Source organism: Nicotiana tomentosiformis, chromosome 2, assembly GCF_000390325.3.
Source record: "Nicotiana tomentosiformis chromosome 2, ASM39032v3, whole genome shotgun sequence".
Classification (NCBI taxonomy): domain Eukaryota; kingdom Viridiplantae; phylum Streptophyta; class Magnoliopsida; order Solanales; family Solanaceae; genus Nicotiana; species Nicotiana tomentosiformis.
Window position 1 is genome coordinate 121,654,637 of NC_090813.1, and position 72,089 is coordinate 121,726,725.

A 72,089-nucleotide genomic window follows, 5' to 3' on the forward strand; every position below is an offset into this window, starting at 1 on the left:
GGGGGAGGCCCGGCCCGTTGATGTGCTTCCTACAGTAGGTCTGAGGCCACTACACCCGATAGAGTCATGCATGTATGCTTTTAATTTGTTACAGAGGAGCACCATTCGTATTTTATTTCGGTTCTGCTTATCGGGGTGAGTTCCCCTATTTGTTGCTCCACCTATGGGTGAGTTCATGATTTAGCATTCTACTTATGTATTTGCCCATGTTGGGAGATTCTATAAGTGGTAGCCCGTGTCTATCGCTTTATTTTTATTCATTATTGAGAGTTACGAGACTAGAAGTGCATTTTTGTTGTCCATTACGGTAGGTTTTGGTGTGATTCCTAAGTAATTTGGTTACGATTTGCTATTTGGATGCTCTACCGGTGTGGGAGCCAGTAAGTGTTGTAGTTTTGTTGGCGGAATTGAACCAGTGGAAAATTTCAGGTTGCACAGTGTGCAAAGTACTTGTGATTCATAGTTAAGGACGAGAACCTCGTATTTTTATATGATGTGAAATATTTAAATCGGGCTACGAGCCGCGGTGAAAGTTATATAAGGACGAGGTCCTTGTGATGAAAATTTATTTGTTTAAATTCTCCCTTTGTGAAATTTAATTTGTATTATATTACTAATAGAGAGCTCTGTTTTAAAAGGCGTTTCTAGGGCGAGCCCCGGGGCGAGGCGTACCAAAAACGTCCCGGGGCGATGGTGTGGGGCGAAAGTCTCAAGAGGCGTACGCCCCGCAATTTGGGGCGTAGCCCGGGCGTTCAGGGCGTACGCCCGGGCGTTCGGGGCGTACGCCCGGGCGTTCAGGGCGCGTTTTTTTAGTAAGGAGTAAGCCCCAGAGACTTTTTCAAATTAAAACAAAATTCATTGAATTAGTCCTTCATATAATACCCAAATTCTCAAAAGTCAGTTTGGTAATTACTCAAAAGGTTTAAAAAGGAACTCAAAAGTAAAGACCCTTTTTTATTGATTTAATCCCTAATTCATGGTTTTCCCAATTTTTTATCTTGTTCGCTAGTCTGCTAATATCTCCCAAAAGCAACGAATATTTTTTTTTTTACAAATACAAAGAGAATTATATTTTTCTTCATAGCAGCAAATTCAAAGTTCAAATTGCAGGTTAATCATCCTTTTTGTTCCTCCATATAGAAAACTTTATTCTTTTAGACTCAAATTACTTGTGCTTGTAAGTAATGTATAATAGATTATTTTGATTAGTTTTTTGTGGGGATGGAGCACACATATATATAGTTTTCTTTATTTTTTATTCAATTTTACCTGTTTATAAATATTAATTATCATTATATTATTTTATAAAATATTAAAAATTAAATACCTATGGGGCTTACGCCCCGCTGAGGCATATGTAAAATGCCCCGCCTTATGCCCACGCCTTTTAAAACACTTAGAGAGTCACACCCATTAGACTTAATTAATAATTCTTTTATGTGATTTTGTGCATATTTAGCCATAATTGTGCTGTAATTATTGAGTTTTATCCCCACGATGTGAGTGCCCAGGTGGCGTTAAATGTGATTCGCTAATTTGGGTAAATTGCTGTCAATATTGCAAAAATTTAAAACGGGGGATTGATTAATATGAGGTTAATTGAGGATGCTGGAAATAAATTATGAACAACTATTATGACCAGAGGTGTGGTTATGGGCATACGTATGATGTGTGTGTAGGCACGAGTTGCTACATCCGGTTGAAACTAATACCGTGTGTTGATGTGAACATGAGGCCTTTGGAAAATGTTTGGAGTGTAAGAAATTTGGTTTAAAGTTTATAAGTATGGATGAAGGAAATAATCTTCAACTAAGATGGCGTTGTCGGATCCATGTTAAATTTGCGATGACGTAGAATCACCCATGATTTATGTGTGTAAGAATGCACTCAGTAATTTAATATCCTCAGAATAATTCTTGGCACGTTCGAGGACGAACGTCTGTTTAAGAGGGGAAGAATGTAACGACCCGACTTGTCGTCTTAAGAATTTACGCCCCGTACAACGACTTAAGGTCCCAAACAACTTCGTAATACATATTATAACTTGCGTATGCAATCGAGTTTAGTTTTTGGAAGGTTCAGAATTAAATTGGAAGAATAATCCTTATTTTTGAAGCTTAAATGAAAAGAGTTGACCAGAGTTTGACTTTCGAGCAAATGATTCCGGAATAGGATTTTGATGATTCTAATAGCTCCGTATGGTAATTTTGGACTTAGGAGCGTGTTCGAAAAATATTTTGGAAGTCCGTAGTTAAATTAGACTTGAAATGGCTAAAATAGAAATTTTAAGTTGGAAGTTTGACCGAGGAGTTGACTTTTTGATATCGGGGTCGGGTTTCAATTTCGAAAGTTGGATAGGTCCGTAATGTTAAATGTTACTTGTGTGTAAAATTTGAGGTCAATCGGACGTGATTTGATAGGTTTCGGCATCGGTTGTTGAAGTTTGAAGTTTCAAAGTTCATTAAGTTTGGATTGGAGTGCGATTCGTATTTTTAGCGTTGTTTGATGAAATTTGAAGGCTCAACTAAGTTCGTATGATGTACTAGGACTTGTTGATAGGTTTGGTTGATGTCCTGGGTGTCTCGGGTGGATTCCGAAGGTTAACAAACTAGAATTTGACTTGGTGTTATAGCTGAAGCATCAGATTTTGCTGGTTCTGGTTTCCTCTTACGCATTCGCGAGAATAGTCTCGCGTTAGTGAATTTTAGATGAAGGCTGTGGAAGGTTTGTTCTTCGCGTTCGCGAAGAAGAGGATGCATTCGCGAAGGGTTGGGAGGAGAGTGCACCACGAACGCGAGATGGGTGACGCGTTCGCGAAGAAGAGAAGAGGCAACTGGGGACCCCCTACAATTATTCTACGCATTCGCGGAGGTGAGGTCACGTTCGCGATGAGAGGGTTTAGTAAAGGTCCGTGTTCGCGATGAGAGGGGTCAGTAAAGGTCCATGTTCGCGAGTGGTTGATCGCGTTCGCATAGAAGGATTTTGGGACAGAAGCACTTGTGCTTCGCATACACGAGGGAGATGTCGCGTTCGCAAAGGAGGAATTTGGGCAGAACAAAAATTATGCTTCGCAAACGCGAGGCAGTGGCCGCGTTCGCGAAGAAGGAATCGCTTGGCAGAAAGTTTAAGTTCATCCCATTTTTCATTTTTGACGAATTGAAGCTCGGGAAGAGGCAATTTTCGGAAGATTTTCAAGGAAAACAACGGGGTAAGTGCTCTTAACTCAATTTTGGTCAAATTACTCGAATCCATTATTGTTTTTAACATTTAATTGATGATTTAATTTGGAAGATTTAGAAAACCCTCTTGGTTTAAATTGAAGATTTGAGGGTCGAGTCGATGTTGGAATTTGGTAAAATTTATATGGTTGAACTCGTAGTTGAATGGGCGTTCATATTTTATAATTTTTATCGGGTTCCGAGACGTAGACCCCACGAGCGATTTTTTTGAGTTAAATTTCAAATTTTGTTGGAAAATTAGTATTTTCATATGGAATTAATTTTAATAATTTGTATAACCTGAATCGAATTAATTGTGACTAGATACGAGGCTTTTGGAGGCCAATCCGCGAGGCAAAGACACAATGGAGTAAAGAATTTCACGGTTTGAGGTAAGTATCTTGCCTAACCTTGAGTGGGGAAAATTATCCCTTAGGCATTGAGTCTTATGTGAAAATTGTGTAATTGAAAATCATGTACGCGAGGTGACGAGTACGTACTTAGTTTATATGTGTAAATTACATTGGTTGAAATTCGTAGGCGCCCTTATGTATTAAATTGGAAAATTATTGGAACATAGTAAATCCTTGTTCGTTGAATATATTTTTATATGATAATTTAGTGTGATTGCCACCTTGATTTTTATGTGAATCCCGTATTTTTGTTGAGTTGATATTTCTTGGAGATAATTTCATTATGGATTATTCACTTGCAAATAATTTATTATTATTTTTAAATGAGGAATTAATCTATTTGCCAAAATTTTGTATTAAAAAGGTCGTTGTTCCTTGATGAATTATTTTCCAGTTCATGTTGTGGAAATTAGTATTGAGTTATAAAGGCCATAAATCATATTGAAGTAAAGTATTAAATTGTGAAATATTATTCTATTGAGTTGTTCACTCCCGGATATTTTTGTTAAGATTTGTACACATTATGGTCGAGCCATGGGCTCCTTATTGTGGAAATTAATGTATTGTTGATTTCTGTGGCAAGTTGTAATATTTGAGCACTTGATGTGCAATTTGTGATATGTTGTGATAATTGAGCACTTGAGGTGTAATTTATGAGATGTTGTGATATTGGCGCATGATATTGTTGAGAGGTTTGTTCGGGTGTTTGCACGAGGTTTCTGTCGTGCTATTGTTACTATTGATATATGCACATGTGGCGTGACAAGGCGGACTATATATGTGGGTTTGCGCATGTGGCGAGATAAGGCGAGAATATTATTATGCGCGTGCGGCGAGACAAGGCGGGCATTTACTTTATTATTGTGCACGTGGCGAGACAAGGCGGGCTATGTCGGGGATTGATTTGTGATGACTTGTGATTGTCTAAGGGCATTGTTGTTGTTGATATTTATGATTTGAGAGTACGAGGCGGTAACTCGGAAGTGCCCTTTTTGTTAATATTTCTCTATGGCTGCACTTGCCTTTGGTTATTTTATTTTTCCGTAATATGTAAATTTCTGTGTTCTCCGTGATGTATTATTTGAATTAACATTAAATGTTTTGTATTTCTTGTAGTATTATGTTGGTTTTGGCTTTTTCGTACGAGACTCTGAGGATTTGTATTTCTGGTTTGTACTTGTTCTTAATGATGAAGTTATTTTAAATAAAAGAAATTACTATTATATTTTAATTTAATAAGTTTTATATCCAAATCAATAGCTTATCTGATGCTTTATTTTAATTGAAATGTCATTTTCTTCACTCAAACTATTTCTAAAATAAACTCACTTCTTTATTAAATTCTTACTTGGTTTAAGAATTGTAACCTTATTTTATTGAAAATAAATTGATCGTGTAGATTTTACGTATTGATAAATTTGGCCGAGAGTTGTTCGTGCGGTTGTGACAGAGATATGGATACGAGGTGCCGTGAGAATATAAAAAGGGGCTGAGACCCGTAATTCTTATTATGATATAAGATATTTAATTGAAAGGATTTTCTTCCAAAGATTTTTATTCGAAAAAAAATAGTAGGTAAAAGGTGTATATTTTGAAGCACTTGATTAATTGGTTGTGATTGTGATCATTATTCGTTTGAGCAATATTTATGGTGTTCTTGCTGCCTTGCTGTTTACATCACTAGTTGATTATTGTTGCTACCACTACTATTTATTTTCTATTATTTTTGTATGCTATATTGCACAAGTTATTTGACTAGTGAGTGTCTTGATTGTACCTCGTCACTACTCCACCGAGGTTAGTCTTGATACTTACTGGGTACTGACTATGGTGTACTCATACTACACTTCTGCACATTTTTGTGCTGAGCCAGGTAGTGTGGAGTCAGTTGACCGCTCGCTAGCAATACGGATCTTGCTGTGGAGACTCAAGGTAAACCTGTTGCTGCGTTCGCAGGCTTCAGAGTCACTTTCTGATATTGTACTTGCACTGTTTTATCTCTACTTCAAACAATTGTATTTGTAGGCTTTCTAGTAACTAGTAGAGCTTATAACTTGTACTACCGATTTTGGGATCGTAAATTATATAGAGATTTCTATTCCTTATTGTCAGATATCAGTAAAATATTATTATTAATTCAGTTAATGTTAGGCTTACCTAATTACTAAGACTAGGTGCCATCATGATATCTTACAGAGGAAATTTGGGTCGTGACTATAGTTAGAGGCGGATCCAAGATTTTATTTTAATTTTGGGTTTGAAAGTTTAGAACGATGACTTTAAGTGCTAATAATTGGATTCTAAACTTAATATTTGTACATATTTAATGAATATTCTAATATAAATATACTGTTTGAACAAAAATTATTGGGTTCGGCCGAATTCATAGCCGGGTTTCTAGCTCCGCCCTAAGTATAGTAGTTGTTATTTTTATCAAATTACATCAAGTAATACTTAATGTATAAATTTATCTATGATTAATTTATAAATGGTTTAATTAAGGACCTTTATTATATACATATGTTTTAACATGGTAAGTATTAAAACTCATTAAAGGGACACAAAGGAGGCAATCTCTCGGTGATGAAAATAGATAAAGGTCAAGAAGATTTTTCTTCATGTCCAATAGGAAACCAAACGACTTATCGGGCTCGTTGTTCTTGATTTACACCGCTACTTTCTCTATCGACTTTTCCCGAAAAGTGCCACTAACAGTAACCAACCAACAGTAAGCTTAAAACGGCGTTCAACGCCGTCATCGCTTTCCATATATTATACTATTACTAACTCTTAACACAGTCCTCTCAATTTCAGGGTATTACTTTGTACCTCAACTAAATAAAGTGAATCTTGGACACTCCTTTTATGGGCACTGAATAGTCTCTTAATTCTTTACTTGGTATGTCAGAAATGGATCTGCTACTTGGTCTTTAAGTTTAACCAGTGTTTGAGTAGCAGAAATCTTGGAAGTGGGTATTTTTTGGTTTTTGCAAATTAAAAATGAAGCAAAAAAAGGAGCTACTTCATAGACCCAAGTTGTTGAAATATGCTATATTGGGGATGATTGTGTTCTTGGGTTTGATTTGTCTGTACAATTGTTCTTTTATTGCTCCTGGTCTTCCTAGAGCGCGTGACCCTTTCGCTTTTGAAGATGGTTCTGATCCAGTCACTGGGATTTCACACTATAGGCGCGGGGACATGGATTTGGAAGATCAAGAACTGTCTCTTGAAGTTCCAAAAAGTATTCCTGTATGCATGTAATTCTGGATTTGTTATTTTTCTTTTTTGTTGTTGTTGTTGTAAAGTTTGCATTAGTGTGGTTTTGCTCAGTTTTGTTTTTTGATTTGCTTTCTTTGTTCTGTTCTCCCTTCTATCATTTATAGGTTTGTGATACAAGGTATTCCGAGTTGATACCCTGTCTTGACAGAAATTTGATATATCAATTGAGATTGAGGCTCAATTTGACTGTTATGGAGCATTATGAGAGGCATTGCCCCCCTCCTCAACGTCGTTACAACTGTCTTATCCCTCCTCCAGTTGGTTACAAGGTCAGTAATTGATTGCTTTTCACTAGTTAGCTGAGGTTCTTTTGTTAAGGGAAATGTACAAAAACCATGATCCTGAATTGGTTTACTACTTGTCCTCATGTGCATTACTGAGGTTACTTTTAGATATTGCTATTGTTTGTGTTTAGTTTTGATGCGAACGAAGTCCTTGTTAGATTTCCAGATCCCAATTAGATGGCCAGCTAGTAGAGACCAAGTGTGGAAAGCAAACATACCCCATACACATCTTGCACAGGAAAAGTCGGACCAAAATTGGATGGTTGTCGATGGAGACAAAATAAAATTCCCTGGTGGAGGAACACATTTCCATTATGGAGCGGACAAATACATTGCAGCAATTGCAGGGGTAATTAAGCTTGACTCTTTACTTATTGTTGCGGGATGATTCATTTATAGTTGCATAACAATTCAATGGTTTTGTATGTACTTATGTAGATGCTCAAATTTCCTGGTGAAAAACTTAGCAATGGTGGAAACATAAGAAATGTTCTTGACGTTGGCTGTGGTGTTGCGAGCTTTGGAGCATATCTTCTTTCCCATGATATTATAGCTATGTCGCTTGCTCCTAATGATGTGCACGAGAATCAAATACAGTTTGCATTAGAAAGGGGAATCCCATCTGCACTAGGAGTCTTGGGCACCAAAAGACTACCTTATCCAAGCAGATCATTTGAGTTGGCACATTGTTCACGTTGTAGAATCGATTGGCTCCAAAGAGACGGCATTCTTCTGTTGGAACTTGACAGATTGCTCAGACCGGGTGGTTACTTTGTGTACTCTTCACCTGAAGCTTATGCGCATGATGCTGAGAATCGAAGAATTTGGAATGCTATGTATGATCTACTTAGAAGAATGTGTTGGAGAGTTGTTTCAAGGAGAGACCAAACTGTGATATGGGCTAAACCTCTGAGTAACAGCTGTTATATGAAGAGAACTCCGGGGACCCAACCTCCCCTGTGCGTGTCTGGTGATGAACCCGATGAAGCTTGGAACGTACCGATGAAGGCTTGCATCACTCCTTACTCACCAAGTGAGTAGGCAACTGCTAATGGTTCATATTCTTTCAATCCAGTCTTGAATGGCTGGTCATATGTATCCTTCTGATAAGCTTTTCTGCTTATACTGTGCGTCAAAACCTGTTTTCCTCTGTGCATAATGTGTGACTATCTTAGAAGTGAGAACTCATAAAGAACTGTCATTCTTAGTAGCCGTGTCATTCTAATTCATCTACTTCGTGCGAGGAGATTATGCTTACTTATAATCTTCTTTAATCTGATAATCTTGCTATTATATGTTAATGAAGAGGTGCATAAGGAAAAAGGGACTGGACTATTACCTTGGCCAAAGAGGCTTACGGCTCCGCCACCTCGCTTGGAGGAAATTGGTGTCACTTTGGAGGAATTCCATAAAGACACTGTAAGTTTGTAAAATCAGAGGGAAGACAGAGTTTCTGTTGGATTTCATTAAATGGTTTCTGTTTCTTGTTCAATTTGTCTGTTAGCTAATTAATATATGTATATACTTTTTCAGAGCGTATGGCATGACAGAGTGATTGACTATTGGAAGCAGATGAAGTCTGTTAGCCAAAAGAACTCATTTAGGAATGTCATGGACATGAACTCAAACCTCGGTGGGTTTGCAGCTGCACTGAAGGATAAGGACATTTGGGTGATGAACATTGCTCCTGTTAACATGTTATCAAGAATGAAAATAATATATGATCGAGGCTTGATTGGAACAGTTCATGACTGGTGCGCCACTTTCCACTCTTTGGGACATTGTTCTCTTTGCACCCCTTTTCCCTGTTCCCATGGACAAGCATAATTATTGCTAATCTTTTGTGGCATATGGTCAGTCTACTGCTAACTGCCTACTATGCGCTCTTTGAAATCCAGATTTCTTTCTGATTATTTGCACATCAGTCATTGGAAATTGGCAGATTACCAGTGACTTGTGTAGCTTTTTTTTTTCTTTATAAATTTACAGAAGAGGAGCTTGAACTTTATATAATTCCTAAATTTGTGGATAAAAAAAATTGAAAATAAAAATTATGAAGAAGCTGCGAATGAAATATGCTAATCCCTCTTTGTTCTTCTTAAGTTTATACCCATTCCCCAGTTAAGACTTGATGTTCTTCTTTATAGATTATCTTTACTCGTATCTCTTTTTCCGCCATCTAGAAAGTCTCAGTATATTTGTTATTGACTTTAAACTTCCAGTGAAACAGAAAAGAAATAATGTATACTTATATAAGTTGGACCTATAGGAGCTTTGGAACAGATCGAAATGGAAATCGAGAAAGAGTTCAACATTTTACTTATCTTTTGCTTTTGACTTTGATGAAATGACTATGGCAGGAAGCCTCAGGCTTTAAGCTATATGTGAAGGATTAGCTATAGGTATGCTCCACTATGAGAATGTATAAAATGTGATACACCTGCTTGCTATCTATATTGCCACGTTCCACAATGTTGATTAGCGATGATTATATTTCCTATTACCAGCAACCAATTAACTGAAGCCTTTGGTAGATATCCCAAGATTAGTATGTCTTTCCTTTTTAAAGCCTAAAAAGTGATGTCTTCCTTTTTGTTTTCATATGAAGCAGAACAGAAGCACAATTAGCTTAATACCTATGAACTAATAACTAACAGCAGTAAGGCCTTGTGTAAACAGTGCTTTCCAAGAAAAGGAGACTATTCATAACTACCATGAGAATTTGGTTGCAGTAATAAATAGTTTTGTAGCTTATATCATGATGTTTTTGTCATAATAATGAATTTGTTCGTCCTTTTATGTAAATGTACAACTCTTCTGCCTATATTTCCACGACCTTCCAGGTGCAGTGAAATATTAATTGTGTTACATGCCACATTGTGAAAATATTGATTGGATTTAGTCAAAGAGGTACTAGTTTAAGGAAAATGTTTCATATCAATATCTGAATAACACAAGACTAATATTTTGTGCTTAACATCTATGAAAGAGGTAAAGATCACATATAGACATCTATGAAAAGGTCAATCTTTTGAAATAACTCAATTTAGAAAGTAGGTCACGCCTATGGCATGGACAGCAAGGAGGAAACAGATAGAAGCATTTTTGTCATAGTCTCGCAATATATTCCTTCTAACTTGTGCCTTCAATTTGCTGAGGACTTACTATCATATATAATTAGGTGTGAGTCATTTTCAACGTACCCACGTACGTATGACCTACTTCATGCCTGGATGATCCTCTCGGAGACAGAAGATCGAGGCTGCAGCATTGAGGATCTGCTTATTGAGATGGACCGCATGCTACGGCCAGAAGGACTCGTCATTATAAGGGACAAGCCTCATATAATAAACTCTGTAAGAAAATTCTTGACTGCACTAAAATGGGATGGATGGTCATCAGAGGTAGAACCGCGGACCGATGCTCTCTCCTTGAACGAAGAAAAAGTTTTAATCGCAAGAAAGAAACTTTGGAAGGAGAAATTTACAATTTAATGATACTTTTTTGGTATGTATTTTTTCTTCACGAATGGACTTGTGATTCAGTTCTCATTTCGATCATTGTTCAAAATGTAGCAGCGAGTCGTTGCCAGGATCTGGCCGAGGCATCCTGATGGCCAATGTGTTATATGTGTCTACTTCATCAATGACAATGTTGGGACTATCTTTCAATAGTTTTAACTGATTTTTGGTTTGGCAAATTCGGTGTGTTTCAGGAACGAAAGCTGGATTCCGGATCTCTGTTTGATCACAAAAGATCAGTGTACTATCTGCAAAAGTGCAGACTTCTGATATACATCTGCAGAGGGAGGGGGGGTTGGAGTTATGTTCTTTACAGCCATATTTTGTAGTTAATTTGGTCCATAAAAACTTAAAAAAATTATACATTCCCTAGAAATTGAAAAGTGGGTTGTTACATTTTTGAATTGTTGATATGAAGGTTCATTCTTGTTTTTATTATTCTAAATGAAAATCATTTCCAATTGCATCTGCCCTCTGTTATAATTTACGCAGTACAAAAAGGTTATTCTAGTTACAAGTATCATTTTTGCTATATCTGATCTGGATTGCCTATGTACTTTTCTTTGGGATATCTAAGTGCGAGTATCTGAAGTAATGTTCCTTTATTTGCATTGCAATCTATTTACAAAAATATTAGATGCTTTACAGAAGCACTTTAAATTGAACTCCAAGTTTCAATATACTTTTCCTCCTCCAAGTTTACATATAGAAGAAAATATGTATGACACTATTACTAATTAGGAATACTTTGTTTCCTTAAATACGTTTTTATTAACTATATTCTGAATGTTTTTAAATATAAAAATGTGATCTTATTTTATCTAGTTTTTGCAAATATGTAGTTTCAACGTAAAAAAATAAGAAACCGAGACACAAGTGCATTCACCTAGTTCCACCACGTTATTCTTTTCTGGACAAGAAGAGTATACATCTCAAATACGGTAATCAAAATCATCTATAACAAATTGCCAAAGCACCCTTAACTTTATATTTTCTTTATAATCGAGAAATTTCTAAGAATTAGTGGCGTATGATTCAAAACTTGACGAATAATGGGTCCCTCCCTTTATTCTTTTTCATTTAAGTACCAACCTTTTATTTTTGTCCATCGGTACATTTTATTGCTAGACCAAAGCCCTTTGAGGCAAAATCGGGCATATATAAGTGTTAAAATTAAATTCTCGTAAAAATAATGAAACGTGTCATGCTTTTATTTGTTTGGAAACATAAATTTGGTGGCCAAGCTTTTCTAATATAGGGTATGTAGAATTGTAGATGCTAAATAATAAATAGTTGTCCAAAATAAGACGTGCAAATGAAAAATAGGTATCCAAAACAATACATGCAAGTGATAAATAGGTGACCAAAACAATTGCGATTTTCCCGCTCATTCAGTTTGCTTCTTCCTCAATTCACCACAAACCATAAGAAGAGCACCCACACAGAGTCGTCGCTCTTCTCTATCAATACCATTGCCACTCAACAGAGCTCCAATGAATATTAATTTCACCTATCGTTAAGCGGGAGGTACGTAAATTTCCATTTTGAGATGATTTCAGATTCCTTCAATATGACAACAACTAGCGTTTATACATCTGTACATTTGTTTTTTCATTGTCACCTATGCCATAATTTTTACCCGTTGGATTAGAAATTCTTCAGGATATCGTTTTTAGACCGTGTAACAATCTCCATGTAGACTTCATAATTTGAAGAGAAAAAGAAAAAACAATGAAGATTCAACCATCTTTCTTTTCTGGACTTGAGAAAGATCATATAGATAGAGTTTGAAATTGGAATAGTTGATTGATTGATTAAATTGAATTTCAATAGGATTAGAAACTCAGAGATCAATTCCGTTCATTTTTTCCATGACAAATGCCACTTGCATGCCCCAGTTAATTAATGAGACCTCTATTCATGTAGGATAGCCCGATGGACTCTCAAATGGCCTCTGCTTGGAAGAGCAGCGTCGAAAATCACTTTTCGCTTCAATCAAATGCTGCCCCGGACACTGCACAAGTGCCGTTGAAGGTACCTTTCGTTATTGGTAAGGCTCAACCCTCTCAGATTCAGGATTTAAATTTGATGGATTCAACCTTTATGGTTCTTACATTGAATAGATTGTAGTTTTGAAGTATGGTTTCAGCACTAATATTTATTGACGTTTAAGTAATGTTTCACATGTATACCTATCCACCATCAGAAAAATCCATCAAGTGTACGGTGCATCTGGCTATGACCCTCGTGTCTACTATCTTGGACTTGGAACTAAACACACACACACGCACAATTGCATTTTCTTTTCACGTAGGAATGCGTTGATTGGATAGGCCTACTCTATATTAAGTGCTATGAAGGAATTGAAAGGGCCAAAGGAGAAAGAAGAATTTTTTTTTTGTTCCTGTAGTTAAGTAACATGATTCGATGAGAAATAAAAGATGGGAGAGCTTGGCTTCTCCTTCCTTGCAGTTAAATCTGCAAATAAGCTAATGTCCATAGCTCAAATAGATGGATACAAGAGAATTCATGTACCCGAGCACAACTAGTTTGGGACTGATGTAAAGTTGATTGATTGATATCGATTAAAATAAGCTGATATTGACCCTTGTATGCCTGAGAATCTTTATGTCCGATTACTAGTATTTAATTTCTATCCATGCGTTTCTTATGATCATTTAAAATGATTAAAATTGTGAAGGTGTTGCTGGAGGGACTGCATCTGGCAAAACAACTGTTTGCAATATGATTATGTCACAGCTTCAGAATCAACGCGTCGTACTAATCAATCAAGTAATATCTTGCTCACTTCTTTTTCTGCTACTACTGTTTGGTATTCATAAGCACTCTCACTTTGTAATCTGAAAATTACCTCTTGATGTCCCATTAAATCATATTTATATGTCTTTCAACTGTAAACAATTGGTATTCTGGAAAGTTTTCATTCTTTTGTTATATGTAACTTTTCATCATCTTCTAACGCTTGATCAACCTAATTTCAACTTTCAGGAAGCATTTTATCATCCATTAACTGCAGAGCAGTTAGAGAAAGTTCACGACTACAACTTTGATCATCCTGGTAAGGAATTGATGTTTGAGGTTTCAAACTAGATTGTAAATATTGCTCGAATAAGTTCTCTATCTGTCACTTGCCCGTTTACATCATGCATTCTTTTTCAGATGCCTTTAACACTGAGCTTCTGCTATCATGTATGGAAAAATTAAAACATGGACAAGCAATTAGCATCCCCAATTATGATTTCAAGAGCCATAGAAGCATTGAAGCAGCCCGTGTGGTAATAAATTTTATCTTCTTGGCCACTGATTTGAGTTGTATAGTTCTTCTTAAGCAATCTGACATTACTGCAAAGCTTCTAATCATGAATCAAGTACCAGTCAGATTTTAGAACTGCTATCTGATGGCTGTGAATTTGTACATCTTAGCAATAAGTTACCTCCTGATTACATGGCTTGCAGTATATATACTGTTTGATGCTGCTGTTTTCTACTTCTAAATGATGGGAGCTGTATAACACATAGGAAAACCATACTTTGAGCCTAATAAAAAAGATGGAAAATCCATAACAATGCAACAGTTCATAGTTCAATCATGATTGCTGAAGCAGCTGGAGTCAGTTAGATGTATCAGCATACAGTATTTTCAATTATTATAGGCTTTTGTATTTTGCTTTTACAGCTTTACTTTAAAGTTCCAAACTTCAAACGCAGATGATTCTCTAGCACATTTCGTAATCAAATGCAGGTCAATCCCTCAGATGTCATCATTTTAGATGGAATTCTTATTCTACATGATCCTCGTGTACGTGAAATCATGAACATGAAGATCTTTGTTGATTCAGGTTCTTCTCTATTGGCCCTTAACATCCCTCGCTTATCCCCAAACAGGAAAGAGAAACAAGACAGCTGCTTACTTGATATTTTGTGGTTCACTCTTTACCCTTACTCTTGCTTTTGAAATTGGAAATCAAATTCTCTGATTTGAAATCCCTTTAGGACATATTTTCAATCTTCCATATTGCTCCCTAAACTGTTAATAAACCCATGAACGCAGACTCTGATGTGCGGCTGGCCAGGAGGATACGACGAGATACTGTTGAGAGGAACAGAAACATCCAATACGTGCTAGACCAAGTTAGCATTTTTTTTTGCACTTAATGCTCCTTTATGGATTCTCTGTTGCTCCTAAATTGTATGGCAGGTTACCACGTTAGCAGTTCTTTTTCACTTGAGACTCCTTTTTGGTTTAGTAACCTGGAAAATAAGACAGTTTATCTGCTACAATAGGTTAAAATCTGCTAAAAGTGTAAATATTCTTTACAGTATCAGTAAAATTCATGAGAAATTAATGTACATCGTAATGGAAATTAGCCGTGCTTCTTTAGTAGTTCCTCATGCACTGCGTCACACAGGTCAAAGGTTAAGGAATGTTGTATAATGAGGTTCTTTTGGACCGTTAATTACACGGGCAATCTGCTATATGGTCCTGTAATTTACCTATGTTACCAAATTGGATGTCAATAGGGTCTGTTCTCCTAGTTAAACTATTTATTGTACGTGCCATATAAACAGAATACTGCTATGTGTTTACCAATTCGACATTAGGTTGCAGTGACCTTTTTGATGACTCACCATACATTGGGTTCTGTATCTCTTGATTCATTAGTAATCTAATCTTTGATTTGTTTGGAAAGTTTAAATTTTTCAAGCTGACTGTGCTATCTGACATGCAGTATGCAAAATATGTTAAACCTGGTTTTGAGGACTTCATTCATCCAACAAAGAAATATGCTGATGTAATAATTCCACGAGGAGCAGATAATGATGTTGCAATCGACTTAATAGTTCAACATATTCGTACAAAGCTTGGACAGCACCACCTTTGCAAAATATATTCAAATGTATTTGTTATACATTCCACATTTCAGGTGTGCATCTCTTCAGATTCTCTTCTTGATCCTATTTCAGTTCAAGTACGGGTATGGTAAATTGCTTGACCTGTGCTTCAACATTCTTGAAGATCAAAGGTGAACAAGTTCCTTAATATTTGCCCTTTTGCTAGATGCGTGGGATGCACACGCTTGTACGAAATGCAAAAACAACCAAGCATGACTTTGTTTTTTATGCTGACCGCCTTATACGATTGGTATGATCGTTTTATCTTATGTCAATGAATTCTCTTTCAACCATGTAGTGAAACACGTTCTTTTTACTCATGTTTGAGGTTGTGGAGCATGGTCTTGGTCATCTTCCTTTTACTGAGAAGCAGATAACCACTCCTACAGGTAGGTCACTTTGCTATTATCATTTGCTTCCACTTAAACAAAAAGTTAGCCCATCAAGTCTAGGGAGGTGGGAGATGTTCTCACACGAGTTTAAATTTCACTGATGTTTAAAAAATATTTGCACAATCAGATATCGTCCACACTAAATATGGTGCACATATATGGAATTGACTTTAAGTTATATTTGTTAGGATCGGGAACCCGGGTAGTGCGGAATTTAGCCAATCAACGGTATAATGATAATAACAAAGATAATGGAAGGTGATAATAACGGCAATTAAAGAATATAAAGAAGACACAAATTTAACGTGGTTCGGTCAAGGTGACCTACGTCCACAAGCGGAGAAAAGCAATTTCACTATACCAACAAGAGTACAAAAGAGAGTACAAAATTAGAGTAAATACTCTAATTAATCCCAAATACCCCAAGAGAATAACCTCACAAGATCACTCCAAAGAAAAGGTTCACACAAGTGTTTCCCAACACTCACTCTCTTCCAAAATACTCTATAATGAAATAAAGGAGGAGAAAGAAACACAAGAGTAAAAATCTCTTGAATTGGTGTGTTTACAAATGAGGAAAAACTCCTCTATTTATAGCAAGAAATCCTTAGCCTAATAATGGATATTATGTCATGGCAAATGTCATGATCCACAAATTTGTTATAATGGATATTATGTCATGACAAATGTCATGAACCACAAATTTGTTATAATGTATATTATGTCATGGCAAATGTCATGAAAATTTGGCCATATTACAAATCTCCACCTTGGCCTAATTTCGGTTTATATATAGTAAATTTGCTCCACCTTCTCCGCAAAAAACCCCAATGGGCAAAATCATTCTTCATAAATGCCAATCAAGTTCAGGCAAAGCTTGAACTTGGACACTAGAAGAGGTTTTGTAAACATGTCAGCAGGATTGTCTCTAGTGTTGATCTTCTGAACAGAGACTTTTCTTTCAGCAATGGTTTCTCGGATGAAATGATACTTTATATCAATGTGCTTCGTCCTCTCATGACACATTTGATCTTTAGTCAAGTGAATGGCACTTTGACTATCATAGAAAATGGTAATACCACTTTGGTGTAAACTGAGTTCCGCAAATAGACCCTTCAACCATAAAGCTTCTTTGGTCGCCTCGGTCACTGCCATATATTCTGCTTCGGTAGTAGATAAAGCTACTACATGTTGTAATGTAGCTTTCCAACTAATAGCGCAACCACCGATGCAAAATACATAGACTGTCAGGGATCTTCTTTTGTCAAGATCACCTGCATAATCTGAGTCTACAAAACCAACCAAAGTGTTAGTATTTCCCCCAAACTCCAAACATGTGTTTGAAGTACCTCGCAAGTATCTGAGAATCCATTTCACAGCATGCCAATGTGCTTTACCAGGGCAAGCCATATACCGGCTTACCAAGCTCACTGCTTGTGAAATGCCTGGACGTGTGCAAACCATTGCATACATAATACTGCCGACTGCACTGGAATAAGGAACCTGTGCCATGTACCTCTCCTCTTCCTCTGACTGCGGGGACTGAGCAGCTGATAACTTAAAATGAGCAGCAAGAGGGTACTAACTGGTTTAGCATCTTTCATGCCAAACCTCTCCAAGACTTTCTCCAAGTACTTCTTCTGGGTCAGAAATAGCCTGTTGGCTTTTCGATCTCTTTTGATCTCCAAGCCAAGGATTTTCTTAGCTGCTCCCAAATCATTCATCTTAAATTCACTTTTCAGCTGACTTTTCAAATTGTGAATTTCTGTTAAATCCTTAGTAGCAATGCGCATGTCATCAACATATAATAATAGGTACACAAATGAACCATCAGTTAACTTCCGAAAGTAAACACAACTATCATACATGCTCCTCGAATAACCATGTCCCAACATAAATGAATCAAACCTTTTATACCATTGTCTTGGAGACTGCTTTAATCCGTACAAGGATTTATTCAACAAGCAAACATGATCTTCTTTTCCTTCAATTTCAAATCCTTCGGGTTGATGCATGTATATTTGTTCCTCAAGTTCGCCATATAAGAAAGCTGTCTTAACATCAAGTTGTTCTAATTCCAAATCATACATGGCAACGAAGGCAAGCAAGACACGAATAGAGCTATGTTTAACAACAGGTGAGAAAATATCATTAAAATCAACTCCTTGTACCTGACTATAGCCCTTTGCAACTAATCGTGCCTTATACCTCGCATCTTCAACCTCTGGAATGCCATCCTTTTTCTTGAAGACACATTTGCAACCAACAATTCTTTTTCCTGATGGCGGCTTCACAAGAGACCAAGTACCATTCTTGTGGAGAGACTCAATTTCTTCATTCATTGCAATCAGCCACCTGGCTGAGTCAGCACCAGAAACTGCTTCTGAATATTTTGATGGTTCTCCAATTTCTTCAGTTTCCTGTGCAACTGAAAAAGCAAATGCAACATAATCTCCAAACCTTAATGGTTGTTTACCTTCTCTTCTTGGTCTATGTTTGGCTATAGAATACTCCTCTTCTTCTGGTTCAACTTCAGGAGTCTCAACTTCAGGAATTTCAGCTTCTGTCTCAACTTCAGGAGTTTCAACTGTATTTTGCTCCAAAGTTGACGAGCTTGGCTCAGAAGGAATGCCAATCTCAATCTTCACCTGTTTCTGTGTACTCTTTCCTTTATCTGTATTACAAGAACTAGAAGACTCTTTTCTAGAATGTAACATAGAGGATTCATCAAAAGTTACATCTCTGCTAATTATAAATTTTGGTGCCATGGGATCAGGATACCATAGTCGGTATCCTTTCACCCCAGATGCATACCCAAGGAAAATGCACTTTTTAGCCCTTGGCTCTAATTTTCCATCATTTACATGCATGTATGCAGGGCAACCAAATATCTTTAAATCAGAATAATTAGCAGGAGTACCTGACCACATTTCCTCTGGAGTCTTAAAGTTCAAAGGTGCAGAAGAAGCTCGGTTGACAATATAACAAGCTGTAGAGATAGCTTCTGCCCAAAAGGCGTTTGTCAACCCAGCATTTGAAATCATGCAACGAGCCCTTTCCAAAAGAGTTCTATTCATCCTTTCTGCCACACCATTTTGCTGAGGTGTCATTCTCACAGTACGATGTCGAGCAATTCCTTCATTCTTGCAAAATTCATTGAATTCATCATTACAAAATTCCAAGCCATTATCTTTTCTAAGCCGCTTAACCTGTTTTCCTGTTTGCTTCTCAATCAAAACTTTTCATTGTTTGAAATTTAAGAAAATATCACTTTTATTTTTCAGGAAATAAACCCAAACTTTGCTTGAATAATCATCAATGAAAGTTAATATATACCTGTCACCACCTTTTGATGGGGTACGTGAAGGACCCCAAAGATCTGAATGAATGTAATCCAAAGTACCTTTTGTTCTATGAATCGCTGGAGATTTGAAGCTGACTCTTTTATGCTTCCCGAACACACAGTGTTCACAGAACTCTATATTTCCGGTACTTTGGCCACATGAGAGACCTCTTTTACTGAGGATGGAAAGACCTTTTTCACTCATATGCCCCAATCGCATATGCCACAATTTGGTGATGTCAGAATCTGATTTATCCGATATTGAAACTGCAGCAGCACGTGTAACAGTAGATCCCAAAAGAGTATACAACGTACTAGATCTGCGTGCTTTCATGATCACAAGAGCACCATGAGAAATTTTCAGAACTCCACCTTCACCTGTGTACTTGCACCCAAGAGATTCTAGATTGCCCAAAGAGATGAGATTTTTCTTCAAGTCAGGAACATGTCTAACATCGGTGAGAGTTTTCACCACACCATCGTGTATTTTGATTCAGACTGTACCTTTTTCAATAACTTTGCAGGCAGCATTATTGCCCATCAAGACAACTCCACCTCCAATAGATTCATATGTGGTAAATAAATCCCGACTAGGACACATATGATAAGAACAACTCGAATCTAAAATCCACTCATTGTTAGATTTGAAACTATTATTAGTTGCTAAAAAAATAGTTCCCTCAGTCTCATCAGCAGCTACACTTGCTTCGACAGTGTCAGTATTTTTATGCTCATTTTTCTTTTTTGTATGCTTTTCTTTGTTTTTCAATTTAAAGCATTCAGAAATAATATGACCTTTCTTATGACAAAATTTGCACATGACATTTCTGTATCTGGATTTTGACCTTGATTTAGGTTTCTCTCTACTTGAATCTTTTTTATTGGATCTACCTCTTATGAATAAGCCTTTCCCTTGGTTCCCACTAGTTTCCCCAGTAATATCTCTATCTATTTGTTCTTTTGATTTCAAAATAGATTTGATATCTTTATAAGAGATATTATCCTTTCCATAAAGCATAGTATCTCTTATATGTTTAAACGACTGGGGTAAGGAAACAAGCAATAACACAGCTTGATCCTCATCTTTGATTTCAGCATCTATGTTACTTAAATCCATAAGAAGAGAATCAAAAGTATCAAGATGAGTAAGTATAGAGGTACCTTCAGCCATACGAAAAGTGTAGAGTTTTTGCTTTAGGTAAAGTCTGTTTTCTACTGTTCTTTTCATATATAGGGCTTTAAGCTTTTCCCATATGCCTTTGGCTGAGCTTTCTGCTGCAATTTCACGCAAAACCTCATTTGAAAGATTTAAAATAATACATGCTTTTGCCTTTTTGTCTATGACGGCAAACTCCTCATCCGTCATTTTATCCGGCATCTTCTCCTTTCCTTGCAATGCCAAATCTAAGCCATCCTGAATTAGGATAGCTTTCATCTTTAATTGCCACATTTCGAAGTTTGCACTTCGGTCAAATTTCTCAACATAAGACTTTGTTAGAGTTATTTTGGCTATTTAAACTAACCCGGTTAGATCTGGCTCTGATACTAATTTGTTAGGATCGGGAACCCGGGTAGTGCGGAATTTAGCCAAACAACGGTATAATGACAATAACAAAGACAATGGAAGGTGATAATAACGGCAATTAAAGAATATAAAGAAGACACAAATTTAACGTGGTTCGGTCAAAGTGACCTACGTCCACAAGCGGAAAAAAGCAATTTCACTATACCAACAAGAGTACAAAAGAGAGTATAAAATTAGAGTAAATACTCTAATTAATCCCAAATACCCCAAGAGAATAACCTCACAAGATCACTCCAAAGAAAAGGTTCACACAAGTGTTTCCCAACACCCACTCTCTTACAAAATACTCTATAATGAAATAAAGGAGGAGAAAGAAAGACAAGAGTAAAAATCTCTTGAATTGGTGTGTTTACAAATGAGGAGAAACTTCTCTATTTATAGCAAGAAATCCTTAGCCTAATAATGGATATTATGTCATGGCAAATGTCATGATCCACAAATTTGTTATAATGGATATTATGTCATGGCAAATGTCATAAAAATTTGGCCATATTACAATATTAAACCGTGTAAATAGCCGGATACAGCAGGTTATGATTTTATTTTCTAGGTTATCATATTAGGCTTGCTATAAAGAGTTACATGTTGTTATAGATGAAAAACCCTATGCACTATGGTGTACAAAACTTAAACTCATAGGAATCTGCTGAAAAAATTGTCTTTCCCTCTTTTGCAGGATCTGTTTACAGTGGTGTCGTTTTCTGTAAAAGCTTGTGTGGAGTGTCGATCATTAGAAGGTATTCATTATTTCTATTATAGTATGGGTAGAATTTCCAGCATACAATTAAGAATTCTGTTTCATGTTACACACCAGTTCTCAAGAGTGTAGCCTGTCATTCAAGTACATCTTCCATTGTAGTAGTAATAAACATCAGTAATTGAAACTGAAAGTTGACATGGTTACCTTGGATCAGTGGAGAAAGCATGGAAAATGCATTGAGGGCTTGCTGCAAGGGAATCAAAATCGGCAAAATTTTAATCCACAGGGAGGGTAAAAGTGGCAGGCAGGTCAGTCAACCAAATTCAAGTTTAATTGCATTTTCTCATTCCCCCGTCCTCGTTGTTCTCAAAATCCCCAGAACAAGAGAAAATGTACCTGTAAAAAAGTTGATCTGCAAAAAGAATTCCGCCAATATCATTCTAGGGAAAACAATAAAGCCAAAAATCTGACTGCATTATGCATCATTAGATACAGTCAGACATCTCTATAACAACATCCTTATATAACAACACTTCACTATAAAAGCCAAGTTTTTCCGGAACCAATTTTCATGTTATGTTATAATATATGCTCTCTATAACAACACTTTGCTATAACATCCAAAAATATTCGGAACAAACGAGGTTGTTACAGAGATGTTTGACTGTATCTGCACATTCACCAAGAGCAATAAAGAAATGTAGTCAAATAATAAAATGTAGGGTGATCTATACATTTAAGAGCGGCCGAGAAGAGTAAATTGTTGCATCAGGTTTCTGTATCATGTGTTGTCTGTTTTCTGCTCTCATAACATGCCTTTATAAGTCAAACAAGTACAGTCAGACCTCTGTATAACAACATCCTTATATAACAATAAGTACAGTCAGACCTCTATATAACAACATCCTTATATAACAACAAGTACAGTCAGACCTCTATATAACAATATCCTTATATAACAACACTTCACTATAAAAACCAAGCTTTTCCGGAACCAGTTTTCATGTTATGTTATAATATATGCTCTATAACAGCACTTCGCTATAACATCCAAAAATATTCGGAACAAACGAGACTGTTATAGAGAGGTTTGACTGTATGCCTATTCGTGGTAGACATGCCTCCAAATTAAGACATTGTATCTATTAGTACTATAATGTAAATATCTCGAATTTTAAACAAATAAAAAGTTAGTTTTGTTATTAACTGCGCAACCTTTTGTCTGGACTTGAAGACTGAAGTCGAGTTCTAAATAAACCTCAAAGCTTTAAAGCAAGATAGCAAGGTTATTTTCTTTAAAAGAAGTCATCATCTTTTAAATGGAGTAATTGCTAAGCACCTTTATAATATGAATTCTATTTTGTCCAGAAAACAAAGCACGCCTTTATAAAGTGGTTGAAAGAGTTGTTTCCAATCCATACAGACAATTTCTCCTCATTCACACTTGTACTTTGACTTGCACTTTTAAAATCTCCAACAACAAAGAGCTTAATAGCAGGACATATAGAAAAATGCAGTTTCTTACCGATCCCAGCAACATTACAGTTGATCTACGAGAAGCTACCAAAAGATATTGCAAGTCGCCATGTTTTGCTGCTTGATCCAGTACTAGCTACAGGTTGGAAATGCTTTGCTTTCCGTCAATCAATAAATTCCTGAATAACTTTGTCTACTAATCAATGAATTGTTAATTACTGTCCAGGGAATTCTGCAGTGAAAGCTATTTCTGTGCTTCTTAGCAAAGGTGTACCAGAGTCTAACATCATTTTCTTAAACCTGATATCAGTGAGTAATCGTATTCAACAATTGCAAAAGTCAAAACCCATAGTATTTTGTTTCAGATAGTTTACCATTGTACTTCTCCCAGTCCTTCTGTCTTCTATGATTTTTGAACACCCCTTGAGAAAAGACGTTTAGTAGCATTAATCATAAGAGTATTTGTTCCAAACTACCCTTTGCCTCACTTTAAACATCTCACTTAATTAACAACCCATTAATTATATCAGTAATATGACTTCTTTGTTTTTCTAAAACCGAAGTAGTTTGACACAAATTTAGTTGCCAAAATGACGAGGGATTATTTTGTGTCGGATAGTTTTGACTATATTAATTAATTATGCAGGCGCCTGAAGGATTACACGCTGTATGCAACAAATTCCCAAGATTGAAGATTGTAACATCAGAGATTGACACAACTCTTAACAAGGACCTCCACGTGATTCCTGGTATGGGTGAATTTGGAGACCGTTATTTTGGTACTGGTAGTCGAGTTACTCCTCCATAGATTCAGCCATGCAAGTTCTGTCCCTCTTTTATTCAGGGATGGATTTCTACTCATAATCGAAATGTGGGTTAGTTTAATTGACAGTTTAGAAAGATATCGCGCTTTGCCCCCTTTTCTTTTAATTAGAAAGAGCAAGATTTTACTTATTCGAGGGGATGAAAGACAAATAAAGGATCATGAGATTTTATGATAAGAGAGATATCCGCGAGGCATGACCATAGAGTTGTAATTAGAAGTTCTTGCATTTCGCAATACTATTGTTGCACCTGCTTTGAGAATGTGTATATACCTTCTGTAAGTTCTCTTTTTATGTTTGATTTTAACAGCATAGTTCTCTTTTTAAAGATCTATTTTTCCTCTTCCTTCCTGTCATCCCTCAAGTTTAAAACAACCATCCCCGAGTAATAACCTTCAGAAAAGATGACCAATTAAACACTGGGAGCAGACGGAAAAGTACAAAGTTGATCTCGCTTATATTTTCAATGGATCGGACTATTCAAGTTGCATATATAGATGCATAAATCCTCAAGATATTCTTTTACAGGAAACAAATGATGCTTTGTATTAGTAATGTGCGTGCACTACAAAATGAAAGAAAATAACTGGTCCAAAATTGGAGAACCTGCCACCATTTTCACTTTGAAGCCAGAGTTTGAAGATCAATATCATTTAAAAACGAAGGCATGACCTTAATTGGCTCACAAACAAAACCAGCTTCTTGGCATGCATCCTTGAGTTGCTTCACTTGTGAAGGCCCATCTGGACAGAATACAACCACAGCCCCACCGCTTCCTGTGAACTTTGATGCAGCACCTATCCTTCGAGCCACCTCAACCATCTCTACATTCACAGCTCCAAGGGCATCGTCATCAAACATACGCCTACATCATTCATATATTGAATTTCAGCAATTCATTTGAGTATACCAACTCTATCTTTGACAATACAAAACAACATTTAATTACAGTGAGTTTTGCAATAGAAGATGCAGAAAAGGCATCAATCAATTAACTACGTCTCAAGGCACATTAGGAGTTCTCTAAAACTGGAGGTTCTTAAATGTTACACTTATTCCTATGCAGGTTAATGTAAGTGTAACAATGACTAAGCCTCGATCTCACCTAGTTGGTTAACTAATAAAAAACTTCCAATCGATCATAGAAAGTTGCCATATGTTTTACCTTCTTAGATCAAAATTATGATTCATGAGGGTTGCTAGCTTAGCATAGTCCTTCTCAAGCAGCGCTTTTTTGTCCTTCTACAGCTATGTTTGCAACCTCTTCCATGGTTGAAATAATGAACTCATCACCTGCTAACCATCTCTGTTGAACTGTACTATGGACCTGGATTAGAGAAATGCTTTATCAATTAATGCCCAGAAATAGTGATATTCATGTTCACCTATAAACCTATTGCAGCAATTACGCCTTCCATCATCAAAATTGCTTAACAAATTAGTGGAAGATACAAGAGGTGACCATGATGCTGAAAATAGAGGGTCCTCTACAACCTAAACTGTCCCCTCTTCAAGTTCCCGTCCTTAACCTCTTGTATCATGTCAAATATAGTTCAATAGCTTAAATTGAATGCAGAGTTAAAAGTAAACAATGATTCAAAGGTGTAAACGGTACAGACCTTTCCAGAATCGCTGGGATTCTCAGCGTAGATGAGGTAAAGAAGCGGGAGAAGAGCAATATCCATGGGTGTATATATGCCATGACCAAATTCATCCATGTGATTCTTGCTAAAATCCTGCAAAAGGTAAAAACTGATCATACAGACTATAGCAACATTAAAACCATGTTTCTATTAGTCTTCACTTATACCATGTATACGAGGCCTCTATATGTCTGTGCCACCCTATCCTGCAGACCAGCTACAATTCCAAGTTCTTTCTCTGCATTAAGGACCAGGTTTGGCCTTACCTCAACTTTGATAAGATGTCTGACTTCATATAAGTCAATAAGGCAATTCAATGCAGCAGTTACAATAGCACTGGAACCCGAAAGCCCTGTCTCTGGAATGTGGAAAGTTTTTTAATTATGAATCAAACCTTTTCAATAAGTGATTATCATGAATGTTTTCTCTACCATAAGTATGACCAACAGCAATGATAACAGTTGCTAAATTCAAGAAATTGTCAATGAGCAAAAGAAATTAATATATATTTTAACACTTTATATGAGATAAAGAGATGGTGGCGATGTGGGAAGTAGGAAACAAAGAAAAGACTTATGAAGAAGGAAAACCAAAAACTTAAGAAAAATCAAGGAGTTGTATCATGATCCTTAAAATTCTACACGTAAACCTTTCATCACATTGGAAATCAAGATAAAGATGCTAATTTATTAGACCATATACGATCCAAATCTACTATCTTTTTGTAGGTCCTACGTTCAACATATGTTATATTGTTTTGTGTGAGCCTATTCCAAGGTACTGTTTTATTCTCCTGATTATAGATAAAGGAATAAATCCACCTTACTATCATAACATGATTGCCGAAAAGATTGTCCAACTAGGAAAAAAGCGTCTATGTTAAAAGTCTTCGTAGACAAAGAGACTATACAGTATAAAACTAGAAGAAATCTCACACCAAACTGAAGTTGTTTCCTCTACAGTTAACCAAATGCCGGGGAGAATCTAAAGCGAGAAAAGTGCAGAGTCAAACCAGCCTCCAAGTACTTGAAGCAGTAGGTAGGGTTGTAAGAAGAAAATCAAGTTGCTAGATATTTGGCTGGAGATTGACTCGGTTGAAGCTTCTTTGGGATTGATTAGTCAACAAGTAGCTAAAGCTCAGTTTCAAACTTTTGTCAATACTCAACTGAAGCTTGAGCACTCTCCTAGGGCTAGTTAAATAATTGAGTTGAGCGGCCTCAACTGGATAAAGGATTTGCTAAATATAAAGAAAATACCTAGCCACATGAGCTTTTATTGACCAGCACTAAAAACTCATTTAAGCTTAATTTAAGCTGTTAAGAAAACAGTTTACACCATGATTTGAAGCCTGTTCTGGAACCAATTTCGTAAACAATGATAAACTACAGAGTCTATGATAGGATCGGGAACCCGGGTAGTGCGGAATTTAGCCAAAAAACGGTATAATGACAATAACAAAGACAATGGAAGTTGATAACAACGACAATTAAAGTAGATAAAGAAGATATAAATTTAACGTGGTTCGGTCAAGGTGACATATGTCCACAAGCGGAGATGAACAATTTCACTATACCAACAAGAGTACAAAAGAGAGTAAAAAATTAGAGTAAATACTCTAATTAATCCCAAATACCCCAAGAGAATAACCTCACAAGATCACTCCAAAGAAAGGGTTCACACAAATATTTCCCAACACTCACTCTCTTACAAAATACTCTATAATGAAATAAAGGAGGAGAAAAAAAGACGAGTGTGAAAAGCTCTTGAATTGGTGTGTTTTCAAATGAGGAGAAACTCCTCTATTTATAGCAAGAAATCCTTGGCCTAATAATGAATATTATGTCATGGCAAATGTCATGATCCACAAATTTGTTATAATGGATATTCTGTCATGGCAAATGTCATGAAAAGTTGGCCATATTACAAATCTCCACCTTGGCCTAATTTCGGCTTATATATAGTAAATTTGCTCCACCTTCTCCGCAAAAATCCCAATGGGCAAAATCATTCTTCATAAATGCCAATCAAGTTTAGGCAAAGCTTGAACTTGGACACTGGACAAGGTTTTATGAACATGTCAGCAGGATTGTCTCTAGTGTTGATCTTCTGAATAAAGACTTTTATTTCAACAATGGTTTCTCGGATGAAATGATACTTTATATCAATGTGCTTCGTCCTCTCATGATACATTTGATCTTTAGTCAAGTGAATGGCACTTTGACTATCACAGAAAATGGTAATACCACCTTGGTATAAACTGAGTTCCGCAAATAGACCCTTCAACCATAAAGATTCTTTGATCGCCTCGGTCACTGCCATATATTCTACTTCGGTAGTAGATAAAGCTACTACATGTTGTAATGTAGCTTTCCAACTAATAGCGCAACCACCGATGCAAAATACATAGCCTGTCAGTGATCTTTTTTTGTCAAGATCACCTGTATAATCTGAGTCTACAAAACCAATCAAAGTGTTAGTATTTCTCCCAAACTCCAAACATGTGTTTGAAGTACCTCGCAAGTATCTGAGAATCCATTTCACAGCATGCCAATGTGCTTTACCAGGGCAAACCATATACCGGCTTACCACGCTCATTGCTTGTGAAATATCTGGACGTGTACAAACCATTGCATACATAATACTGCCGACTGCACTGGAATAAGGAACCTGTCCATGTACCTCTCTTCTTCCTCTGACTGCGGGGACTGAGCAGCTGATAACTTAAAATGAGCAGCAAGAGGGGTACTAACTGGTTTAGCATCTTTCATGCCAAACCTCTCCAATACTTTCTCCAAGTACTTTTTCTGGGTTAGAAATAGACTGTTGGCTTTTCGATCTCTTTTGATCTCCATGCCAAGGGTTTTCTTAGCTGCTCCCAAATCTTTCATCTCAAATTCACTTTTCAGCTGACTTTTCAAGTTGTGAATTTCTGTTAAATCCTTAGCAGCAATGAGCATGTCATCAACATATAATAATAGGTACACAAATGAACCATCATTTAACTTTCGGAAGTAAACACAACTATCATACATGCTCCTCGAATAACCATGACCCAACATAAATGAATCAAACCTTTTATACCATTGTCTTGGAGACTGCTTTAATCCGTACAAGGATTTCTTCAACAAGCAAACATGATCTTCTTTTCCTTCAATTTCAAATCCTTCGAGTTGATGCATGTATATTTGTTCCTCAAGTTCGCCATGTAAGAAAGCTGTCTTAACATCAAGTTGTTCTAATTCCAAATCATACATGGCAACGAAGACACGCAAGACACGAATAGAGCTATGTTTAACAACATGTGAGAAAATCTCATTAAAATCAACTCTTTGTACCTGACTATAGCCCTTTGCAACTAATCGTGCCTTATACCTCGCATCTTCAACCCCTGGAATGCCATCCTTTTTCTTGAAGACCCATTTGCAACCAACAATTCTTTTTCCTGATGGAGGCTTCACAAGAGACCTAGTACCATTCTTGTGGAGAGACTCAATTTCTTTTCATTCATTGCAATCAACCACTTGGCTGAGTGAGCACCAGAAACTACTTCTGAATATTTTGATGGTTCTCCAATTTCTTCAGTTTCCTGTGCAACTGAAAAAGCAAATGCAACATAATCTCCAAACCTTAATGGTTGTTTACCTTCTCTTATTGGTCTATGTTTGGCTATAGAATACTTCTCTTCTTCTGGTTCAACTTCAGGAGTCTCAACTTCAGGAATTTCAGCTTCTGTCTCAACTTCAGGAGTTTCAACTGTATTTTGTTCCAAAGTTGATGAGCTTGGCACAGAAAGAATGCCAATCTCAATCTCCACCCGGTTCTGTGTACACTTTTCTTTATCTGTATCACAAGAACTAGAAGACTCTTTTCTAGAATGTAACATAGAGGATTCATCAAAGGTTACATCTCTGCTAATTATAAATTTTGGTACCATGGGATCAAGATACCATAGTCGGTATCCTTTCACCCCAGATGCATACCCAAGAAAAATGCACTTTTTAGACCTTGGCTCTAATTTTTCATAATTTACATGCATGTATGCAGGGCAACCAAATATCTTTAAATCAGAATAATTAGCAGGAGTACCTGACCACATTTCCTCTGGAGTCTTAAAGTTCAAAGGTGCAGAAGGAGCTCGGTTGACAATAAAACAAGCTGTAGAGATAGCTTCTGCCCAAAAGGCGTTTGTCAACCCAGTATTTGAAATCATGCAACGAGCCCTTTCCAAAAGAGTTCTATTCATCCTTTCTGCCACACCATTTTGCTGAGGTGTCATTCTCACAGTACGATGTCGAGCAATTCCTTCATTCTTGCAAAATTCGTTGAATTCATCATTATAAAATTCCAAGCCATTATCTGTTCTAAGCCGCTTAACCTGTTTTCCTGTTTGCTTCTCAATCAAAACTTTTCATTGTTTGAAATTTAAGAAAACACCACTTTTATTTTTCAGGAAATAAACCCAAACTTTCCTTGAATAATCATCAATGAAAGTTAACATATACCTGGAACCACCTTTTGATGGGGTACGTGAAGGACCCCAAAGATCTGAATGAATATAATCCAAAGTACCTTTTGTTCTATGAATCGCTGGAGATTTGAAACTGACTCTTTTCTGCTTCCCGAACACACAATGTTCATAGAACTCCATATTTCCAGTACTTTGGCCACATAAGAAACCTCTTTTACTGAGGATGGAAAGACTTTTTTCACTCATATGCCCCAATCGCATATGCCACAATTTGGTGATGTCAGAATCTGATTTATCTGATATTGAAACTGCAGCAGCACCTGTAACGGTAGATCCCAAAATAGTATACAACGTACCAGATCTGCGTTCTTTCATGATCACAAGAGCACCATGAGAAATTTTCAGAACTTCACCTTCACCTGTGTACTTGCACCCAAGAGATTCTAGAGTGCCCAAATAGATGAGATTTTTCTTCAAGTGAGGAACATGTCTAACATCGGTGAGAGTTCTCACCACATCATCGTACATTTTGGTTCGACTGTACCTTTTTTAATAACTTTGTAGGCAACATTGTTGTCCATCAAGACAACTCTACCTCCAATAGATTCATATGTAGTAAATAAATCCCAACTGGGACACATATGATAAGAACAACTCGAATCTAAAATTCACTCATTGTTAGATTTGAAACTATTATTAGTTGCTAAAAAAATAGTTCCCCTAGTCTCCTCAGCAACTACGCTTGCTTTGGCAGTGTCAGTATTTTTGTGCTCATTTTTATTTTCTATATGCTTTTCTTTGTTTTTCAATTTAAAGCATTCAGAAATAATGTGACCTTTCTTATGACAATATTTGTACATGAAATTTCTGTATCTGGATTTTGACCTTGATTTAGGTTTCTCACTACTTGAATCTTTCTTATTGGATCTACCTCTTATGAATAAGCCTTCCCCTTGGTTCCCACTAGTTTCCCCAGTAATATCTCTATCTATTTGTTCTTTTGATTTCAAAATAGATTTGATATCTTTATAAAAGATATTATCCTTTCCATAAAGCATAGTATCTCTTATATGTTTAAACGACTAGGGTAAGTAAACAAGCAATAACACAACTTGATACTCATCTTTGATTTTAGCATCTATGTTACTTAAATCCATAAGAAGAGAATCAAAAGTATCAAGATAAGTAAGTATATAGGTACCTTCAGCCATACGAAAAGTGTAGAGTTTTTGCTTTAGGTAAAGCCTGTTTTCTACTGTTCTTTTCATACATATGGTTTTAAGCTTTTCCCATATACCTTTGGCTGAGCTTTCTGCTGTAACTTCACGCAAAACCCCATTTGAATGATTTAAAATAATATCTGCTTTTGCCTTTTTGTCTATGACGGCAAACTCCTCGTCCGTCATTTTATCCGGCATCTTCTCCTTTTCTTGCAGTGCCAAATCTAAGCCATCCTAAATTAGGATAGCTTCCATCTTTAATTATCACATTCCGAAGTTTGCACTTCAATCAAATTTCTCAACATAAGACTTTGTTAGAGTCATTTTGGCTATTTAAACTAACCCGAATAGATCTGGCTCTAATACCAATTTATTAGGATCGGGAACCCGGGTAGTGCGAAATTTAGCCAAACAACGGTATAATGACAATAACAAAGACAATGAAAGTTGATAATAACGGCAATTAAAGAATATAAAGAAGATACAAATTTAACGTGGTTCGGTCAAGGTGACATATGTCCACAAGCGGAGATGAGCAATTTCACTATACCAACAAGAGTACAAAAGAGAGTACAATATTAGAGTAAACACTCTAATTAATCCCAAATACTCCAAGAGAATAACCTCACAAGATCACTCCAAAGAAAGGGTTCACACAAGTGTTTCTCAACACTCACTCTCTTATAAAATACTCTATAATGAAATAAATGAGGAGAAAGAAAAACAAAAGTGAAAAGCTCTTGAATTGGTGTGTTTTCAAATGAGGAGAAACTACTCTATTTATAGCAAGAAATCCTTGGCCTAATAATGGATATTATGTCATGGCAAATGTCATGATCCACAAATTTGTTATAATGAATATTATGTCATGACAAATGTTATGAAAAGTTGGCCATATTACCGTCTAAAATCGAGTAACCGAACATTTTAGGAAAACCTAAAACATTGAATTTGTTGCTTGGTCTTTTTTGTCATCTAAATTTCATATGAAGTTTCTGGCTTCAAAATAAAGATATAAATACGGCCGAAAAAATATTTTGGAATATCTGAACAACATGTATGAGGTTTCTTGACACCTACTCACAAAAACACCAAACATGGTACCATCTAGGAGCAGATAAACCTTGCAGGGTTAAGCTCTACCTGTCGGGGAATGTTAGTATCATAGGAGATAGTGAAATTTCCCTCACGTAGAGAAATGTTGTTATCCTTGCAAAAATTATGAAAAATCTTACAAATTGCCATAAGTAAACGCACACCTCCATAGTAACCCTCACTCTGCAACCGGTTCACCTGTGATACAAGAAGAATGAGTTAAACACACAAGTACACACATATACATCAAACAGAAAGCGAGAAGAAGTGGAAGATCCGTCACAAAAAGCCCAAAAGTAAAGTAGAAATTTGTTCTCTATCCATAGCATGATACTTTTAACTCTTTCATGACTGCAAAAATGTCTAATGACATTGCGCTTCTGGAAACCCTTCATTGCCAGTAGCTCAAAAGAGTTGTTATAAAATTCGCAGATGTATTCTCCTTCACTTCACTTGCCTTAGGTCTATAACATGAATTTACTCCTCACTATGCAAACAGACGACTGTTGGATCTTGCATTATCAGCTTTCCAGGAAAAGACACCCAATGAGCAGTAGGAGAGCCAAGATTTCATCCAAGGGTATTCAACAACAACAATAACACAGTGGAATCCCACAAGTGGGCTCTGGGGAGGGTAGAGCGTACGCAGACCTTACCTCTGCCTTCAAGGGGATTCAAGAAATAAAAATATAAACACGCGAAGAAGCTAAGGGGATTCAACACCTAATATATATATATAAACATAAAAAAAATTGATCATTCCGGCGAAGCGCACCCGAGCTCCGTCCATGCCAATACTACAACAACAACAATCCAGTAAAATCTCACTAATGGGGTCCGGGGAGGATGGTAGAAAATCCCACAAAAAGAATAAATAATAAAAAGGGAGAGCGAGAGACAGGTGAGTAATGGAATTGAACTGGACAAGATAGAGTATTTCCATAATAAACGTCGCTAGGATTGCCTAATAGGCCAACTCTAGCGTACGATTTGTGCTCGATCACCGCTGAGTCTTTTTTCTCCGACGCAGCGGCCATTGATTCTATTCAGAATCCCACGTACAAAAATATTGGCTTCAGTTTCTTGTGATTTTTTTCTGACGAATTTCTCCGCATGTGCAATTAATGGTATTTTTGTGATTGTGGGATGCTGCTATTTAATGGTAGTTTTGGTTTTTGATCCGTTTTTAGTAGTATAAGATTGGATTGACACGAAATGGTAATGTCTCAGTCAGGAATCATGGGATTCAGCAGATTCAGGCGATGCATTCCTGACGTGGCAAATCTATCATTTTATTTGTCCTAAACATTACATGGATTTAATTCATACTAGTTTGTATATCATATTGATAAATATAAACTTTTTAAAAATTCCATAAATAAATATTGTTAAAAATATTTTTTGTGTTATAAATAAAAACTAAAGGAAAAAATTCTTTACTGCAAGATTGTTCTCATATGTGAATTTGATATCGTGAGGTAAACACTTTCCGGACCTTTTTCCATTATATTAAATCTTTTTTATTCATACTGAATATTTACATCAAACCATTATGGTTAAATGAAATATTAAAATAAGAATATATATGAATAACTATATTTTAATGATAGTCATATTTATGAAGATATTCCTGATGTATTTATTGATTTTAAAGTATTATATATAGAAATTCCTTAATGGTTAAAATGTAAATTCAAAGTCCTAAAAACAAGAAAGTACTATGGATTCATATGGGATACCTACAAAGATTTTGTTTTTTTTTGGTTAGATACAAGGATTCTTGTTAACGAAGGATGACAAAAATCTCCAATTTAAGGAAATATTATATACACTTAGAACCCTAAGATCAAAGAAGGACTGCGGATCCATATCAAATACTTCTAGGATTAAATCACAATATTTTTTTAAGCAAAGAAAATCACAACGTTGTGTCTGAAGTAAATAGATTTTTTTCTTTTAAGAAAGATGTAAGGAATTATAGTTATGTTACACAATTTAATTAAAGAAATAATTCATATAAGTTAAATTTTAATGAGTTTTAAAGTTCTAACTTTTAGAAATTATTAAATAGTTTAAATAAGGAAAGATTTAACAAGAAATTATTTAGTTGGTTTCAAAGTTTAAAATATTAAAAAAATAATTTAATTATAATTTGACCCAGTATGAATTTTATTTTTAAAGGGCAAAAGTAAATGACTTCATGCTTTTAATATAACATATAGATTATCTTGTTTCAATAAGTACAAATTTTATTAAAATTTCATAATTATTTTATAAAATGTATGTTAGTTATTAATGATAATGCACACGCACTAACTATTCCAAAAATATCTATTTAAGTCCGTCGATGCATGTTTTCTAATTTAAGTGTTAGAAATATTTTTGACTAATTATGAGCGTCAAGAATATAAAATCAACACAAAAAAATATTGCAATAATCGTAGTATTTGATTTCAAATAATATGAGTGTACAATCTCTATGAATACTCTGATTCTTCTTTTCAATAGTAAATAAATTTAAGAGCCTTCGAGTTTGATCTTGAATATGTAGTTACTGCCACGAACGATGATGTTGAATTCAACTAGCATGAACTTTGATTTGAATTCGTACTCCTTGAATCTTGATTTGTTCTTCGTTCTTGAGCTTGATTTCTTGAACTTGAACTTGATTGCTTGAAGCTTGAAATTTGCGGCGTTTGATCCACGAGCTCTCTCTTGCTTCTTGTTATAACTTCTGGTGTCTTTTCTGGGTTATGAAGACCCATATTTATAGTTGTGAAAGGGAGGAGTTATGAGAAGAACAAACTCTTTCTGACCAATCAAGTTGAAGTGTAATAATATGCCGCATTTGATTGGCCAGAACATGTCACTTGCACATGTGGCGCGATTTCATTGGCCCTTTAATTTGACATGGCATGCCTTGTCATTTTGACACATGGCACGATCCTATTGGCTCTTTTGTTTGACTTGGTATGCCTTGTCATTTTGACACATGACATGTTCCTATTGGTTCTTTTGTTTGACTTGGCGTGCCACATCATTTGACACGTGGCACCAAACTGGGCCTATAGGAAGATGTCATCTTGGGCTTAATAAAGTGGGCTCATCATTTTAGCCCAATTAAATGGGCTAGCCCAACGGAGTTAGACTTATTTATTTAATCTATATATATTTGACTTATATAATTGATCCAATTATATTAGCCCATAATATTTATTTGGACCAAAATATATTTAATTTAAAATATAGTTCAAATTATTTTATGAATTTAATTTTCATAAAATTTATATGCCTACAAAAGCCCTATACTTCAAAACTTGTTAAAGTGTTAACTCATTATATTTCAAAAACAAGGCTTGAAGTACATACGTTGAACGATAGCATGACATGAAAATCCGTCCCATGAAATACCAAATTATATGAACTTGGCCCGCTTAGATTAAGATGAGATGCCCAAAGCAATATATCATCAATGACTTCCATCTGTGCCTACTAAGGATGGACAATGTTAGGATCGGGAACCCGGGTAGTGCGGAATTTAGTCAAACAACGGTATAATAACAATAACAAAGACAATGAAAGTTGATAACAACGATAATTAAAGTAGATAAAGAAGATATAAATTTAACGTGGTTCGGTCAAAGTGACCTACGTCCACAAGCGGAGAGGAGCAATTTACTATAACAATAAGAGTACAAAAGAGAGTACAAAATTAGAGTAAATACTCTAATTAATCCCAAATACCCTAAGGGAATAACCTCACAAGATCACTCCAAAGAAAGGGTTCACACAAGTGCTTCCCAATACTAACTCTCATACAAAACTCTTAATAAAGGAAGAAAGGAAGAAACAAGAATTGAAGACAAGTCTTGTTGGTGTGTCTACAAATGAGGAGAAACTCCTCTATTTATAGCAAGAAATCCTTAGCCTAATAATGAATATTATGTCATGGCAAATGTCATGATCCACAAATTTGTAATAATAGATATTATTTCATGGCAAATGTCATGAACCACAAATTTGTTATAATGGATATTATGTCATGGCAAATGTCATGAAAATTTGGCCATATTACAAATCTCCACCTTGGCCTAATTTTGGCTGATATAGTAAATTTGCTCCACCTTCTCCGCAAAAGCCCCAATGAGCATATGTCAAAATTTAATGCCATCAAAATCAGACAAGTTGTCTGATACCGAAACTGTAGTAGGGCCTATAACAGTGGAGCCCAATAAAGTATACAACGAACCAGATCTGTGTGCTTTCATGATCACAAGAGCATCTTGAAATTTTTTTAAAACTCCACCTTCACTAGTGAATTTGCACCTAAGCGATTCTAAAGTGCCCAAAGATATGAGATTTTTCTTCAACTCAGGAACATATCTAACATCGGTGAGAGTTCTCACCACATCATCGTGCATTCTGACCCGAATTGTACCTTTGTCAATAACGTTACAAGTAACATTGTTACCTAGTTGGACAACTCCACCTGCAACTGAATCATATGTAGAAAATAAGTCCCTGCTAGGACACATATGATATGAACAACCGGAATCTAAAATTCACTCATTATCTAATCTGAAACTCGTTTCAGTTGCTAAAAATATAGTTCCCTCAATCTCATCAGTTGCTACACTAGCTTCGGCGGTGTCAGTATTTTTGTGCTCATTTTTTCTTTCTTTGTGCTTTTCTTTATTTTTCAGTTTATAGCATTCAGAGATATTGTGACCTTTCTTATGACAATAGCGACACTCAAAATTATTGTATCTGGAATTGGAGTCGGATTTACCCCTAACAAACAAGCCAACTTCCGCTTGAGTTCCACTAGCTTCCCTAGTAATATCACTATCTATCTGTTCTTTTGATTTTAAGATAGATTTAATATCCTTATAAGAGATATTATCTTTTGCATAAAACATAGTATCTCTTATATGCTTAAAAGATGGGGGAAGAGAACAAAGCAGTAACACAGCTTGATCCTCATCTTTAATTTCAGCATCTATATTACTCAAATCCATAAGAATGGAATCAAAGGTGTCAAGAAGAGAGAGAATAGATGTACCTTCACTCATACGAATTGTATAAAACTTCTGCTTCAGGTAAAGTTTATTTTTCACTGTCCTCTTCATATATAAGGTTTTTAATTTTTCCCACATGCCTTTAGCTGTGATTTCTACAGAAACTTCACGTAAAACCTCATTTGAGAGATTTAAAATAATACATGCTTTTGCCTTTTTATCTATGATGGCAAACTCCTCATCCGTTATTTTATCCGGCTTCTTCTCCTTTCCTTGCAACGCCAAGTCTAAGCCATCCTGAATTAGGATAGCTTCCATCTTTAATTGTCACATTTCGAAGTTTGCTCTTCGGTCAAATTTCTCAACATAGGTCTTTGTTAGAGTCATTTTGGCTATTGAAACTAACCCGGTTAGATCCGACTCTGATACCAATTTGTTAGGATCGGGAACCCGGGTAGTGTAGAATTTAGCCAAACAACGGTATAATGACAATAACAAAGACAATGAAAGTTGATAACAACGACAATTAAAGTAGATAAAGAAGACATAAATTTAACGTGGTTCGGTCAAAGTGACCTACGTCCACAAGCAGAGAGGAGCAATTTACTATAACAATAAGAGTGCAAAAGAGAGTACAAAATTAGAGTAAATACTCTAATTAATTCCAAATACCCTAAGGGAATAACCTCACAAGATCACTCCAAAAAAAGGGTTCACACAAGTGCTTCCCAACACTAACTCTCATACAAAACACTCTTAATAAAGGAAGAAAGGAAGAAATAAGAATTGAAGACAAGTCTTGTTGGTGTGTCTATAAATGAAGAGAAACTCCTCTATTTATAGCAAGAAATCCTTAGCTTAATAATGGATATTATGTCATGGCAAATGTCATGATCCACAAATTTGTTATAATGGATATTATGTCATGGAAAATGTCATGAACCACAAATTTATTATAATAAATATTATGTCATGACAAATGTCATGAAAATTTGACCATATTACAGACAAGAATAACGTTTTCTCCAAGTAGTTCATTTCAGGTAAGCCAATTGGAATACTTTCCTTGCTTTCTTCCTTTTCTTTTGTTTAATTTTAACTTATTTTATGCAAAAAAACTATTTTTTCCTTACCAGTCAACCCATGATCCAATTCACCCCAACACATTAATGAAATACTACGTAGGATAACCTTGCAGTTACGTGGAGTTAAGATGGAAGGGTATAGTTACTCAAATGATCGTAACAGGACGGGAACAAAAGTTATTCATTATTTTCTAATAGTAGAGCTCGGTTAACCTTCTACCATGCGTGCATGACTCATACTTTGGTCCCTTCAGTCTTATTCCAATTAGAATAAATTGTCGCCGCCTCAATAGTCAGAGTCCTTCTAGGCGAATGATTCTTACAATATGAATCCTTTTTGGAGTTTAATTACGGCCATCGCACATCGCTATTAGTCCTTCAATTAGCGATCTTTGGAGCTCTGTAAATAGGGACATGCCTTCCCTTGGCATCTGTCGCAGCTCACAATCCTGTCCAAGTGAATCATTGACAGGTACGGTTTTTTTCTTTCTGCATTTTTTTTTGTCTTCTTTTTTAGGGTCAAGCAAGAAGGATATGTTCTTGTTTAACGAGATGATCGATGCATGAAGAAGACAATCTTAGGATTTAAAGGAATGAGTACTCATCTCCGCCCGAGTATCGGAGAGATTACTCTCAAGGTGACCCGAATATCAGAGAGATTACTCTCAAAGTGATCCGAATATCGGAGAGATTACTCTCAAGGTGGCCCGAATATCGGAGAGATTACTCTAAAGGTGGATCAAATATCGGAGAGATTACTCTCAAGGTAGCCTGAATATCGGAGAGATTACTCTCAAGGTGGCCCGAATATCGGAGAGATTACTCTCAAGGTGGTCCGAATATCAGAGAGATTACTCTAAAGGTGGCCCGAATATCAGAGAGATTACTCTCAGGGTGTGAAGGGATGAATACTCACCCCTGTCCGAATGTCAGAGGGATTACTTAGGGCGCAAAGGTTCATACGGCATATTGAAGTACAAGTCCATGACACCAAATAGATGGACAAATCATCAACATCAAATGGGAGGACAAATCCATAGCAGTATATAGAATGACAAATCCATAAAGAGGCCAACTTAAAGTGCAAAGGTATTTAAACTTCCACCTTAAGATTGTAAAATTATAGTTCCTTTTAAGGACAAACCCACGAAGAGGCCAACTTAAGCTGCAAAGGAACTTAAATGTCCACCTTAAGATTGGAAAGTTATATGATTCAGGCAGATTCAGCAGATTCAGGCGATGCATTCCTGACGTGGCAAATCTTAGGGACATGCCTTCCCTTGGCATCTGTCGCAGCTCACAATCCTATCCAAGTAAATCATTGACAGGTACGGTTTTTTTCTTTCTGCATTTTTTTTGTCTTCTTTTTTAGGGTCAAGCAAGAAGGATATGTTCTTGTTTAACGAGATGATCGATGCATGAAGAAGACAATCTTAGGATTTAAAGGAATGAGTACTCATCTCCGCCCGAGTATCGGAGAGATTACTCTCAAGGTGACCCGAATATCAGAGAGATTACTCTCAAAGTGATCCGAATATCGAAGAGATTACTCTCAAGGTGGCCCGAATATCGGAGAGATTACTCTAAAGATGGATCAAATATCGGAGAGATTACTCTCAAGGTGGCCCGAATATCGGAGAGATTACTCTCAAGGTGGTCCGAATATCGGAGAGATTACTCTCAAGGTGGCCCGAATATCAGAGAGATTACTCTTAGGGTGTGAAGGGATGAATACTCACCCTGTCCGAATGTCAGAGGGATTACTTAGGGCGCAAAGGTTCATACGGCATATTGAAGTACAAGTCCATGACAACAAATAGATGGACAAATCATCAACATCATATGGGAGGACAAATCCATAGCAGCATATAGAATGACAAATCCATAAAGAGGCCAACTTAAAGTGCAAAGGGATTTAAACTTCCACCTTAAGATTGTAAAATTATAGTTTCTTTTAAGGACAAACCCACGAAGAGGCCAACTTAAGGTGCAAAGAGACTTAAATGTCCACCTTAAGATTGGAAAGTTATAGTTCTTTTTAAGGACAACCCACGAAAAATCCAACTTAAGTTGCAACGGGACTTAAATGTCCACCTTAAGATTAAAAAATTAGAAAACTTCAACTCGAAGACTTGGTGGACTTGACGACATTGACTTAAATGCTTAGTGAATTTTGAAGATTTGGCGGACTTTGCAGATTTCAACTTGAAGACCGACAAAATTGAAGATTCAGCTGACTTTGACAGTTCAACCTGAAGAGTAGTGGACTTTTAAACTTCAACTTGAAAAATTAGAAGACTTGAAGACTTCAACTTGAAGACTTGGAGGGCTTAAATAGTTCAACTTGAAGACCGGCGAATTTGAGGACTTCAACTTGAAGACTTGGAGGGCTTAATATTCCAACTGGAAGAGAGGCGAATTTAAAGACCGGAAGACTTAAAGATTTGGCGAACATGAGGACATAGTGAATCCCTGGACTTCAATGCAAATACTTAGTAGTCTCCTAAAAGACTATAATCATTCCATTGAATATACCAATTTATCATAGAGGCTTGCCCCCTTTAAATCAAATGAGATTCAAAGTTCAATAGAAGAATAGTATCTCAGCTCGATTTTCAAGTGTTCAATCATACTTCACTTGAATAACGATTGGGGTACTATGAATCTTTTGAACTTATGCGATTGAACTTAGAATTAAACTCTAAGCTGCCTACGTACCTCGGTGAAGACGATCAAGTCATACCATAGTTCAAAATGGCTGATTTATTTTTGACCTAACTTTTGCCTATGCCGCCTCTTTCGAGGTTTTCAACCTAGCGGACTTTTTTTTAGGGCCGTACACAGCTTATACTCTTGCGGGCCAGGAGTATAGGAACATGCAGTTTAGGCTCGTGCATCAAGGAGCGTTGCAACTTCAAGGATAATACTTCTTCAAAAACTTGCCATTGATAGGGCCGATTCTCATGCCATCTGCATCAACCAGCTTGTAAGCCCTACTTAAATAAGCTTCTTACACGACACATGGCCCATCCCATTTTGAAGTGAACTTCCCTACAAGCTTATGGGAAGTAATAATGGATCTTCGTATGGCAAGGACTTGATCTCCTACTTGAAAGTATCTTGGGCAGACTCTTTTATTGAAGGCGCGAGACAATCAAGCTTGATACCATTCAAGACTCTGTTGAGCTTCCAACCTCTTTTCATCAAGAGCCTCCAACTCTGCTAATCGAAGTCGAGCAATCTCTTAATCAGTGATCCCCTCTTGAATAGCTAATCGTAAGGAATATATTTGACGCTCGAGTGGCAAAACGACTTCTACTCCATAAACGAGTGAATAAGGGGTCGCTTATGTTGGCGTGCGGTGAGTTGTCCTATATGTCCACAGAGCTTCTTCCATACGGTCATGCCAATCTCGTTTGGATTTGCAGACGACTTTCTTTAACAAGTTGCATAGAGTCTTGTTGAATATCTCAGCTAGACCATTGGCATTGTACATAGAAGAGTTACGTTGCTTGAAGCCAAAGAGTTCACAGATCTTGTTCATCAACCTATTGTCGAATGGTTTGCCATTATCCATTATTATGTAACGAGGAATGCCAAAGCGATAGATTATGTTTACTCATATGAAACTTACAACATTTTCCTTCTTTACTTCCTTAAGAGCAACAACTTCGGCCCATTTTGAGAAGTAGTCAGTTGCAGCCAAGATGAATAAGTGCCCACCAGAGGATTTTGGCAGTGGTCCAACAACATCCATTCCCCAAGCGTCAAATGACCATGATGCAACAATCGGATGTAGCACTTCAGGAGGCTGATGAATAAAATTTGCATGGAACTGGGAAGCCTTGCATCTTCGAGCGTAGTCCAAGCAATATTTTACCATCGTTGGCCAATAATATCCCATCCTTTTTATATGGAAGTGGAGCTTTGGTCTAGACTGGTGTGACCCACATACCCTAGAATGTTCTTCTTGCAAAGCTTGGAGTGCTTCATATTCCCCTAAGCATCGCAAGAGTACTCCCTCAAATGATCTTCTGTATAGAGTATCTTTGTAGTAAGGAAGGCACACGACGGCGGATTTCAGTCATTCTCGGATTTTCTGGAAGTATCCTGTAGCTCAAGTAATCAATAATAGGTTGTCGCCATTCTTCCTTCTCAGCTTCAGACATAACAACAAGATGCTCGAGTTCATTTTCTTCATTTTCACCCTCATTTGGCGGAGGACTGACATCCCTATTTAGCCACTTTTCATATTTATCTTTTTTTTTTGTTTTTTTTTTTACTCTTTACTCCTTTTTCCACTATTTAAAAATTGCTTTCTTCAACTTAAATATCAATGAAGGAAAGCAACAGTTGGCTGCATTGGTTAACGTCCAAGAGCAATGCAACAATTGCCATAGTTAATGAAATTAATGCCGATATTAAATGTAGAAATAAAGAGCTTCCTGAATAACGGTTAAAACTTACTATTTATCTAATTTTTTTAATTGTTTTTTAATAAACTCCCTCCCAAATTAGGAGGATCTATAGTGTTTCCACACTTTCCCTTTAATGTGACTCGAACCCAGGACCAAACGGCCATGGGTGGAGGTGCTTTACCAACTTAGCAACCCTCACTTGTCACTATTTATCTCATTAAATAGTCCAAAACTGACCTGATCATCAAATCAAATCGAAGGAGAAATTGAGGAATCCTTGAGGAAGACAGGAAGTCGTGAGGGAGGATGTCACGACCCAAAATCCAACATGTCGTGATGGCGCCTATCATGGTATTAGGCAAGCCGACGTCTCACACATACCAACATTTTTAAATCCCAAACATACAGAAATAAGTTTAAATAAGTAAGAAATTTCGTAAAAACTGAATATAAATATCGTAACTCAGTACAAAATTCTCCCAAAGTATCTAGGTGTCACCGAGTACATGAACATCTACATAATAACACAGTATAACCAATGGAACACTGTCTAGGAAAGTAGAACAATATAAACAAGACTAAATGATAAAGGAGGAGAGTGAAGGTTTGCGTACGCCAAGACAACTACCTCGATGATCTCCGAACTAAGGAAACGCCAGGGATCAGCAACCACCGTGCCCGAAAACACATGGATCTGCACATGAAGTGCAGGGTATAACGTTAGTACAACCAACTCAATAAGTAACAACTCTAACCTGTGGTATGAAAGTAGTGACTAGCTCAAACAATACAGTAAAGATACAAAGTTTAACAATACAAAAAAGTAGGCATGCTTCTAGGTTCAACAGTTAAGTTTAGCATAGTTAAAATATGCCAAGTGTGACTGATAAGAAGAGTATGACGTCTCTATAGCTACATGCCAATGTGAATATCATATATGATGCAACACAGTGAAATCCCAAGTAACCACACTCTCAGAGAACTCAATCTGTCTGTCTCAATTCTCGCTCCTTACGCTCAATCAATCAAGCACTGTACGATACCTGTTGCGGCGCGCAACCCGATCCACATATAGCCCTAAGGCCTGTTGCGGCGCGCAACCCGATCCTCTCTCTCACACACACAAATATATATATATATATATATATATATATATATATAGCCATAAGGCTTGTTGCGGCATGTAACCCGATCCACATATATATAGATATCTCTCACAGCACGACACTCAGGCCCCAACTCAGTCACCAAACTCTCCAGTCTCTAGGGTTCACAACACTTATGCTAAGCAAGCCTAATCAATGATACAAGATGTGACAATATACGATAACAGAGATTGAGATATGACACGTAATGATGAATTTGACTGAGTACACAACTGCAATTAAACAGATAACTCAACAGCAAAAAACGACCACTGTGGGTCCTAGTAGCACCATCATAAAGCCTACACATGATTTTCTAGAATGAATCACAACTCAAGTGCTCTAACACATAGAGTACAACAAAAATGTTCTAATAAAATAGCTACGCAGTTCCAGGGAATTGACTAAATAACAATTTATAGAGTGTACGCCCACACGCCAGTCACCTAGCATGCGTGACACCTTAACACCAATCACATAGCATGTAATTCAGGGTTTCATACCCTCAGAACCAAGCTTAGAAGTGTTAGTTATCTCAAACGGTGCGTAGCTCTACTCCAACAAGCCCTTGCCTCGCGAATCGGCCTCCGAATGCCTCGAATCTCAAGAATCCATTCGAAATTCCTCTCAAAAATTGCCTAAGCCCGAGCTTTAAATGTCCAAAATGATGAAAATCACGGAACCCTTGTATTTTAAACACAGCCCAGTGCTTTCACACCTGGGGGACATATATCTGCACCTGCGGAATCACTTTTGCGATAGGAGTTCCACTTCTGCGGAAGTCACTTAAGTCCACAGGGTCCGCACCTGCGCTCCAAGTTCTGCACCTGCGAAAGCGCTTCTGCGACCCCGATCCGCTTTTGCGAAGACAACCTACTCTCCACTTCTCCGCATCTGCGGAGCCTTGCTCACACCTGCGGGCTCGAAGATGCAGAAGACCCCTCACACCTGTGTCACACCCCATGCCAGCCCAGCTCCGCACTTGTGCAACATTAGCTGCACCTACGACATCGCACCTGCGGCTAATACCCTCGCAGGTGCGATCACACCAAAAGTCTCCGAGCTTCAGCAATGCTCTAAGTCCTATTTTTCATCCGTTAACCACCCGGAATCCACCCGAGGCCCCAAGGACCTCAACCAAATATACCAACAAGTCCTAAAACACGATACAAATTTAGTCAAGCCTTCAAATTACATCAAACAATGCTAAAACCTCGAATCGCGCATTGATTCAAGCCTAATGAACTTTTGAACTTCTAACTTCCACATTCTATGTCGAAACTTATAAAATCATGTCCGATTGACCTCAAATTTTGCACACAAGTCACACATGAAACCACAGACCTACTCCAACTTCCAGAACCACAATCCGAGCCTAGTAACCACAAAGTCCACTTTTGGTCAAACTTCTAAATTTCCAACTTTCGCCATTTCAAGCCTAATTCAACTACGGACCTCCAAATCACTATTCGGACATGCTCCTAAGTCCAAAATTACCCAATGGAGCTAACGGAACCATCAAAACTCCAATTCGGAGCCACTTACACATAAGTAAATTTCCGATCAACCTTTTTAACTTTAGCTTCCAACCTTGAGACTAAGTGTCTCAACTCATTCCGAAATCTCTCTAGACCCGAACTAGCTACCCCAGAAAGTCACATAGCAACTATTAAGTATAAAATGAGCAGTAAATTAGGGAACGGGCCTACAACTCTCAAAACGACCGGTCGGGTCGTTACATCCTTCCCCTCTTAAACAAACGTTCATCCTCGAACGGGTCTAGAAATGTGCCTGGAGTCTCAAATAGGTGTGGATATCTGCTTCGCATCTCCTGCTCAGTCTCCCAAGTATCCTACTCAACCGGTTGACCTCTCCACTGCACCTTCACTGAAGCTATGTTCTTTGACCTCAACTTTCGAACATGCGGACCCAAAATGGACACCAGCTCCACATCATAAGTCAAATCACCATCCAACTGAACCGTGATGAAATACAAAACATGAGTCGAATCGCCGACATACTTTCGGAGCATAGAAACATGAAATACTGGATGAGCACTTGACAAACTAGGCGGCAAGGCAAGATTGTAAGCCACCTCTCCAATTCTCTGAAGCACCTCAAACAGCCCAATATACCGATGGATTAACTTACCCTTCTTCTTGAACCTCATAACACCCTTCATGGGTGAAACCTTGACTAGTACCGTCTCCCCAACCATGTAAGCAACATCATGAACCTTCCTATCTGCGTAACTCTTCTACTTAGACTGTGCCATGTGAAGCCGATCCTTAATCAATTTAACCTTGTCCAAAGCATTCTGAACCAAGTCAGTACCCTTTATCCTAGCCTCACCCGACTCAAACTAACCCATCGGAGATCGACACCGCCTCCCATACAAAGACTCATACGGAGCCATCTGAATGATCGATTGGTAGCTATTGTTGTAGGAAAACTCTAGGAGCGACAGAAACTGATCTCAAGGACCCTTGAAATCTTTGACACAAGCGCATAGCATATCCACCAATATCTGAATAGTGTGCTCGGACTGTCCATCCGTCTGAGGGTGAAATATTGTACTCAACTCAACCTGGGTGCCTCTCACACTGCACTTCTCTCCAAAACTGCGTGCCTCGATCTGAAATGATGGGCACCAATACATCGTGAAGGCGAACAATCTCGCGGATGTAAATCTCAGCCAACCACTCCAAAGAATAGGTAGTCCCAAATGGAATGAAGTGCGCAGACTTGGTCAGCCGATCCACAATCACCCAAATAGCATCAAACTTCCTCGAAGTCCGTGGGAGCCTAACTACAAAATCCATGGTGATACGCTCCTATTTCCACTCCAGAATCTCAAGCCTCTGAAGCAATCCGCCCGGCCTCTGATGGTCATACTTCACCTGCTGACAGTTTAAGCACCGAGCTACAAACCCCACTATATCCTTCTTCATTCTCTTCCACCAAAAATGCTTCCTCAAGTCCCGGTACATCTTTGCGGCACCTAGATGAATGGAATATCGCAAACTGTGAGACTCCTTAAGAATCAACTCATGTAGCCTATCTACATTAGGAACACAAATCCGTCCTTGCATCCTCAACACCCCATTATCCCCAATAGTGACATCCTTGGCATCACCGTGCTAAACCGTGTCCTTAAGGACAAGCTAATGGGGATCATCATACTGCTCTCTCTGATGTGATCAAATAAGGAAAACCGAGGAACCACACAAACTAGAACCCTGTTGGGCTCCGAAACATCTAACCTCATGAACTGATTGTCCACGGCCTGAACATCAACTGCAAACGATCTCTTACCAACAGGAATGAATGCAAGGCTACCCATACTCACCACCTTTCTACTCAAGGCATCAGCCACCATATTAGCCTTCTCGGGATGATACAAAATAGTAATATCATAGTCCTTTAGCAGCTCCAACTATCTCCGCTATCTCAAATTTAGATCCTTATGTTTGAACAAGTGCTGGAGACTCTAATGATCTATAAATACCTCACAAGACACACCATAGAGTTAGTGCCTCCAAATCTTTAATGCATGAACGTTGGAAGCCAATTCCAAATCGTGAACAGGGTAGTTCTTCTCATGGGGCTTCAACTGACGTGAAGCATACGTAATTACTCTACCCTCCTACATTAAGACATACTCGATACCAATCCAATAGGCATCTCAATACACTATATATGAGCCAGAAGCTAAAGGCAAAACAAGAATCGGAGTTGTGGTCAAGGCAGTCTTGAGCTTTTGAAAGTTCTCCTCATACTCATCCGACCACCTAAATGGGGCACCATTCTGGGTCTATTTGGTCAAAGGTGATGCTAGAGACGAGAAACCCTCCACGAAGCGACGATAATAACTGGCCAATCTGAGAAAGTTCTTAATCTCCATACCTAAGAACAGCCTGGGCTAACTCTGAACCACCTCTATCTTCTTCGGATCCACCTTAATTCCCTCACTGGATACCACGTGCCTCATGAACGCCACCGAACTAAGCCAAAACTCACACTTGGAGAACTTGGCATAAAGCTTCTCCTCCCTCAGCCGCTGTGGTACAATCCTCAAATGCTGGGCATGCTTCTCCTGGCTACGAGAGTACACCAAGATATCATCAATGAATACTATGACAAACGAGTCGAGATAAGGCTGAAATACACTGTTCATCAGATGCATGAATGTTGTTGGGGCATTGGTCAGCCCAAAAGACATCACAAGGAACTCATAGTGACCATAACAGGTCCTGAATGTTGTCTTTAGAATATCCGAGTCCCGATTCTTCAACTGGTGATACCCAAACCTCAAATCAAACTTAGAGAACACCCTCGCTCCCTAAAGCTGGTCAAATAGGTCATCAATGCATGGAAAAGGATACTTGTTCTTGATTGTAACTTTGTTCAATTGCCTATAGTCGATGCACATCAGCATAGTACCATCCTTCTTCTTCACAAATAGGACTGGTGCACCCCAAGGCGACACACTTCCTAATAACCCCCTTATCAAGAAGTTCCTGAAGCTGCTCTTTCAATTCCTTCAACTCAGCTGGTTCCATACGACACGAAGGAATAGATATGGGCTGAGTTCCCGTCACCAAGTCAATACCAAAGTCAATATCCTTGTCGGACGGAATGCCCGATAGGTCTACAGGAAACACACTCGGAAAGTTTTGCACCACCGGAACAGAATCAATAGTAAGAGTATCAGCACCAACATCCCTCACAAAGGCCAAATATGATAAGCACCCCTCCCAACAATCCGTTGGTTCTTCAAATATGAAATCACTCTGTTGGGAACATAATCTAGAGAACCTCTCCAATCGATCCTTGGCAACCTCGGCATCGCCAATGTCAAGATCTTAGCGTGACAATACAGAATATCATGACATGGAGACAACCAATCCATACCCAAGATCACGTCAAAATCGGCCCTACTAAGAAATAAGAGGTCAACTCTAGTCTCCAATCCCCCAATAGTCACTACATATGATCGATATACACGGTCCACAACAATAATATCGCCCACTGGTGTAGATACATGAACAGATGAAACTAAGGACTCACGGGGCATATCCAGATAATGAGCAAATTATGATGATACATACGAATAAGTGGAACCAGGGAAAAATAATACAGAAGCATCCCTGTGACATACTGAGACAATACCTGTGATCACTATGTCTGAAGCAACGACATATGGTCTGGAAGGAATAGCATAGAATCGGGCCTGACCTCCACCTGATCGGCCTCCCTCTCTAGGGCGACCCCTAGCTGCCTGAGCCCCACCTCGAGCTGGCTGGGCGGGTGGTGATATAACTGGTGCTGAAGTCATAGTCTGCCCCCTGTGCTGAAGTGGACCTCTTAAGAGGCGAGGAAACTGCCTCCTGATATGACCAAGCTCCCCACACTCATAGAAAAATTGGTCCGACAATGGTGGTGGGGACTGGATCGGCCCTCCCGGAACCAGAATACCCGCTAGAAGAACCCGATGCAGATGAACCCTAATTTGAAGGAGCACTGCTGGGAGAGAACTGGGAGATGACTTACCCAGACGGGCACTGTATGAAACATGGCTAGATGATGCATGATAAGTGGGGATTTTGACTGATTATTTTCTCTCTTTTACTTGTGATTTAGCTAAAAAATGCTTAAAGGCATTCCCGGAAACTAACAAAATGTTCTTACTTGCAGGAATATTGGGATACGAGCCAAAGAAGTCAAAATCAACTCATAAAAGAGTCAAAAGTGAACAAGAACCAAAATAGGGCAAAAAGGCAGGCAGTGCGGACCGCACAATTCTAGTGCGGCCGCAGAGGGAGATTCAGAGAGTAGCTCTTGGGCCAGCTAAAGGCATGCGGACCGCACCAAAATTATGCTGCTACATTCATTATTATGCGGTCCACAATGTTGAAGAATTAGAGAGCTGTCTAGTCCAAAAAAAGTAAGGAGTGCGGACCGTAGTAGTTTTGTTCGGCCGCATAATCATAAGTGCGACCGCAGAAGCCCCTAGTTCTAAGCCCAAAGTCCCAAGAATGCGGACCGCACGATAATTGTGCGGCCGCAGTAGCTCATTGTGCGGACCGCACCTGAATTATGCGGCCGCACAACCTTCGTATGGGCATTTTTGTCAGATATTTTTAGCTTAGTATAAATATAACTTTTTTCATTTTTAGGTTAAGTAGAGTTTTTAGAAGTGCGCCTGAGCGGTTGTCTTTGCTATTTTGAGGAAGTTTGTACTAGATTAACTTCATAACATTAGATTTTCTTTGTATAATCAATTATTATGTATTCTATCTTAATTTCTTCTTGTATTTCTTTAGTTTTCATGAGTACCAAAATCTTTAGCTAGGGTTATGACCCAACCCTAGTGTGGGTATTTGATGGGTATTTAATTTAGGACTTATTTTTGATTTGGTTAGTGATATTTAGCCTTGTTCATGATTGAACCCTAGAATCAATGGTTGCAAACATTGATTCATGCCTATTTGACTTAGCCTGTACTTGAGAAAGAGAGACTAAGTCTAGAAAAATTTGGCTAACAAGAAATTGGGGTGATCTCAAGAAATTGATAGCCCAATTAAAGAGTTAAACCTAGAGATAGTAATATCCGACTTGAGCTAATATCACTTGTATTATGCAAATACCCAATTGGACTTGAGAAAGCCAAATTGGGAAAACATCACTCAAACTACCGAGTGGTATAGAGTGAGTACCCGGATATGATTACTACATCATGACCCCAATTAATCATATTTGCCCTGGAGTTTACAACCCATTAGATAACCACCTAGGTAGAAGTCACGACCCTAGTCCCTTTAAATTAATTGAAAAACCCAAAACCAAAAATATTGTCCTTAGTTTTATACATGCAAACAATAGAGTAAAGTAGAAGTAGAATACAAATCAAGTTTGTGGAAGTGTAATTGGAATCAAAACTTGTAATTAACTTAGATATACACCTAATCACATTTTCTAACTCCCTGTGGATTCGATTCTGACCTTCATTGGGTTTATTATTGCATTGACCGCCTCACTATTTAATTGTGGTGTGGGTTTGGCCGAGATCAAGTTTTGGCGCCGTTGTCGGGGAGTTAAACGAATTTAGCTATATATCTAGGTATTTGTGTGTTTTGTCTTTCTTTCCTTTCGAGTCCTTAATTTTGTTTGTGAATTGCTTTTAGGTAACAAATGGCCTTTAACAACGAGCACCTCGGAAATTTACCATTGGATGAGGTTCATCCCGAGCCTCAAGTAAACAGGAGAGGCCGATCGCCTAATGATAATGTCCCAAACCCTCCCCCACCTCCACCAAGAGCAACGCACTGGGTGTTGCCAAATGAGGGCTATGCAAGTGTAATAGTCCCGCCCCGGATTAGGACGGGCAACTTCCAAATAACCAACGTGATGATTACACTGCTTGAGCAGCGGGGTTTCTTCACCAGAGCTCCACACCAAAATGCCTACAAGCATCTCAAGGGTTTCGTCGATACTTGTTGGGGGAGCAAGCAAACGAATGTGTCCGAGGATGCATTGCGGTTAAGGCTGTTTCCCTTTTCTCTACGGGGAAATGCTTTGGACTGGTTAGAGAGATTGCCCAATCATTCCATCCACACTTGGGATGAGTTGGACGAGACGTTCATTGCCAAATTCTTCTCTCCGGGGCACATGGCTACGCTAAGGGATGAAATTCTAGCCTTCAAACAAGAGCCCACTGAGCCATTGCATGAGATTTGGGAAACATATCGTACCATGGTCAAAGAATGCCCTAACAATCATATGACTGAGTCCATGATCCAACAGACCTTCTACAAGAGGATCAACACAACGAATCAGTGTGTGGTAAACCAACTCGCTGGGGGTAACTTCATCAACACGCCTTATTTTGAAGATTGTGAAATCTTGGATGAGATGGCAGACACCTCTTCAGCGTGGCAAAGTAGAGCCAATGTTCCTCTGGGTGACCCAAATATTATTCACCTACACAAGGAGCTACATGATCACGGGCAAGCTATTGCGGAGTTGACAACCACCATGAACCAATTGGCCAAGGCTCAGATTCAACAGGTTCAAGGGCCGAAACAGGTGAATGCTATGGAAGGGGTGAATATAAGGGTGGCCGTTGGGCTGTCAAAAATAGCCGTTGGCTATTTATAAAATAGCCATTTAATCCTCCCCCCAACTTTTTTTTAATCCCAAACTTTTTATAATTACACTTTTTCCCAATTTTCAACTATAAATACCCTATACTATATAATATATATATAGTATATAAGATGTATATATAGCTTATCGAATATAACTTTATATATATATATATATATATATATATATATATATATATATATATATATATATATATATATATATTATACATTTAATATATATATATACTATACTATATATACATCTTATATATAGTATATAAGATGTGTATATATATAAATCGCATATATATATATATATATATATATATATATATATATATATATATATATATACTATATATATATATTTAATATATATACTATACTATATATACATCTTATATATAGTATATAAGATGTATATATAGCTTATCGAATATAGCTTATATATATATACTATACTATATATACATTTAATATATATATATATAGCTTATATATATATATATACTATATATACATTTAATATATATACTATACTATATATACATTTAATATATATACTATACTATATATACATCTTATATATAGTATATAAGATGTATATATAGCTTATCGAATATAGCTTATATATATATATATATATACATCTTATATATACTATAATATATATATATATTATATTTATATTTAATATATATACTATACTATATATACATCTTATATATAGTATATAAGATGTAAATATAGCTTATCGAATCTAGCTTATATATATATATATACATCTTATATCGATATACTATATATACTATATATATTCGATATTAAATATTGAATATTAAAATTTAGGATGTTAAATAAAATTTAGGTCACAATTCTATAATAAAATTTACAAAGTATTGCCTTAGATATTTTTTTAACATCCTTTTGTCTCTAATATCTATTTAATTTTTTTTTAAAAAGAAAAATATATGTTGGGCCCACTTAGCCCACTTAGCCCGTTTAGCCCGCGGGCCGGGACCGTTTAGCCCGGGACCAAACGGTCCCGGTCCCGGGCCGGTCCATACAAAAAGCACGTTTAGGCCCGGGCCCGTTTAATTTGGGACCGGCCCGGGACCGTTTGGACCGGCCCACTTGGCCCGTTTAGGCCTGGAACCGGTCCACTTGCCAGCCCTAGGTGAATATGATGGTAAACAAGAGACGGTAACGAGGTCAACAAGTACAAAACCATCCGGAATAATTTGAGCAAATTAATAGTGGGTATAATCAAGATGATTCATATGATGAGCAAGATGAAGAGGTTCAATATGTCAACTATTATCAAGGTCAAAGAAGCAATGCTCCAAATCAACAACAATGAACATCACAAGGAAACCAAGGAAATTGGAACAACCAAGGCCACCAAGGAAATTGGAGTAGTGGAAACAACAATAATCAAAGCAATTGGGGTAATCAAGGTAATCGGGGCAATTGGGGAGGAAATAATCAAGGTAATTGGGGTGGCAACAATCAAAGCAATTGGGGAGGCAACAATAATCAAGGGGGTTGGAACAATAGCAATCAAGGAAATCGGGGGTCGGGCTTTCAGAGGCCCCCGATGTATCAACAACCAAAAAACCCGCCTCCATATCCGTCGTAAGGTCCTAGTTCTTCCAATAGTAAAATGGGACGGATTGAAAACATGTTTAAGCAAATGATGGAGAGAAATTCCGACTCCGATGCCCAATTAGCCTCCCACAACACTTCTATCCGCAACTTAGAGGTTCAACTTAGCCAAATTTCTCTAGATTTAAATACTCTCCCAAAGGGGGCACTACCTAGTGATACAGTGGTGAATTCGAAAGGTGGGAATACGGGGCATGCAATGGCTGTAACAACAAGAAGTGGGAGAGGTGGAGTTGCTAGTACCTCAAACCAAATAAGACATGTGGGTGATTATGTGTTGGTGCAAGATGATGATGAGCCAAGCAATGATGTTCAAGTTAATGAAGAAACGAGGATTGATATTGATGAAAATGTGGAGGAGACGCAAGAAGAAGTGAACCCGTCTAGGGAGCACGTGATTGACATGCCGGAGCCGGTAGTGCCGAAGGCTGAACCAATGCCAAGGCCTCCTACTCCATACCCTCAAAGACCTTCAAAGCAACACAATGAGAATCAATTAAAGAAATTGATTGACATGATGAAAAGTTTGTCCATAAATGTACCGTTGGTGGAAGACTTAGAACAAATGCCGGGATATGCCAAGTTCATGAAGGATTTGGTAACAAAGAAGAGATCAATGAACTGTGAAATGATAAAAATGACACATAAAGTGAGTGCTATTGTGCACTCCATGGCTTCAAAGTTGGAAGACCTCGGTGCTTTCACAGTTCCATGCACTGTTGGGAGTGCCGATTTCGCCAAAGCTTTATGTGACTTGGGGGCAAGCATTAACTTGATGCCCTATTATATGTTCAAAATGTTAGGGATTGGGCAACCAAGACCCACATCCATGAGATTTCAAATGGCGGATCGGACAATGAAAAAGCCATAGGGGATAATTGATGATGTGTTAGTTTGGGTCGACAAGTTCATCCTTCCCGCAGATTTTGTGATACTTGAATGTGAGGTTGACTACGAGGTACCAATCATTTTGGGGAGACCTTTCCTTGCTACAGGGAAGGCCTTAGTTGATATGGAAGCTGGTGAGCTCACCTTCCGGGTGGGTGATGAAAAAGTGGTGTTCTATGTTTGTAAATCAATGAGGCAGCCAAATAGCAATGAAGTGTGTTCATTCGTGGATCTTGTGATCGAAGTAATTGTTGATTGACACAAGTGCTGTGAAAATGTTGAAGATACCTTGGAAGCTGTGTTGTTGAATAATGATGAGGATGAGAAGGAAGGCTTTACAGAATGTGTCAATGCTTTGCAAGGAATGTGATCATATACTTATGAGCCCCGAAAACTTTCCTTGGATCTCGAAAACCGGAAGACTCTACTAACAAAGCCCTCAATCGAGGAGCCTCCCACTTTAGAGTTAAAGCCTTTGCCTTCACACCTCAGGTATGAGTTTCTAGGCCCTTGTTCTACTTTACCTGTTATTCTTTCCTCGTGCTTAACTAACGTGTAGGTAGATTCCACCCTTGCGGTGCTCCAAAGGAGGAAGAAAGCAATAGGTTGGACATTGGCGGATATTCGGGGTATAAGTCCCGCCTTTTTATGCAAAAAATCATTTTGGATGAGGATGCCAAACTCTCTGTGGAACATTAAAGACGATTGAATGAGGCCATGGAAGAGGTAGTAAAGAAAGAGATCATCAAATAGTTAGATGCCGGGGTTGTTTACCCCATGTTCGATAGTTCGTGGACCTCGCTGGTGCAATGTGTCCCAAAGAAATGGGGCATGAATGTGATAACAAATGATAAAAATGAATTGATACCCACAAGAACTGTCACCGGGTGAAGAGTAAAGTTACTCGGAAAGACCATTTTTCGCTTCCATTTCTTGATCAAATATTGGATAGGTTAGCCGGGCGTGCTTATTATTGCTTCCTTGATGGATATTCCGGGTATAACCAGATTCTTACTGCTCCTGAAGACCAAGAGAAGACCACTTTCACTTGTCCCTATGGAACTTTCGCATTTTCGCAGATGCCATTCGGGTTATGCAATGCACCAAAAACTTTTCAACGGTTCATGATGGCCATCTTCACCGATATGGTGGAGGACTTTCTCGAGGTTTTCATGGATGATTTTATTGTCGTGTGGAATTCTTTTGAAGAGTGCTTGGATAACTTGGATAAGGTATTGGCACGTTGTGAGGAAACTAACTTGGTATTGAATTGGGAGAAGTGTCACTTTATGGTCGAGGAGGGCATTGTCCTCGGTCACAAGATTTCCAAGAATGGTATTGAGGTTGATAAAGCAAAAACTTAAGTAATATCCAAATTCCCCCTACTTCTGTAAAGGGAGTGAGGAGCTTTCTAGGTCATGTGGGATTTTACCGCCGATTCATCAAGGACTTTTCTAAGGTGGTAAACCCCTTGTGCAAACTCTTGGAGAAAGATGCCAAGTTCCTTTTCAATGAAGATTGTATGAAGGCATTTAAACTACTCAAGCATAAGTTGACTACCACTCCTATTATCACCGCACCAAATTGGAGCTTACCATTTGAGTTCATGCGTGATGCAAGTGATGTAGCTGTCGGAGCAGTATTGGGGAAATAAATTAACAAGATCTTTCATCCGATCTACTATGTTAGCAAGACCATGAACGAGGCCCAAGTCAAATATACGGTGACCGAGAAAGAACTCATAGCAATTGTCTTTTCTATGGAGAAGTTCTGCCGGTACCTAATGGGTACAAAGGTGATTGTTCACACCGACCATGTGGCACTTCGTTATTTGATGAGCAAGAAAGACTCTAAGGCACGGTTGATGTGGTGGGTGCTTCTATTGCAAGAATTTGATCTAGAGATTCAAGATCGCAAAGGTAGTGAGAATCAAGTGGTGGACCACTTGTCCCGATTGGAGGAGGAGGGGAGGCTACATGATGGCCTTGAGATCAATGATTCATTTCCTGACGAACAACTCCTTTCCATTTTTATGACTGGGATGCCATGGTTTGTCGATGTAGCCAACTATCCTGTTTTGTATGAGATCTCTTCAAACCAAAGGAAGAAGCTCAAACGAGACTGCCTGAAATACTATTGAGATGAGCCATATCTCTTAAAAATTTGTACTGATGGTGTTATCCGAAGATGTGTACCAGAAGAAAAACAATTGGGTATTTTTGAAGCTTGCCACGCTTCGCCATATTGTGGTCAGCATGGTGGAGTGAGAACTTCTACAAAGGTGCTAAGCTGTGGATTCTATTGTCATACTCTTTACAAGGACATTAGCGATCTTGTTAAGCATTATGATGAATGCAAAAGGGCCGATGGGATCTCCAAGCAAAATGAGATGCCTCTCACCACCATCCTAGAGATTAATATTTTTGATGTTTGGGGCATTGATTTTATGGGTCCATTTATGACTTCATGTGGGAACATCTATATATTGGGAGCTGTGGATTACGTGTCCAAATGGGTTGAAGCTGTGGCTTTTCCCAACAATGAAGCTCGGAGTGTGGTAGCTTTCTTTAAGAAGAACATCTTCACAAGGTTTGGTACTCCAAGGGCCATCATTAGTGATGGGGGATCACACTTTTGCAACAAAGCTTTTTATATTTTACTCTTCAAGTATGGTGTCACTCACAAAATGTCGACCCCCTATCATCCTCAAGCAAGTGGACAGGTTGAAGTCTCCAACCGGGAGATCAAGAGTATTCTGTCAAAGACTGTGAAAGCCAACCGAACAGATTGGTTGAAAAAACTTGACGATGCTCTTTGGGCTTATAGAGCAGCTTACAAAATACCAATTGGTATGTCTCCGTATCGGTTAGTGTTCAAGAAAGCTTGTCACCTTCCGGTGAAACTTGAGCATAAGGCTATGTGGGCATTGAAGAAGCTTAACCTTGAGTGGGATATAGCTGCAAATCTTAGGGTGGAGCAATTGAATGAACTTGATGAGTTTCGGTTCCATGCATAATCCAATTCGTCCTTGTATAAGGACAAGATGAAGTACCTCCATGACAAGTATATCCGGAATAAAGAATTCAAAGAAGGTGATCTTGTGCTATTGTTCAACTCTCGGTTGCAGATGTTTCGGGGAAAGGTGAAATCAAAGTGGAGTGGCCCATTTGAAGTTGTACATGTGACACCCTTTGGTGCTCTAGATTTAAAAATAAGAATGATGAGGTGTTTAGAGTCAACGGTCACCGTGTTAAACATTATTTTGGCAAGGTTGATGATGGCCACATTGTGGCGTTGCTCCATTTCAAGTGATTGATGGTAACATGCGTCGTGCCGCGACATTAAATCGGGGGCTTCTTGGGAGGCAACTCGTGTCTTTTTTTTTCTTTTGTTTTTCTTCTTTAGATTAGATAGGCTTTGTTTTGTGTTAACTCGTTTTGAAGCTTATACAGGAGTGGGTGTGTATGGCAGGGATTGTGCAAGAAAATTTTGCTAAGTGTCAAAATGCATAGTCTCTGAAGTTTGGCCTGTCAAAAATGCTGAACAAATTGCGGCCGCAAATATTTTTGTGCGGTCCGCACTAATATTGCGGCCGCACTAATACTGCGGCCGCACTCACTTTTGTGCGGTCCGCAGCGAAACTTCTCAAAGAAAGGTAAGGAGTGTGGTCCGCATCAAAATTATGCGGCCGCACTCAGGTAAAAATCTGGGGCCCACGGGTAAAAGTATAAATAGGATTTCTCTCATCATTTTACACATTTCGATCTTCTGAGCCCTAAAGCTAGACTAGCACAGTAAATTTCCCCATTGCTCTTAAATTATCCCTCATTTCATCACCTGCATCTTCAAAACTGGTATGTTAATTCCATCTATAGATTTTTCATCTTTTGTTTTGTTTTGTTCTTTGATTTTAGGGTTAATTACATGTCTAAAATGTCAATAGTTAGTCTTTTTCTACTTATAATTATGTGGGTAGCATATTAAGTGTTAAGTGGGGTCTGGGTAAGTAGCTATCCTTGTTTAATTATGCAAACCATGTCTAGATTGTGAACAGATTGCATGAACCCTAAAAAAGTGCCCGTGAATTTTGAATCATGCGGCCATACTCATTTTTGTGCGGTCTGCACTAGAGGCTATGCGGCCGCACACACTTTTGTGCGGTCCACAGCTCTCTGAGTTAGGAAAATTGTGCGCTTGAATTGTGCGGCCGTACTCAAAATTGTGCGGTCCGTAGTAGACTTGTGCGTTCGCACTCATTTTTGTGCGGTCCGCACTGATGAAACATCAGAGACCCCAGTAGTCTGAACCTGGGGCTATGCGGACGCACTCAAAATTGTGCGATCCACACTGGGCAGTTTGCGGCCGCACTCACTTTTGTGCGGTCCGCACTGCTCCTTCTGAGGCTGTCTTCCTGCAACTTTAAACATTGATTATGTATACATTATGAGCTTCAATTATAACTGACTCTTATCCTTATGCCTTGCAGACAATGGTTCGCTCACGTGGTAGAGGAGATGCATCGCAAGGGAGGGCAGAACCCTCCCAAGGCCGAGGTCGAGGTAAAAGCAACCTACCTCTAGCACTTCAAAGGGCTATAAGTAAGAAAGTTACAATCAACAGACCTCCCGAATCCTCCAAAACCAGTGAGTATGTCCCATCTGGGGAAGCTTCTGAGGGTAACTCCGTGCAACCACAGCTGGAAGCCCAATCACAACAATTCCTGGGGAGATTTCATTTGGTAGATGAGTCTTCTTCAGCTGCCAATTCGTCTGAAGGTTCGGAAGAGGGTAGTCAGGATTCTGAGCTCTCTTCCTCACATGCTCCAGCTGACCCAATCAATGTGGACGATGATGATGATGTCCCAGATGATGGGAGAGGGGGTGATACTGCAGTGGGAGATTTGGAGAGATCTAAGAGACCAGAGGTATGAGAGGATAGATTTGTCAGTGCTATCGCCTTTGCAAAGTTTAGGGAATGGTAGCCACAGAGGTCGCCCACTCTTGAGCGATAATTTCTGATGAAAGATTTGAACAAGCACAACCCCAATGTCCTTAGGCAATTCCAGGAGCGGAAAGGATGGAAATGGTTCACCACTAGCATCCTAGATGCAAATGAGTACTTGGTCACGGAATTCTACGCAAATGTTGCTCACATCAAAAAGGGAATTAAGGTGACAAAAGTGTGGAATATGAAAATTCGCTTTAACGCATGTGCACTGAACAAATATGTTGAGTTTGAAGAAGTAGAGGCAGTACAATACCTGGAGAAGATAGCTATGGGTGACGTAGCTCGCCCATGGCTGGCGGAGATTCTGGCAATCCCAGGGTCAATACCTCTATGGCTTACAGTAGGGGTTCCAATTGTTCGGGCCACCCTAAACTTTGAAGAAAAAGGGTGGCAAACATTCGTGTGTAGCCGCATTGATCCATGCCTCAATGAAAACATGCTTCCACTTCCCCGTGCAGTATTGGTGGCTTCAATTATGGTGGGGTTTTTGATAAATGTTGGTGCCATCATGTCCACTAACATAACTTTAGCTATCCAAAAGGGTGAAATATCCTATCCGTACCCGAATTTCCTTATAGAATATTTCAAGGATCAAGGGGTGGAGCCAAGGCATTATGACACCGCGGTGAAGGCCAAGAAGCCTTTCTCTTGGTACCACCTTCAGGGATCTGACAACCCGAAATTCAAGGGTAAAGCTACTACCTCCACTGGCCAGTCTGAGGAGCCAGCGGTAGTGGTTACTGATTCAGCTACCGAGCCATCCACCATAGCCAGTACTTCTACCGGTACAGCAGCCGTGCAACCTTCATCTTCCGTTCCACCTGTTTCTGCTAGATTATCAGTGCTATTACCAGTGCCAGACTCCTCTACTTATCCTCAGAATGCGCTGCGAGTCTTCCAAGCATTGGCGAGTCTCAACAACTGGATGTAGGCAACTACAACAAAGCTAACTAATATATCCAGTGCTGTTGCAGCATAGTCCTTAGCCCCAGCAGAGCCACAGGTACCTCTGTCAGTGGAGGAAATATTGAAGGAGATTATCGAGACCCAAAAGACCATTATTGATACTCTAGCAACGCATGGGAAGGTCATTAAGGATTTGGGAAAACAAGTCAAGAAGATGCGAAGATCCTAGGCATCAAAGAAGTCGGTAGAGAAGCTGAGCAAAGAGGTTGAAAGGATTGCATCTGCCGGTGATCTTTCATTGGACTTCCTTATGGAGCAGACTGTCCCAGCAACTGGCGAGTCCGGGGAGCCGTCTACGACTGCACATACTACGAAGGAGACGATACAGATGCTCAACAACCCTGTTGTCCCTCAACCAGGAGACGATGACATACAGTTGGAGAAGACAGAGGGTGCCGATGATCCTATGCAGAATGAGACCACATAGGGAGTTCTCTTAACTCTCTACCCTTTCCCTGTTCTTATTTTTGTTAAGCATTGAGGACAATGTTTATTTTCATTTGGGGGTGATCTATTTTGATTATTTAACTTTGAAATTTGACATTTGGGCTGTAATAACTCTGATACTATCTTTTCTTCTCTTTCATTCTTATTTTCCCTTTGGTATGTATATATTCTTCCCATTTGATGTAAATATTTATTTCCCTTATGTATATATTCATTTGACTTCGTTTGTATATTCATTTATCTCGCTCCCCATAGTTTACTTCATAGCTTCTTTAGTTTTCTTTTCCTTAGTAGTATAACTTCTTATTTACTTTAGTAGCTTTTTTTTAATTTGTTAGCTTCTTTTTACGTTTTGAGTGAACAATAAGCCTTTGATTTTCTTAATGCCACGGTTCTTTCCAAAGGTGGATTGTGTGTGAACCGGGTGGATCTTCCCAACGATGGATGGCGTGACAACCTTCTTAAGGGATTGAGGCCGCTTTCTTTTATGTTTTGACAAAATATAGTAGTAATGAATAAAAGTGTCTCGAGCATGCTTCACTTGGTACCAACACATTTACCTCTGACTGTATGGTTAAAAACAAAGTTGTTGGCATAAAATAGCTCTAGTTGTGACCTTTAGACTCTTGTGTTAACTCAAACAGTCATCGAGTGGTTCAGCCGAGCCATTTATGATTCTTAATCCTAGCTAGGGTTGTTGTGGGCCCTCGAATCCATTCTCTTTAGCAATCCAACAGTGTGAGAGGTGAGGTATTGAATTGCAAGTCCAAGTTCCCGTGACAATAGTCTAGAACTTGCCCCGAATATTTTTCTAGGATAAATTCTAAGTGTAGCTTGGCTTGAGAAATGATTGTAGGCTCTCTTTCATCCAATTTTAAATTGAAATCTTCCATAGCCTACCAATGTGATATCCCTAGTCAACCCTTTTGTGCCGAAGCCTTTGTATTTCAACAACCACGTTATAAGCCTTTATCCGTTCTGAAATGACCCTCTCTTGGCACCAAATATTTCTTTAGCATTCTTGAGAAACAATTGGTAAAAACATAAGTTTGGGGAAGACACAAGGAGTTTGCAGTGATAAAAGGTACAAAGAAGAGAATAAATGAAGAAAAGGGAAGGCAAAAAGAAAAGAAAAAAAGAACAAAAAGAAAAATGACAAAAAGAAAGTAAATAAAGTGAAGAGTTGAAGGGAATTCAAAAGAATATGAGGATAAAAGGCTAAAGTAAATAGAAAAGGAGAAGAATGAATGTCATGATCAATAAAGAGCGATGTTACGTCTCTCAAGTTCCCCCGAGGAAGAAGAAAATGTCTCAAAGAGGCGAGAAAGTATGAGCCGAAAAGAGAAAATGGAGTGCTTAAGGAAAGATGAAACTATTCTATTCCAACAAATCCTACCGTGGTGCAAAAGCCTTCATTACATCCCGCAAAAGCCCTACATGATTTCAAGTTGAGTGAGCTTACATTAGTGGTGATTTACATGAGGGGCAAGCTTATGGTACTTAGAGTTGGACTTGTGGCATTCTTTTGAGAGAGATGAGCAAACTTTTCACAATCCTTATATCGAATGTTGCATTCTAAAGTGAGATGTGCTAATGGAGAGTAGAGGAGGAGGAGTTTGGGATTCACAATGACCTACGCGAAAGAACAAGTTTCCTTGATGAATCGAGTCAACTCTTGATGCTCTAGTGTCACATTAGAAAATCATTGCATTGTTGATAATTCATATGTGTTGTGGATAATTGTTGGTCCCAATTGATGTGTGATTGATTCACCTTAGGCCAACTGAAATATCTCTTTTTCTAGTGGAGGTAGGAATTGCCTTATTTACTTGAGGACAAGCAAAAGCTTAAATTTGGGGGAGTTAATAAGTTGGGCTTTTGACGGATTATTTGCTCTCTTTTACTTGCGATTTAGCTCAAAAATGCTTAAAGGCGTTCCCGAAAACTAACAAAATGTGCTTACTTGCAGGAATATTGGGACATGAGCCAAAGAAGTCAAAATCAACTCATAAAGGAGTCAAAAGTGAACAAGAACCAAAACAAGGCAAAAAGGCAAGCAGTGCGGACCGCACAATTCTAGTGCGGCCGCAGAGGGGAGATTCAGAGAGTATCTCTTAGGCCAGCTAAAGGCATGTGGCATGTGGACCACACCAGAATTATGCGGCCGCATTCATTATTATGCAGTCTGCATGTTGAAGAATCAGAGAGCTGTCAAGTCCAAAAAAGTAAAGAGTGCGGACCCCAACAGTATTGTGCGGCCGCATAATCATAAGTGCGGCCGTACCCATTTTTATGCGGAACGCAAAAGCCCCCAAGTTCCAAGTCCAAAGTCCCAAGAATGCGGACCGAACGATAATTGTGCAGCCGCAGTAGCTCATTGTGCGGACCACACCTGAATTATGCGGTCGCACAACCTTCGTAGGGGCATTTTTGTCAGATATTTTTAGCTTAGTATAAATAGAACTTTTTGTCATTTTTAGGTTAAGTAGAGTTTTCAGAAGTGCACCTGAGTGGTTGTCTTTACTATTTTGAGGAAGTTTGTACAATATTAACATCTTAACATTAGATTTTCTTTGTATAATCAATTATTATGCATTCTATCTTAATTTCTTCTTGTATTTCTTTATTTTTCATGAGTAGCTAAATCTTTAGCTAGGGTTGTGACCCAACCCTAGTGTGGGTATTTGATGGGTATTTAATTTAGGGCTTATTTTTGATTGGGTTAGTGATATTTAGCCTTGTTCATGATTGAACCCTAGAATCAATGGTTGCAAATATTGATTCATGCCTATTTGACTTAGCCTCTACTTGAGAAAGAGAGACTAAGTCTAGGAAAACTTGGCTAACAAGAAATTGGGGTGATCTAAAGAAATTGATAGCCCCAATTAAAGGGTTAAACCTAGAAATAGTAATACCCAACTTGAGCTAATATCACTTGTATTGTGCAAATACCCAATTGGACTTGAGAAAGTCAAATTGGGCAAAATCACTCAAACTACCGAGAGTTATAGAGTGAGTACCCGGATATGATTACTACATCATGACCCCAACTAATCAAATTTTCCCTGGAGTTTACAACCCATTAGATAACCACCGAGGTAGAAGTCACGACCCTAGTCCCTTTAAATTATTTGAAAAACCCAAAACCAAAAATATTGTCCTTAGTTTTATACTTGCAAACAATAGAGTAAAGTAGAAGTAGAACACAAATCAAGTTTGTGGAAGTGTAATTGGAGTCAAAACTTGTAATTATCTTAGATATACATCTAATCACATTTTCTAACTCCCTGTGGATTCGATCCCGACCTTCATTAGGTTTATTATTGCATCGACCGCCTCACTATATAATTATGGTGTGGGTTTGGCCGAGATCAAGTTTTGGTACCGTTGCCGAGGAATTAAACGAATTTAGCTATATATCTAGGTATTTGTGTGTTTTGTCTTTCTTTCCTTTCAAGTCCCTAATTTTGTTTGTGAATTGCTTTTAGGTACAAAATGGCCCTTAACAACGAGCTCCTCGAAAATTTACCATTGGGGGAGGAGGTAGATGATGATCAAGTGGATGAGGTTCATCCCGATCCTCAAGTACACAGGCGAGGCCGATCGCCTAACGATAATGTCCCAAAGCCTTCCCCACCTCCACCAAGAGAAGCGCACTGGGTGTTGCCGAATGAGGGCTATGCAAGTGTAATAGTCCCGCCCCGGATTAGGGCGGGCAACTTCCAAATAACCAATGTGATGATTACACTGCTTGAGCAGCGGGGTTTCTTCACCAGAGCTCCACACTAAAATACCTACAAGCATCTCAAGGGATTCGTCGATACTTGTTGGGGGAGCAAGCAAACGAATGTGTCCGAGGATGCACTGCGGTTAAGGCTGTTTCCCTTTTCTCTACGGGGAAAGGCTTTGGACTGGTTAGAGAGATTGCCCAATCATTCCATCCACACTTGGGATGAGTTGGACGAGACGTTCATTGCCAAATTCTTCTCTCCGGGGCACATGGCTACGCTAAGGGATGAAATTCTAGCCTTCAAACAAGAGCCCATTGAGCCATTGCACGAGATTTGGAAAAGATATCGTACCATGGTCAAAGAATGCCCCAACAATCATATGACTGAGTCCAAGATCCAACAGACCTTCTATAAGGGGATCAACACAATGAATCAGTGCGTGGTTAACTAACTCGCTGGGGGTAACTTCATCAACACGCCTTATTTTGAAGCTTGTGAAATCTTGGATGAGATGGCGGACACCTCTTTAGCGTGGCAAAGTAGAGCCAATGTTCCTCAGGGTGACCCAAATATTATTCACCTACACAAGGAGCTACATGATCATGGGCAAGCTATTGCGGAGTTGACAACCACCATGAACCAATTGGCCAAGGCTCAGATTCAACAGGTTCAAGGGACGAAACAGGTGAATGCTATGAAAGGGGTGAATATGATGGTAAACAAGAGACGGTAACGAGGTCAACAAGTACAAAACCATCCGGAACAATTTGAGCAAATTAATAGTGGGTATAATCAAGATGATTCATATGATGAGCAAGATGAAGAGGTTCAATATGTCAACTATTATCAAGGTCAATGAAGCAATGCTCCAAATCAACAACAATGGACATCACAAGGAAACCAAGGAAATTTGAACAACCAAGGCCACCAAGGAAATTGGAGTGGTGGAAACAATAATAATCAAAGCAATTGGGGTAATCAAGGTAATCGGGGCAATTGGGGAGGAAATAATCAAGGTAATTGGGGTGGCAACAATCAAAGCAATTGGGGAGGCAACAATAATCAAGGGGGTTGGAACAATAGCAATCAAGGAAATCGGGGGTCGGGCTTTCAGAGGCCCCCGATTTATCAACAACCAAAAAACCCACCTCCATATCCGTCGCAAGGTCCTAGTTCTTCCAATAGTGAAATGGGACGGATTGAAAACATGTTTAAGCAAATGATGGAGAGAAATTCCGACTACGATGCCCAATTAGCCTCCCACAACACTTCTATCCGCAACTTGGAGGTTCAACTTGGCCAAATTTCTCTAGCTTTAAATACTCGCCCAAAGGGGGCACTACCTAGTGATACGGTGGTGAATTTGAAAAGTGGGAATACGGGGCATGCAATGGCCGTGACAACAAGAAGAGGGAGAGGTGGAGTTGCTAGTACCTCAAACCAAAGAAGACATGTGGGTAATGATGTGTTGGTGCAAGATAATGATGAGCCAAGAAATGATGTTCAAGTTAATGAAGAAGCGAGGATTGATATTGATGAAAATGTGGAGGAGACGCAAGAAGAAGTGAACCCGTCTAGGGAGCACGTGATTGATATGCCGGAGCCGGTAGTGCCGAAGGCTCAAGCACCAATGCCAAGGCCTCCTCCTCCAAACCCTCAAAGACCTTCAAAGAAACACAATGAGAATCAATTAAAGAAATTGATTGACATGATGAAAAGTTTGTCCATAAATGTACTGTTGGTGGAAGCCTTAGAACAAATGCCGGGATATGCCAAGTTCATGAAGGATTTGGTAACAAAGAAGAGATCAATGAACTGTGAAACGATCAAAATGACACATAAAGTGAGTGCTATTGTGCACTCCATGGCTCCAAAGTTGGAAGACCCCGGTGCTTTCACAATTCCATGCACTGTTGGGAGAGCCGATTTCGCCAAAGCTTTATGTGAATTGGGGGAAAGCATTAACTTGATGCCCTATTATATGTTCAAAATGTTGGGGATTGGGAAACCAATACCCACATCTATGAGATTGCAAATGACGGATCGGACAATGAAAAAGCCATAGGGGATAATTGATGATGTGTCAGTTCGGGTAGACAAGTTCATCCTTCCCGCAGATTTTGTGATACTTGAATGTGAGGTTGACTACGAGGTACCAATCATTATGGGGAGACCTTTCCTTGCTACAGGGAAGGCCTTAGTTGATGTGGAAGCTGGTGAGCTCACCTTCCGGGTGGGCGATGAAAAAGTGGTGTTCCATGTTTGTAAATCAATGAGGCAGCCAAATAGCAATGAAGTGTGTTCATTCGTGGATCTTGTGACCGAAGTAATTGTTAATGAAACAAGTGCTGTGATAAATGTTGAAGATACCTTGGAATCTATGTTGTTGAATCATGATGAGGATGAGAAGGAAGGCTTTGCAGAATGTGTCAATGCTTTGCAAGGAATGAGATCATATACTTATGAGCCCCGAAAACTTTCCTTGGATCTCGAAAATCGGAAGACTCTACCAACAAAGCCCTCAATCGAGGAGCCTCCCACTTTAGAGTTAAAGCCTTTGTCTTCTCACCTCAGGTATGAGTTTCTAGGCCCTTGTTCTACTTTACCTGTTATTCTTTCCTCGTGCTTAACTAACGTGCAGGTAGATTCCATCCTTTCGGTGCTCCAAAGGAGGAAGAAAGCAATAGGTTGGACATTGTCGGTTATTCGGGGTATAAGTCCCGCCTTTTTTATGCACAAAATCATTTTGGAAGAGGATGCCAAATCCTCCGTAGAACATCAAAGACGATTGAATCAGGCCATGCAAGAGGTAGTAAAGAAAGAGATCATCAAATAGTTGGATGCCGGGGTTGTTTACCCCATGTTCGATAGTTCGTGAACCTCGCCGATGCAATGTGTCCCAAAGAAATGGGGCATGACTGTGATAACAAATGATAAAAATGAATTGATACCTACAAGAACTGTCATAGGGTGGAGAGTGTGCATGGATTATAGGAATCTCAACAAAGTTACTCGGAAAGACCATTTTTTGCTTCCATTTCTTGATCAAATATTGGATAGGTTAGCCGGGTGTGCTTATTATTGCTTCCTTGATGGATATTTCGGGAATAACCAGATTCTTATTGCTCCTGAAGACCAAGAGAAGACCACTTTCACTTGTCCCTATGGAACTTTCGCATTCTCGCGGATGCCATTCGGGTTATGCAATGCACCAACAACTTTTCAACGGTGCATGATGGCCATCTTCACCGATATGGTGGAGGACTTTCTCGAGGTTTTCATGGATGATTTTTTTGTTGTGGGGAATTCTTTTGAAGAGTGCTTGGATAACTTGGATAAGGTATTGGCACATTGTGAGGAAACTAACTTGGTATTGAATTGGGAGAAGTGTCACTTTATGGTCGAGGAGGGCATTGTCCTCGGTCACAAGATTTCCTAGAATGGTATTGAGGTTGATAAAGCAAAAATTTAAGTGATATCCAAACTCCCCCTACTTATGTAAAGGGAGTGAGGAGCTTTCTAGGTCATGTGGGATTTTACCGCCGATTCATCAAGGACTTTTCTAAGGTGGTAAACCCCTTGTGCAAACTCTTAGAGAAAGATGCCAAGTTCCTTTTCAATGAAGATTGTATGAAGGCATTTAAACTACTCAAGTATAAGTTGACTACCACTCCTATTATCACCGCACCAAATTCTGGCTTACCATTTGAGTTCATGTGTGATGCAAGTGATGTAGTTGTCGGAGTGGTATTGGGGCAATGAATTAACAAGATCTTTCATCCGGTCTACTATGCTAGCAAGACCATGAACGAGGCCCAAGTCAAATATACGGTGACCGAGAAAGAACTCCTAGCCATTGTCTTTTCTATGGAGAAGTTCCGCCCGTACCTAATGGGTACAAAGGTGATTGTTCACACCGACCATGTGGCACTTCGTTATTTGATGAGCAAGAAAGACTCTAAGGCAAGGTTGATGTGGTGGGTGCTTCTATTGCAAGAATTTGATCTAGAAATTCAAGATCGCAAGGGTAGTGAGAATCAAGTGGTGGACCATTTGTCCCGATTGGAGGAGGAGGGGAGGCTACATGATGGCCTTGAGATCAATGATTCATTTCCTGACGAACAACTCCTTTCCATTTCTATGACTGGGATGCCATGGTTTGCCGATGTGGCCAACTATCTTGTGAGTGGCACTGTTCCAAATGAGATCTCTTCAAACCAAAGGAAGAATCTCAAATGAGACTACCTGAAATACTATTGAGATGAGCCATATCTCTTCAAAATTTGTACTGATGGTGTTATCCGAAGATGTGTACCAGAAGAAGAACAATTGGGTATTTTTGAGGCTTTCCACTCTTCGCCATATGGTGGTCACCATGGTGGAGTGAGAACTTCTACAAAGGTGCTAAGCTGTGGATTCTATTGGCCTACCCTTTAAAAGGACGTTAGCAATCTTGTTAAGCGTTGTGATGAATGCCAAAGGGCCGATGGGATCTCAAAGCAAAATGAGATGCCTCTCACCACCATCCTAGAGATTGATATTTTTGATGTTTGGGGCATTGATTTTATGGGTTCATTTGTGACTTCATGTGGGAACATCTATATATTGGGAGCTATGATTACGTGTCCAAATGGGTTGAAACTTTGGCTTTTCCCAACAATGAAGCTCGGAGTGTGGTAGCTTTCTTTAAGAAGAACATCTTCACAAAGTTTAGTACTCCAAGGTCCATCATTAGTGATAGGGGATCACACTTTTGCAACAAAACTTTTTATATTTTACTCTCCAAGTATGGTGTCACTCACAAAGCGTCGACCCCCTATCATCCTCAAGCAAGTGGACAGGTTGAAGTCTCCAACCGGGAGATCAAGAGTATTCTGTCAAAGACTGTGAAAGCCAACCGGATAGATTGGTTGAAGAAACTTGACGATGCTCTTTGGGCTTATAGAACAGCTTACAAAATACCAATTGGTATGTCTCCGTATCGGTTAGTGTTCGGGAAAGCTTGTCACCTTCTGGTGAAACTTGAGCATAAGGCTATGTGGGCGTTGAAGAAGCTTAACCTTGAGTGGGATATAGCTGCAAATCTTAGGGTGGAGCAATTGAATGAACTTGATGAGTTTTGGTTCCATGCATAATCCAATTCGTCCTTGTATAAGGACAAGATGAAGTACCTCCATGACAAGTATATCCGGAACAAAGAATTCAAAGAAGGTGATCTTGTGCTATTGTTCAACTCTCGATTGCGGATGTTTCCGGGAAAGCTGAAATCAAAGTGGAGTAGCCCATTTGAAGTTGTACATGTGACAACCTTTGGTGCTCTAGATTTAAAAATAAGAATGATGAGGTGTTTAGAGTCAACGGTCACCGGGTTAAACATTATCTTGGCAAGGTTGATGATGTCCACATTGTGGCGTTGCTCCATTTCAAGTGATTGATGGTAACATGCGTCGTGCCGCAGCATTAAATCGGGCGCTTCTTGGGAGGCAACTCATGTCTTTTTCTTTCTTTTGATTTTCTTCTTTAGATTAGATAGGCTTTGTTTTGTGCTAACTAGTTTTGAAGTTTATACAGGAATGGGTGTGTATGGCAGGGACTGTGCAAGAAAATTTGGCTAAGTGTCAAAATGCATGGTCTCTGAAGTTTGGCCTGTCAAAAATGCTGAACAAATTGCGGCCGCACACATTTTTGTGCGGTTCGCACTAATACTGCGGCCGCACTCACTTTTGTGCGGTCCGCAGCGAGACTTCTCAAAGGAAGGTAAGGAGTGTGGTTCGCATCAAAATTATGCAGCCGCACTCAGGTAGAAATCTGGGGGCCACGGGTAAAAGTATAAATAGGATTTCTCTCATCATTTTACACTTTTCGATCTTCTGAGCCCTAAAGATAGACTAGCACAGTAAATTTCCCCATTGCTCTCAAATTATCCCTCATTTCATCACTTGCATCTTCAAAACTGGTATGTTAATTCCATCTATAGATTTTTCATCTTTTGTTTTTTTTTGTTCTTTGATTTTATGGTTAATTACATGTCTAAAATATCAATAGTTAGTCTTTTTCTGCTTATAATTATGTGGGTAGCATATTAAGTGTTAAGTGGGGTCTGGGTAAGTAGCTATCCTTGTATAATTGTGCAAACCATGTCGAGATTGTGAACAGATTGCATGAACCCTAAAAATGTGCCCGTGAATTTTGAATCATGCGGCCGCACTCATTTTTGTGCGGTCCGCACTAGAGGCTATGCGGCCGCACACACTTTTGTGCGGTCCGCAGCTCTCTGAGTTAGGAAAATTGTGTGCTTGAATTGTGCGGCCGCACTCAAAATTGTGCGGTCTGCAGTAGACTTGTGCGACCGCACTCATTTTTGTGTGGTCCACACTGATGAAACATTAGAGACCCTAGTAGTCTGAACCTGGGGCTATGCGGCCGCACTCAAAATTGTGCGATCCGCACTTTTAGTTATGTGGCCGCACTCACTTTTGTGCGGTCCGCACTAGGCAGTTTGCGGCCGCACTCACTTTTGTGTGGTCCGCACTGCTCCTTTTGAGGCTGTCTTCCTGCAACTTTAAACTATGGTTATGCATACATTATGAGCTTCAATTATAACTGAATCTTATCCTTATGCATTGCAGACAATGGTTCGCTCACGTGGTAGAGGATATGCATCGCAAGGGAGGGCAGAACCCTCCCGAGGCCGAGGTCGAGGTAAAAGCAACCTACCTCTAGTACTTCAAAGGGCTATAAGTAAGTAAGTTACAATCAACAGACCTCCCGAATCCTCCGAAACCAGTGAGTATGTCCCATCTGGGGAAGCTTCTGAGGGTAACTCCGTGCAACCACAGCCGGAAGCCCAATCACAACAATTCCTGGGGAGATTTCATTTGGTAGATGAGTCTTCTTCAGCTGCCAGTTCGTCTGAAGGTTCAGAAGAGGGTATTCAGGATTCTGAGCCCTCTTCCTCACATGCTCCAGCTGACCCAATCAATGTGGACGATGATGATGATGTCCCAGACGATGGGAGATGGGGTGATACTGCAGTGGGAGGTTTGGAGAGATCTAAGAAACCAGAGGTATGGGAGGATAGCTTTGTTAGTGCTATCGCCTTTGCAAAGTTTAGGGAATGGTGGCCACAGAGGTCGCTCACTCTTGAGCGATAATTTCTGATGAAAGATTTGAACAAGCACAACCCCAATGTCC

General features: G+C 38.7%; 4 protein-coding genes and 1 pseudogene across 10 annotated transcripts; 4 read left to right on the forward strand and 1 right to left on the reverse strand.

Annotated features, from left to right (window-relative positions):
* Positions 1-6,496: 6,496 nt before the first annotated feature.
* Positions 6,497-11,181, forward strand: LOC104105966 (probable methyltransferase PMT9). 3 transcript variants are annotated; one of them, XM_009614407.4, is made up of 8 exons: positions 6,497-6,880; positions 7,015-7,179; positions 7,361-7,543; positions 7,633-8,227; positions 8,501-8,613; positions 8,728-8,948; positions 10,376-10,701; positions 10,910-11,181. In XM_009614407.4, exons 1-7 carry the CDS (start codon positions 6,632-6,634, stop codon positions 10,686-10,688), a joined length of 1,839 nt encoding a protein of 612 aa, XP_009612702.1. In that variant the 5' UTR covers positions 6,497-6,631; the 3' UTR covers positions 10,689-10,701; positions 10,910-11,181. The 3 variants fall into 3 exon arrangements, with proteins under 3 accessions (XP_009612702.1, XP_009612701.1, XP_009612704.1); XM_009614406.4 differs by having other exon boundaries at positions 10,376-11,181; XM_009614409.4 differs by having other exon boundaries at positions 6,752-6,888; positions 10,376-11,181.
* A 901-nt stretch (positions 11,182-12,082) lies between these two features.
* LOC104105967 (uridine kinase-like protein 5) lies at positions 12,083-24,277 on the forward strand. Of its 5 annotated transcripts, none has more exons than XR_011414188.1 (15): positions 12,083-12,246; positions 12,642-12,765; positions 13,417-13,508; positions 13,725-13,794; positions 13,896-14,011; positions 14,479-14,575; positions 14,788-14,867; positions 15,467-15,661; positions 15,796-15,879; positions 15,958-16,018; positions 21,626-21,686; positions 21,864-21,957; positions 23,167-23,267; positions 23,352-23,434; positions 23,772-23,826. XR_011414188.1 is itself a non-coding variant. In XM_070196044.1 (15 exons), exons 2-15 carry the CDS (start codon positions 12,651-12,653, stop codon positions 23,931-23,933), a joined length of 1,383 nt encoding a protein of 460 aa, XP_070052145.1. In that variant the 5' UTR covers positions 12,083-12,246; positions 12,642-12,650; the 3' UTR covers positions 23,934-24,277. The 5 variants fall into 5 exon arrangements, 4 of the variants coding, with proteins under 4 accessions (XP_070052145.1, XP_070052148.1, XP_070052147.1 ...); XM_070196044.1 differs by having other exon boundaries at positions 23,195-23,267; positions 23,772-24,277; XM_070196046.1 differs by having other exon boundaries at positions 12,086-12,242; positions 12,647-12,765; positions 23,195-23,267; positions 23,772-24,277.
* Positions 24,278-24,369: 92 nt separating this feature from the next.
* LOC104103316 (glucuronokinase 1-like) lies at positions 24,370-32,594 on the reverse strand (annotated as a pseudogene).
* Positions 32,595-53,887: 21,293 nt separating this feature from the next.
* LOC138905513 (uncharacterized) lies at positions 53,888-54,727 on the forward strand. Its single transcript, XM_070194037.1, has one exon. It carries the CDS (start codon positions 53,888-53,890, stop codon positions 54,725-54,727), a length of 840 nt encoding a protein of 279 aa, XP_070050138.1.
* A 1,713-nt stretch (positions 54,728-56,440) lies between these two features.
* LOC138905514 (uncharacterized) lies at positions 56,441-57,760 on the forward strand. The gene is made up of 3 exons (XM_070194038.1): positions 56,441-56,823; positions 56,932-57,338; positions 57,531-57,760. Exons 1-3 carry the CDS (start codon positions 56,441-56,443, stop codon positions 57,758-57,760), a joined length of 1,020 nt encoding a protein of 339 aa, XP_070050139.1.
* The last annotated feature ends 14,329 nt before the right edge of the window (positions 57,761-72,089 follow it).

Bases quoted from the DNA above. Each gene is read 5' to 3' on its own strand.
- LOC104105966 (XM_009614406.4), top strand. From the start codon at position 6,632: ATGAAGCAAAAAAAGGAGCTACTTCATAGACCCAAGTTGTTGAAATAT. The intron at 6,881-7,014 runs GTATGCATGTAA...TATCATTTATAG, and splicing joins AAGTTCCAAAAAGTATTCCT to GTTTGTGATACAAGGTATTC. The intron at 8,949-10,375 runs GTGCGCCACTTT...ATATATAATTAG, and splicing joins ATTGGAACAGTTCATGACTG to GTGTGAGTCATTTTCAACGT.
- LOC104105967 (XM_070196044.1), top strand. From the start codon at position 12,651: ATGGACTCTCAAATGGCCTCTGCTTGGAAGAGCAGCGTCGAAAATCAC. The intron at 12,766-13,416 runs GTAAGGCTCAAC...AAAATTGTGAAG, and splicing joins GAAGGTACCTTTCGTTATTG to GTGTTGCTGGAGGGACTGCA. The intron at 14,576-14,787 runs GTTCTTCTCTAT...CCATGAACGCAG, and splicing joins GAAGATCTTTGTTGATTCAG to ACTCTGATGTGCGGCTGGCC.
- LOC138905513 (XM_070194037.1), top strand. From the start codon at position 53,888: ATGGAGAGAAATTCCGACTCCGATGCCCAATTAGCCTCCCACAACACT.
- LOC138905514 (XM_070194038.1), top strand. From the start codon at position 56,441: ATGAACGAGGCCCAAGTCAAATATACGGTGACCGAGAAAGAACTCATA. The intron at 56,824-56,931 runs GTATGAGATCTC...TGTTATCCGAAG, and splicing joins GTAGCCAACTATCCTGTTTT to ATGTGTACCAGAAGAAAAAC. The intron at 57,339-57,530 runs GTACTCCAAGGG...CCAACCGAACAG, and splicing joins GAACATCTTCACAAGGTTTG to ATTGGTTGAAAAAACTTGAC.